General features: G+C 42.5%; 2 protein-coding genes across 3 annotated transcripts; one reads left to right on the top strand and one right to left on the bottom strand.

Moving 5' to 3' along the window:
* Window positions 1-20,971: 20,971 nt before the first annotated feature.
* LOC147892334 (actin-depolymerizing factor-like) lies at window positions 20,972-25,966 on the bottom strand. 2 transcript variants are annotated; one of them, XM_087388044.1, is made up of 3 exons: window positions 25,943-25,966; window positions 21,230-21,486; window positions 20,972-21,142 (listed from the first exon to the last, which is right to left on the bottom strand). In XM_087388044.1, exons 1-3 carry the CDS (start codon window positions 25,964-25,966, stop codon window positions 20,992-20,994), a joined length of 432 nt encoding a protein of 143 aa, XP_087244170.1. In that variant the 3' UTR covers window positions 20,972-20,991. The 2 variants fall into 2 exon arrangements, with proteins under 2 accessions (XP_087244170.1, XP_087244171.1); XM_087388045.1 differs by lacking the exon at window positions 25,943-25,966 and having other exon boundaries at window positions 21,230-21,501.
* A 1,758-nt stretch (window positions 25,967-27,724) lies between these two features.
* On the top strand, window positions 27,725-57,768 carry LOC147892335 (stress-response A/B barrel domain-containing protein DABB1-like). Its single transcript, XM_087388818.1, has 2 exons — window positions 27,725-28,368; window positions 57,549-57,768. Exon 1 carries the CDS (start codon window positions 27,737-27,739, stop codon window positions 28,364-28,366), a length of 630 nt encoding a protein of 209 aa, XP_087244944.1. The 5' UTR covers window positions 27,725-27,736; the 3' UTR covers window positions 28,367-28,368; window positions 57,549-57,768.
* Window positions 57,769-72,089: the final 14,321 nt, after the last annotated feature.

The following is a 72,089-nucleotide window of genomic DNA, read 5'->3' on the forward strand; positions in this document are numbered from 1 at the left end:
AGGAATATTTCTTGTAAAGTTGGGGAATCCATTCCTCATGATCATCCTTGATACTCTTCAATACAAAAAACTTTAAACTACCTCAATATATGTTACTCTCCATCTTTTTAGTCCCTATCCTAGTACCATATGATTAATTATAGCTCTCTTCATCTGTCTTTTCATGCATAGACAAACATAGTAGTCACCTGAAATATCCCTTAAGACTCTCATCAAGCCTCAATATCTAGAGGACAAACGGGTTACCCATGTTCTAAGGATTGCCATAGGACAGATACAGGTCTCATCTCACTAGTTGACAATTGAGGCAGGGAGGTATACCTAGAGAGCAGTAGACTTGCAAACTATGTACATTGGCAGTAGTGGTGGAGCCAAAGAAGCACTTCCTATGTATTTTCCCTACTTACTATGAAATTTGAGGGCACTATCACTACTTCTTTCATAAGGGGCATGGATTTAGCCCACTCTCTTGTTTGATCCACTTCTATGACCAGGTATGTGTTGGCCTCTTTTTGATGGAGATGCGGCGACACAGGGAGACTATTACATCATATCAGGATAGCATGAGGAGATAGCACCACATGGCATTGATCAATGCAAAGAGGCACATCTCACTGATTTTTATGCCTTTGAGTCATCCCGGGGGCACATTGGAGTAGAGGATGAGGAGATAGTCGACATGAGGGCAACATGGATCAATGGACAAAGATGATGTAGAGCACGTACCATAAAGGGTGGTCAGAGCACACACAATAGAGGTCTAGCCCATCAATGCTCTACTCAGAGGAGGTTGACCTCTGACCTGAGGTGTCACCCTTGATGTCTCCCACTACATGTATAGATCTTGGAGACCGCCACACCCCCCACCATAGCTAGAGACAGTGCAATAGCTACTACAGATACTCGATATCTTTGCATCCTATCAAAGAGACACCATGACTATTGAATATGTCATTAGAGCTTTTGCACTACCTATTGGGACCTCTTGAGAGCCTCAGGGAGTGTGTTTCTCTTTTTCAAGATTTGAGTTTTTGAGATCATTAGCTTAGCATGGCACTCAGCTAGGGCCTTAGTGAGCCCTTTGCTTTAGCCCATGTTGGCTTGTTTGAGTTGTTCTAATGTTTGTACTTTGTCTCATAGACCCGTGAAGCCTCTTGAAGAAGTTAATACAACCCTCTCTCTCTCTCTCTCTCTCTCTCTCTCTCTCACACACACACACACACACACACATGCATGCACACACACACACATAATAATTTTGATTAGTAAATGTATCTCACACACACAAATGCTTATTTCTTTTCTCTCTCTCTCTCTCTCTCTCTCTCTCTCTCTCTCTCTCTCTCTCTCTCTCACACACACACACACACACACATGTATACTTCCCCAACTATGAATTATTTTTTTATGTACCCCCCACAAAATCTCCCCTTTACACTCTCTTTTTAACCACCCCACACACTAATCATATGAATCCTCCCATACCTCCACTAATCCCTTCTTAACCCATGCACTCATTCACTCCTTACTCCACTTGTGACTTAAACTTTTTTTAAACTATCTTAGAATCCAAATGGTTGTCTATATTCCTAGGTAAAGCAATAACAAGCCGGGGAAAATAGGCATTACCTATTACCCAAACATAACTATGATGTTCTAACACCTAGTTTGTTTGGGCAGTGGGAGGTAAGTGGACCCTAACCTTGGAACTTTGACTACCTGAGAATTCAACATCTTTTTTCAATATTGTGTTTGTCAAACTCAATATTATTAAAAATTCTTAATTTTGGTGTAATTTTGTGCAAACTCTAGTTGCATTTTTCAACTTAGATGTCCCAAAGATTTTTTCCTTATATGTTCCCCTGTTTTAACTTTTTATCCAATTGATGGAATTAATTGTATGGCTCAATTATTGAATGGACTTTTTAATCTAAACACACACTTTGATTTTCCAACTAGCCTTTGGTTCGGCTAGTGCCATACAGTTTATTCACATCCATGGGATAATTCTTTAGCATGGATAATCCTTAGTCATTTTCAGATCCACCTTATTTTTTACTAACTTTTGTATCTATTTTGCAAAAGTGGTTTACGCATTTACTATTAGCATCATTTTTCCATTTTGACACTTATCATATAGATACACTTTTATTCACTTATTATCAGTAGGTGGGGAGTAAGTTCCACATGGTGGGCTTACTCCCCACCATGTGGTCTTACCCTTTGGGTTGGGGGTGGGACACACACACACAATAATTTTTATTATTAGTAAATGTATCTCACACACACAATACTTATTTCTTTACATGTATACTTCCCCAACTATGAATTATTATTTCATATACCCCCGTGAAATCTCCCGTTTACACTCTTTTCGACCACCCCACACACTGGGCACACTAATCCTCCCATACCTCCACTAATTCCTTCTCAACCCATGCACTCATTCACTACTTACTCCACTTGTGATGTAAACTTCAATTGCGACTTAAACTTTTTTAAAATTATCTAAGAATCTAGATGGTTGTCTATAGTCCTAGGTAAAGTAATAACAAGCCGAAGAAAATAGGCATTACCTATCTACCCAAACATAACTAGGATGTTCTAACATCTAGTTTGTTTGGATAGTGGCACGTCAGTGGACCCTAACCTCGAAACTTGGACTGCCTGAGGATTCGACATATTTTTTCAATATTGTGTTTGTTAAACTCAATACTATTAAAATTCTTAAGTTTGGTGGAAATTTTTGCAAACTTTAGTTTCGGGGGGGTCACTCATCATATGTAACCCTATCACATGAGCTCAACATGACATTTTTAAAAACTAAATTTTATAAAAGTTAATTTACATAAGGGAGTATTTAAAACAATTTTGGAAAAAACTTACGGATTTATATAGGAAAAGGGTATTTTATTAATGAAAAATTTATAGATAAGGGATTTTAAAAATAGGCCTTGAACACACGCAATATAGAGGGTTTATACATAGTGACCCCCCAAAACTTTAGTTGCATTTTTCAACTTACATGTCTCAAACATTTTTTTCTTATATATTCCCTTTTTTAAACTTTTTATCCAATTGATGGAATTAATTGTATGGCTCAATTATTGATGGGACTTTTTAATCTAAAAACACACACACACACACACACACACATGCACTCACTCACACTCACACACCTCATCCCATAAAAACAAACAGAAAAGAGGGCACTTCAAAATATTCTCTATGTGTGTGTGTGTGCGCGCGCGCGCGTGATACCAAGGGTGTGACCTAACTCTGCACTTAGGAGTAAGAAAAATAAGCATGTTATCATTTTTGCACCTTTCTTTTCCTTTTTAAAATATAGAGAATCAACTTCACATGAAGGAACATGTCTCTTCAAGATAATGAAGTAATTTTTCTTTTAATGTTGTCTTTTTGTTCAGTACATAAGTTTTTATCTTACAATCTATTTATATGATGTTTATATGTTTATTACAAAAGGTAGAGAGGGAGGGGAGATACAGATAGATGGAACCATAACATGATTTTTGACATTCTTTTTTAATCAAAGAGATAGACAGACAAAGAGAAATTGTATTTCAAATTGATGTGTTCTCAAATTTTTGGGGGGATAACAGGGGGATAAGACTAGGGTGAGAGTGAGAGAGGGTGAGAATGAGAGAGAGACACACAAAGAGAGAGAGAGAGAGAGAGAGAGAGAGAGAGAGACTTTATTAAAGTCTTTGAAATATGTATGGGTCTATGAGACTATAAGAAATCATATACAAACAAGGTGAGAGGATGGAGATACTAAACAAGCTTCAACACCCATGCTAGAAGCTAAAGTCTTTGGAAGACCGATGTGTCTATGAGACTATAAGAAACTAGATACAAACAAGCTGAGAGGGTGGAGCTACTAAACGACCTTCAACACCCATACTACAAGCTACAAGCTACTAAACAACCTTCAACACCCATACTACAAGCTACAAGCTATAAAGTCATAAGAACCTCAATTAAAAAAACCAAAACATATTGTCCATATCCGTATGATCCCCCTCATCACCCCACGATCATCATATGTCATCAGAGTACAAGAAGGACCTAGCACCTAATGGGATAGAAATAGCATAAATTTAGAGAGTGTTGTTAACTATTCGTGGGCATTGCCTTATATGGTCCCCTGGTGGAAGCTACGTATTGGACAGGGCTACAATGACCCAAGTCAATTGTACCCCTACCTGAACATGGAGGGGATGTCACCAAGTGTAATCTACATGTCCATCCATTGTCGAGTATGACACATCACTAGATTTGGGTCTCGCTAGCGGTAACCTATGCGGTGTGGTTGGAAGCCTCTCTGTGATCATAGTCTTCCAGTGCACCTCATCCCTATCTCTATGATCTGAGTAAGTGCTCTCGATGTCTAATTGCATCGTGGATGAAGGAAGCCAAACATGTCTAGTCTAGAAAGGCAAGGAAGTAGGACAGTAGCCTGAAGCTCTCTGAAGAGGCAATGAGAGAGACCATGGATCTCGTAGTATACTAGACATCCAAAGATGAAGTGCTCCTCTGACTCAAGCTCTTGTAGCTCACACAAGGTGTATATGCACTACTCCCTAGGTACTCCCACCAAGTCATTTGCTCTCAATGTGAATTTGATGTGAGGAGACCGGGGACTACCCAATAGACATCATCAATGCATATAGGGGAGGTGAATCTGAGTATATCTAGGAGGATTAATAAAATCCTCATCGAAAATATGTAGGCAATGATCTCTGTAGAAGCTAAGATTCATCAGGAGTTCTTGCGGTTCTAACTAGGTTCAAAATGTTTGGAGCTACAGAAGGTCCTCATGTATGACCTCATTAACCTCATGAAACCCAAGTGAGAGAAATGGTGCATCAATGTTGTACTAGAAGGGGGGAGTCTATTCATATGGAGACCCAATCTCTTGAAGCACTTGCATGTGTGTGCATACCAACATATTTGGTCACCGTCTCCTACTAAGGCCATAGAGGAGGATAGTTCCAGCCATGGCAATCTACGTTGTCTTGAGGTACAGGTGCCTGACATGATATAAATACATGATGACTTGGAACACTACATCAAGTTGTAGTGAGGGTGATCTAACTCATCAGCTTGAATAATCTAATGGAAACTAAAGGCTTACTGTGGATCATATGTGACAACATGAGGACCTAGAGATGCTCCACCAGAGCTCACTCTACATCTACAAGATCTGGCCCCCAACTAGGACTGCCAAACACACCAATTGGTCAAAACAAGGTGTCTAAAAGGAAGGTCTTGAGAGTGTAAAAAGGGAATATTGTTTCCTTGCAATGAGACAACATTTTCTTAGTACTATCTCAGTCGTCCTCATCCACCTCTCCAAGACACCCCAAGATGTGCTAATGTGTGTCTAAATCCAATTTGAAGACACCCTTGCCCTTCTTTCATTGTGGCATAGGTTGCATCTGGGACTTAAAAGCTCTTACTAGATGAGAGTACACAAATGTTTGTGGACTCTTATGTAGTAGTTTGTAATTATAGCCTCTCTTGGATGTTTTTTTGTACCAAAAGGCTCCAACTACTACATCCCACTTCTCATAGGTTGTTCCCCAATTATCCTTAAATGCTTCCTCAACCTTGTGCTTAGGTTTTGTGCACTACAACCATAGTTGCATGATGTTCCAACCACTGGGCTGGTTTAGTAAAATAACAATATATTGCTATTCTATTGCGAAACATATTGCTGTTAATTTCTGCTCAATCATGCCATCGAGCTAGACAACAACTAATATATGTTCAACCATGCTGGGTTCAGGACAACAATCACATAACTAGTGTGATTGAGTCGAACTAGCCTACAGCTGCATGATGTTCCAACCATTGGGTTGGTTTAGGACAATCACATCTGAGGACTAGGTTGCATGATGTTCCAACCACCGGGTTGGTTAATCACATTTAGTCCAAGCCTGGTTTAAGAAATAAAACAAGTAAACTATCCCAAATCTCAATCACAAACAACCACCAGGCTACAATGATGTATTTCTTTTGTGTAAACCTAGAGTGTTTAAAAGAGCGAAAAAAATCCAAACCCTATCTCTGAAGGGCTTCCTACAGACCAGTAGGTTGTAATGCATAGACTGATTGGCTAATCATTGTCAGATGCATTGACAAATGTCACAGTGCATACACTTAGTTTGAACATCTTTGAACAAGGTTTTCCACCATAAGCCGGCTTGCAAGACTTTTGAACATCTTTGAACAAGGTTTCCCACCATAAGCATGCCTGCAAGACTTTTTGGGTAGTTAAATCTCCTTGGAGATTACCTCTTGATGGACCCAAGTGAGCTTCCTACAAAACAATTGCTTTCTCATGTGGCATAACCCATCTGCAAAGAATTGCATATGCACACTGATTGATGATAGAGGTGTCCACTAATCAAAGTGTGTTTCCAAGCCTTTAATGCCAATTGTCTGCACTTATCCGGAGGCATTGTGTCAAGAAATGTACCCTTAGACAAATAATCCATCAACTTGGAAGATTAATGCTCACAATAGTCAACTGCAAAGAGTTCAGCATTTGGAAGTTCAATAGTGACTCCTTGAGTATTCTCAGGTGCATAAACAGTCAGCTCCTACATGGGTTGCACAAGGCATCCTTGAATAACATTCTTATTAATCAAATAAAGCAATGCCACATAGAACACAAAAGGATTTCCGAGTAAATAATGCCTTAGATTCCGCGCACTGAATATCATTCCCAAAGCTTCCCACTTGGTGGTACTATAGTTGGATTCGATAGGTGTCAACAATAGACTGGCATAATATACTGGATAATCTAGCCAACCATTTAGTTGATCTAAAATAATGCATAAGGCATACCTAGAAGCATCTACATGCACATGGAAAATAACATCCCACCTTGGTTGCCTTAGAATAGGAGTCACCATTGCTCAGTTCTTCAGTTCATGGAAAACCAAAGTCATCCAATCAAACTTGGCATCTTTCTTTTTCAACTCACACAATGGAGCTCCAATCTTGGAAAAATCTTTGATGAAGTGTCTATAGAAGCTAGTATCCCCCTAAAGAACATAATTGAGTTAGATTTTGAGGCTCAAACATTTAATGTATGGCTTGGATCTTACTTGGCTCGGTTCATATACCATTTTGAGAAATGACATGACCAAGGAGTATCCCCACTTGGACACAAAATACACTTTTAGCTAGGTTCGATGAAATACCCACTTGTATGCATCTCAAGAAGACCTTTTCTATGGAACCAAAACCGAAATGATCCTTGTCTAAAGATTAAAAACAAAAATCATCTAAGTAGATGGCAATGAACTCAGTGAGATAGTCTCATAAAGTTTCTACCATAAAATTTGAAAATTTGATGGGGCATTTCTCAATCCAAAGGGCATTACTTGGGTTGCATAAGCACCCCATTCTGTTATAAAGGTAGTCTCAGACTAATCTTCTAGAGCCAGAATGATTATTATAACCACTATACCCATCCATAAATGAGTACATCTCATGTCTTGCAACTTGGTCCAAGATTCCATCAGTGTGATTGGCATTGGAAATGGATTAGAAATTATCTCGGCATTCAACTTCTAATAGTCCACACAGACTCAAAGTTTATCATTTTTCTTAGGCACAACCACAATAGGAAATATCCATTCATCACTACAATCAATGGCATAGATAAAACCAGCATGCAAGAGATGATCTAACTCAGCTTCTACCTGTTTGGCATAGTTAAGATTCATTCTATTCCTCTGTTGTCGAATTGGTTTTGCATTTGGCACCAAAGGTATCACATGTTGACACAACTGAGCAACTCCTCATAGGTCAGTGTAACTCCAAGCAAAAACATCCTTATACCTGATAAATAAATCTCTTATAACCCTTAGTTGCTCGAAAGAAATACTGGCACTTACCCCTACCATTGTAGGGTTATCTTCTATTCTGAGATTCAATTCTCATGTTGGCTCTAGTACTAATAGTTCAGTACCGAGTCATGTAATATAGTCACTGGCATTTCAGCTAACTCTCATTCCCCTTCAATATCTTCAGTGAATTTACTCATAAAGATATCTTTTTACTTAGCAATCCACTCAAATTTCAACTTCTATTTGATATCTACATCCACTTGAAAAATATCAATCTCACCTACAGGTAGGATTTGTAACTCCCATAAATCATGGTTCAACATCTTGAGGAAATAGATTTGTGACCTCCAAATTCTTTGGTTGACAACTACTCAGAACATTCTGAGGATTTGTAGGATCCTATACATGCATCTCGAATATATGTTCTAATGATCATCACTTCTAAACCCCAATCATGGAGTACTTTTGCACTTTTAAGCCAAGGTCGGCCCAATAGTATTGGATAGGCATGCTGCTCCATGGAAATCACAAAAAAACTAACTGTATAATAGATTCTACCTATAGAGATGTAGCATACCTTTTGGGTCAATTGGTCATTGACTTGCCACACGTACTCGGAAATATGATGGCTTGTAGGACTTAAACTTTAGTCTCTGAGCATTTCTTTAGAAATCATGCTCACTCCAGAACCCACTCCAGTTTCTTGTAAATCATGGGTATATGGCTAAGGAGTCTACCTCTTTTGGTTGCTTGGATGATTCTTTGATCTGCTGAGCTAAGAAATCCTAACAGTAAGGAGCTATTTGCATTAACTCGATGAATGTCAAGATGACTTGCATGTTTTTTATTAATTTCCATGGTTGGGCTAGCTCTGTGCTTGGTTCTAATGAAGCACTTGTTTCAGATGCATTTGCCTTAAATTTTGAGGACTCCCCTTGCTTGGTAATGGATTGTTGAATCTGCTTAGGCATTTCCACTATTGAAGCTTTCCCTTTTAACTCCCTTGCAATTTTAGTAGCTGTCTTTTTTAGCCTTCCAATTGATGTATTTTCTTAAAGAATTCGTGTCCTTAGTGGTTGTAACTGATTCTTTTGACCGAGTAACATCTCCAGTTGCATCTAGTAGCTCGACTAAGCTGCCTTGCATTCTGGATCCACTTCTTTTCTTTCCATGTTATTTTTGAGAAACTTCAAATGTTTAGCCCATATTGGAAAGTCGGAACATAGATGATTTTCCCCACAGCAACAAAAACACTTGATCTTAGATGTGTATATTTTCTCCTTGACATTCTTACCTTTATCCTACTGCTTAGAATGTGGTGGCTTACCATTTGATGGCCTCCTAGCATTAATTGTCATGACCCTTGGTAGTTTTTACCATTGAACCAATAGTATGATTCATTATGCCCAAACTAGGTACAAGTATTGCAACACTTAGCCTTGCATTCTTGTTCCAAGTGTCATCCCCTAGAACACTTGTTGCACCATTTCTAATTGTTGCCTAGTTTCCCTTGAATGCCCAATTCTTTTAAGGCCTTATTTAGCTCGGATTTGCGCTTATATTTCTTTGTTGGCATCTCCTCGGTGTCACTATTAGCATCTTTATTCTTTGCCTTGTTCTTCAAACCTTCACTCTTCTCCAAGGCTATCACTCGGTCTAGCAATTCTTCATAAGTCCTACTCGGATTGACTATTTTTAGCTTGCGCAAGTCTACCTAAGTACAACATGTAATGAACCAAGCTTGCATTTAGCTTTGTTCAAACATCTTCTTCATTGATTTCTTGCCTAAACCTTTGTAGGAATGCTTTAGACATTGCAAACTAATTTGAGGAAATATTCAATTGCAAATTGATTGGACCACCTTCAGGCATTTTTTATTAAGGTACACAAAAATAGTCCATGTACTCCTCGTTTGTTGTGGCACCATTAATGTGATAGACTCACAAATACTCTACAAGTGACTATATGGATCTTCATCATCAGTGCTTTTGAAAATTTTGAATTCTACCTTGATGTTGGTGATGGTGGACTTAGATTTTCCCACTCCATATCTTGAGTAGACAAGTCTTTCACTTGGCAAGACCAAGTCACTAGTCTTCCACCTATCATACCTGCCTTAATGCACATGATGTCGCTATTGACTATCCCAAAGCCGGTTGGCACTATCTTCAGGCCTTAGAGGTATAGTTCAATGTACATCTGTAAGCTAGCAACTTGTACTAATCTATTTACAAACAAGTCACCTTGGCTTGCAATGAACATTCAGTAGCTTCCTATTCTAGCAAACTCAAGCGAGAGGAAAAGAACTTGGTACATTGCTCCTCTCTGCTCCCTATTACAACCATGTCATACCTAACTACACAAAACCACCTTCTAAGTGTAGTAGCATGTGGTGTGTCACACAAAACCACCTTGCCTACAAAGATTTGAGCTTAGAATTGATCATAAGCCAAGATTGATTGTTTACCATCTAGCGACATTGGCACTGAAGATATTAAACACATTAGGTACATAACTTTGCATAAGACAACCAAAATCATGTAGGAAAGTTGAGGGGTGCTTTTAGGAAAGCTAGGAGGTGCAATGGTCATAGTATATGTAACAAACAAAAAAGGATTTATAAAATTTAGGCCTTGCAAGGGGATTTGATCCTATAAATATATGCCCATATACAAGTGCATATGTATCATTGCACATGTGTTGTAGATTTTTAGATAGATTCACAAACATTAACATGTATGCATATGTAATGTAATAAATCATGCATTCACATAAATGCTTATGCTTTTGCATTTGAATACATTCATTTATATAGACATCACTTCTTGAGATGGTCAACCTTGTGTTTTTAGCTAGATCATCTTTCACATTTGGATGCCATTTGTGTTTCAATTGATGGTCATATTTTATGACATAGATTTTTGACTTACCACTTGGGGCAACAAGAGAAAGTGAACAAAATGGAAAATGTATTTGAGACTATGATTCTTTTAGTAAACTCCAAACTAACCACCACACTAGTAAATCATAAACAACCACCGTGCTGGTTTCATTAAATTGTTTTTATAAATCCCAAACGATAAATCCCATGCTTGTTTTTAGTATATCCCAAACAACCACCACGCTGATTTTATTAACTAGTATAACCCAAACAACCACCGCACTAGTTTTATTAAATTATTTTTGTAAATTCCATGCTTGTTTTTGGTATATCCTAAACAACCACCGCGCTGGATTTATTAAATCCTATAACGAATCCACACATCCATAAATCCATTCATCTTGTAATAATAGCAAGAAACCACCACGCTGGTGGCTGTTAATATCCTAGTGCATCCAACCATCGTGCTGGTGACCACTTATCCTACACTACTGCCATGCTATCCTAAAATTTGTTGCACATTGCTATACTAAAACACTCCCCTAGTTATCTTTAACTATTAGATTTCAACCAGGGGCTACTTAAAACATTTAAGTACTAACATGGAATCAGGTCCACACAAAATCAAGTATTATGAGCACCATAGATCATGGTTGATGGCAGTCCGAGAAAGTCCACAAGTCCAAGAAATGCCTACAAGATTTTTACTTTTTGAAAAAAACAACATTTTGCGGCTTAAGGAAATTCCAAACTCCCAACTATCTTATCAAACTCTCTATAGCAAGCATCTCCCAGCTCTTTAGGCTAGTATGATGAACTACCACAGACCTCATTACACACTCGGACCACCGACTGCTTGCTTGCCTCTATCGACTTGTACACCCATAGTAACTCTCCTTTTGCTTGGGGTCCTCTTCATCCTGGTATTTGCACTCCCTACATCATGAGCTTGACAAGTACCTTAAAGGAGTAGGGGAAAAAATAGATAGGGAAATTAATATTCACTGTCTTTGTCGACTCCCAAGTCATACACCTACCACCGAAGCATGTCCTCATTGTAGCTATTTTCCTCCCTCTTCTGTGGGTTTGTTTCCGCGAGGTCATCCAACATCGTTCTCAGATAGAACAAAAGAATTCCAAAGTCTTTTGGGTATGCCATAGATTCGTAGTAGGTGGATCGTTGTACAGAGTTTTGGGGCTAGATTTCACAATGGACTCTTAGTTATGTCTGTGCTACACATAAATAGGGAGAGAGTTCATTGACCCTGATCTTCTCATTCTTCTTTCATACAACCAACTAATCAAAATCTTTTAGTCTCACATTAGTTATCTAATCAAAATCTTTAGTCTCACATTAGTTGTCTAATCGAAATCTTTAAGTCTCACATTAGTTGTCTAATCAAAATCTTTTGTCTCACATTAGTTGTGTAATCGAAATATTTCATCTCACATTATGGTCTTGTTGGCATATCAAAGGACACTATCCAGTCACATAGCTGAGAAAACATTGTCCAAGTAAACTCTAGAGAAGATTAATAATTCAATAGATTACACACATATTACATAGATTACATCTCAAAGACTCCTTTCCTTCATATTACATCTCAAGGAATCCTTTCCTTCAGGGGGCTAGTTCCACATTGCTTTGAGTAGGTCACCTTTTTTAGCTTCCTGATCGACCCTCCTTGCTCCTTTCCCAAAGGGGGTTGGTTCCTTCCTTCTGGGGCCCGACCCCTCCCTTTATGTTGATTCATCTTTCCTTTTGAGCTTCCTGGTTGCAGGCTTGGACCTTCTTGCTCCTTTCTTAAAGGGGGCTGGTTCCTCCCTTCAGGATCATTTTCCTCACAGTCTTGGCCTTCTTCAATTTGAGCTCCTTGTTTTTTACACTTTTTGCCCAAATGGTAAATTGAGCTACAACATCTACTTTCTTGTCATAGATAGATGTAGCAGTCAGGCACATTTGATTTGTCCATGACCTGGGAAATGGAAAATGGCATTCTCTACATAGAGATCTTGCATGCATAAACACCCGAAAGCAAAAACCGAGTGCAGTAAATTACTAGTCACTGGGCTTGCATGCTCAGTAGAGTACTACAGTGCATGGTAGTGAGTGATTAGAGGTGATTAAGTTTCATGATTTACTTTTGTGGTAAGTACTGCTTGGTAGTGGTGGCTCTCATCAGCCATACCACGTATGTCATGGCTAAGATTCCACTGGGCTGGCAGTTAATTACCAGCCACCGCAATGGCCTACTCACCCACCACCGTGCATCTGCTTCATGATTACCAGCTTATCTTGGGTGACACCTAAGATTCTACCATGGTGGGCTACAATTAATATGTATGGAATCTCGAGCTCCAGCCACCACAGTGGCTCAAACTTTATAATATATAAGATCGTGGCATTTGGCATTTTACTACGTTGCTCTCATCTGCCCCTACCCCGCTGCTTTGCTCCACACACCCTCCTCTAGCTCTTTTCCTCCCCTGCTCTACTTTGCTCCATGCTCCCTCCTCTAACTCTCGTCACTCATCTGCTGCTCACCCACTCATCTTCACCATGCCTACTACCACCACCCCTCGATGCACTATGATCCCAATGTTATTTGCCTTCTCATATAAGGTGATTGTGTTGCACTCACCTAGAGTAAAAATGTTGGCACTAGTGGACACCCTTCGTTTCCACGGTCGATTCCCCCCATATCTGCATGCCACCACCTTAGAAGACATGCTCACCTCTGGCCTCTTTATGGCTATGCTGTATGGGTTCCTTCTAGACGTCGACGAAGGCCTTAAGATTTTCACTGCAGAGTACTCTTGACTTGTTGGGGGGACCGTAATCTAAGTCTTGGCAATGTGCATGGTCTTTGGCCTCTCCATCGTCTCCTCCATTGGCTCCCTAAAAAAATTTAATGCAACAAGCTGGGTTAGCGGCAATACTGAGTTGTACAAATTTTCTCTTGCTCAAACGAGACTCATAACCACTTAGTAATGGTTGGATGTAATCTTTTGGCCTTTAAGGCTCTCAGCAATCTTTTCGCTCGCTTGATGTAATGTTTTGGTCTCTAAGGCTCTCGGCAATTTGCTGAGTTTTGTTCAATTTGAGGCTCTCAGTATGCACTGTTGTTAACTTTTATATTTGAATGGTTATGGCCACTAGATGTAATCTTTTTGCCTTTAAGGCTCTTAACCATTGCTGAGTTTTTATGAATGTAAGATCCTCTGTCCAATTTTTTCTCAGTATAAGTTGTTAATATTTATACAACCTGTTATTGGATGTAGATGTACATTGTAATCTCTTTTGCTCAATTTCACTTAATGAATTGTAGTTGATTATCTGGATGCCACCACCGGGCCTCCAGACACTATGGTGGCTTGAAATACTTTTCCCCTCATTAATATTTACTACAACAAGGACTAAAATACCAATAAAGTAGGACTACATTGTCCTTGGTTTAGGAGCAAAATAGCACTAAAATAGCTCCAATGACCCACCGTTCTGGTTGCATGGAGATACATCTATAAAAATATAATTAAACTTTCAAAAAATGCAATTGAGGATATGGCCCTTGAGGGGTCCCCTTTAGGGGCAAGGGCCATATCAACATGCATTATACAATATCCAGGATGCCACTCGATAGATAAGGTACGTCAATATGGCCCTTGCCCCTAAAGGGGACCCCTCAAGGGCCATATCGTCAATTCCATTTTGCTTGGTTGCACAAGGAAGTACATTTTTCTTGGTACACAAATATATAATTCTAAGAACCAATGCTGTGGTTGTCATAGATATCCTTTTATTGGCCAGCATGATGGTCATCATAAACCTCCTCCTATAATATGTAAAAATAGGTAACGGAGCTATAACTCCAAGAACCAGTGCTGTGGTCACTCCAAGACAAGTTACCTTAAATTATGGGCGATGACAAATCATCATGCCAGAGACTGCACTGAGGCGATGTTCAGAATGATAAATTATGTCTCATTATTACATAGTGTTGAGATATCAAGCTCTATCCCCGACATATCTCCTGGATGACTATCATTTATGTCACCGCCTATGTTAGTTGTACTCGTGGTGTAGTTAGACTACCACGTATGTTTTTGGTTTGGGTTCACATATGAACCACGTATTCTAGGTTTTGACATATAGGGTATTTCCCTCTTCTATTGTATGGTTGTTGTGTGCAAAAGTGAAGAAAGGCTTCACCCTCCAACCTTGTGTCCTCTCTCTTTTGTGTGTTGTGAAGAAAGCTGAACTTGAGTCTCCTACCTCTCTCCCTTATTCTTTACATGGTATCAGAGCCTTGTTCGTGGTAAGGAGCTCAAGAAAGCTAGCCAAGTTTGTGGTGTCCTGGTAAGAGGTCCAGTGTAGCTTTCCTATTTCGAGGTTGGGAGCAAATCTCTGCAGGTAGCACAGCCAGAAGTGCAGGAGTGCACTGCTTCAGATTGAGAGGCCCTTCGCGGTGCGGCGAGAGCGCGGTGACTTTATTTTTCTGATTTGAGGCCGTTTCGGGGCCCGTTTTGAAGGCGGAAGTTCTTCACAGGCACTCGAAAAAAGGCCCTGTTTTTGCTGTGCAACCACCGCGTGGCTAGTCGGTGGAAAGGTGCCACAGAAATTGCATCGTATGCCTATGTGCAGAGATATTGGGAGTTGCAGATTCATGCCTGTTGCCTGTTGATGCAAAATCGTCACGAGGAAGTGACTGTGTGGTGAAATACCACTTTCGTCAGTGTTGCAGATCTGCCCCTGTGAGGCTTTTCGCAGAAGTTTTGCTATTTGCCCTTGTGAGGCATTTGCTGTGTTTACAGGTTGCTGTTGCAATTCGTGATTTGTAAAATGTCTGAGAATCTGTCTACCATTGTCAGTGAGAAGCTTGACAAGAATAACTTCCAAGCATGGAAGTTCAGGATGACAAACTTCTTTATGGGAAAGGGAGTTTGGGATTACATCAGTGGTGAAACTGCAGAACCAGTTTTGGGTGCTGCTCCCACTCCGGCTGAATTGAAGGCCTTTAAAGAATGGCATGAAAAAGCCAGAAAATGCCTGTATTGGCTGTCCGTTAGCATTTCAGATTCTATGATTGTGCATATACAGGATCTAGAGACGCCTAAGGAGGCATGGGATACATTGGTGAAGCTGTATAGCACAAATACCAAAGCACAAAAGATGCAGCTAAAGCAGGAGTTGCACAATGTGCAAAGGAAAAATATGAATATAAATGAGTATTCCTTGAAGGTGAAAGGCCTTGCAGATTCTCTTGCCTCCATTGGAGCACCTGTTGATGATGAGGACTTAGTGTCCGTGACCTTGAACGGTCTTGGGAAAGATTATGCACAATTTCGGACATCCATTGGAGTCCGTGAAACATTTCCTGATTTTCAGGAACTTATTGCTCTCTTGCTGAGTGAAGAGCAAAGGAATGGTGGTTCAGCCACCTCAACTTCTCAAGAGACTACTTTCTACTCGAATACAGGTAGAGGCAGGGGTAGAGGAAGAGGCCGTTCTGGTGGCCGTGCAGGAAATCAGAACCAACAGCAACAACAGGAAAACCAGTCCTATGGAGGAGGACGTGGTAGTTCTAGAGGCAGGGGGAGCCAAAGAGGCCGTGGTTCATGGCAAAGGAACCAGCAAGTAAATAGCAGCACAGAATGCTATTATTGTGGAAAGCCTGGACACAAGGAGAATACATGCTATAAAAAGCAGAATGACATCAAAAGTGGGAAGTTGCAGCAAAGCAACTATGCAAACGAAAAACATTGTTGCAGGTTTGCCTAAATTCAGAGTTGAGGGAATACAAAAGGTATGTGAAGCATGCCAAATGGGTAAGCAGGCCAGACATGCATTTCCCAAAAATGCTAAGGTGAGCAGAAGACCTTTGGAAGTGATCCATTCAGATGTTTGGACAACCAAAGAGAAACTTCTACAATCGAACATAGGATTTTGGGACTTCACCCATTTGAGAACTTCCATTGACTACAAGTACCATCTCAAGAAAAATATATTTGCAATGTTGCGGCAACATGTTTCTTCATTACACTGTCAGCAGCCGAAAAACATTGGCAGCCATCGCTGCTCGGATGTCTCAAAAAGCTAAACCCATCAAAAGGGTCTAGCAATTTGAACCCAAATATAGAAACATGTAATTTGATTCGAACCGATCATGTAACAGCAGCACAGTATTACGTGCATGAATTCCAAGCATTCAAAACTTTGCTAAGGAAGGAGCACACCATACTAGGAAAAGTGTAAGACTTCTTCTTTGTAACAGAATTCCAAAATCAGGGGAGTCAACACGATCATGGCCTCCTGTGTGTTGAAAACACACCTTTGTTTGGAATTTCTCCCAACCATGACATAGAAGTCATTGTGGATACATACATCTCTACAGACATCAACAAAGTTCCCCTCAAAAGACATGTTTCAAGAATAAGAAGAAGTGTAGATTTGGATTCCCATGCCTACCTATGCAAATGATAAGAATCTTGCTACCACTGCAAGAAGATTTCGATGGCAAAGTCCTTTAAAAAAAATGAAACAAATCACGTCATTCTTGTTGGAGGAGAAGACAATGCCACTAGACTACATGCATTGAAAATATCTAAAGAAGAATACATCCTCGCTATATGATCAACTATTTAACCTACATCCCAAAAGATATTTACACAAACAATTTTAATCAACTATGTCCAAGTTATGGGAAGCAAATACAGATGTGGAATTCATCTTGAATCCACATGGAGCTACTGCATACTGTACTTTGTACATAACTAAAATAGACAAGGAGATAACAGAAGCAGGTAGAACTTAGAACCGCTCTGACGCAAAGCATTTGTAACAACGCTCCTGCAAACAAATGCATTTGAAGAGTCGGTAATGCAATCTTGAATACCCAACATATTAGCTCTCAACAAGTTGTGTACTTGGCCCTGTCATTGTTGCTAACCTCTTCGTCTATACAATTTCAATACATCTACATGAACCCTCCCAAAAAATGGACGTACTTGTTGCTAAAATGTCGAGAGCAACTGTAACAACTATATTTAGAAAGTACTAACATCTTCTTCAATGACGTTATGGTAGAGTACTTAAAGCGCACAAACAGCCTCCATAGCATTTGCTTGGCAACATTTGTAAGTGAATACACAATTTCACCACCAAAAACACAAAAAAGGAAGAAGAAAAAGATCATCCGCTATAATAACTATAGTGAGATGAATGACCTTGAGAATTACAATCAAGAGATATGTATTCTGTTCCTACCATATATGATATCACAATGTTGAGCTACAACTTGACCAAAATAGTTGTACATGGCATGACATTTACAATGACAACAAACACATTGTAGAACCCAATAGAATCAAATATAACAAACTCATTCCAAGGTTCCCCATAGGATCAAATAATAGCTCCAAAACATCGTCCTCATCTAGTGGATCCGTATTCAAGAACAACGACACATACGACATTGGACTTTATATGCAGACTCAACCAAAGTCAACAGTAAATTAACAAAACTCATTGCTAGCATACAAGATGATACTCGACAATGAGTACTACTTCACATTGAGGAAGCTAAATGATGAGCAACGTTTGATTCTCAAAGACATCATACTAAAAAAAAGATGCCATCCCACAAAGCCACAGGAAATGCAGGAACAGGGAAAACATTTGTTTTGCTACTCATAGTCCAAGCACTTCTGAGGCACTATTCACACAATCAACGTACAAACTTAGAACTCCCAAAAATACTTCTACTCACATACACTGGTGGTAAAGCTGCATTCAACATTGGAGGAACAACTATACATTCATCCCTTCATTTGCCTCTCATGGCATCCCATTACACTAGCCTTTCGTCTGAGAAATTTCAAGAGTTATCATAGTTATACAAAGACCTTGAGGTCGTTGTTTTTTGAGGTTTTGCTCATTGGCCATAGCACGCTAGTTACAGCAGACATGCGCCTGCGCGAAATCAAACACAATCACTTGGACCCGTTGGTGGGCTTGATGTACTATGTGGGGATTTGTGCCAAGCCAGTCCTACCAAAGATTCTTGGATATTCATAGAGAAACCATCAAACTCTACAACAATGTCATCCTTTTGCAAGAGAACGTTCTTCTATATGAACTAACCACACCAATGCTCAACAAGACAGTGCATTCATAGACGTACTCAATCGAATAAGAACTGAGGAGCACATTCTTCAAGACATCTCCTACCTTAATAAGCAATACCATTGTCAACCAAAAGAAAAACAAAATGTCCCTCACTTATTCTACACAAATGCAACAAAAGATTCTCATAATGAAGAGGTTTTCACATTGCTTCAATAGGATCCACACATCTTAAAAGAAATTGATAAAAGACACAAGACATGTAGCAAAACAATAACAATTCCAACAAGTCCAGAGACCAAAACCTACATCTGAAGCTAGGAATGATAGTCGAAATATTTTCTAGAAACTTGGACATTCCAGATGGGTTGGTCACCAAAACCTACATCTGAAGCCACGAATGATAGACGAAATATTTTCTGGAAACTTGGACATTCCAGATGGGTTGGTCAATGGTGCAGACGGCATATTCTAGCATTCATGCACAACCATCGAACAACGTGTAGTTTGGATAGTGTCTAACAATGAAGCCACAAGAAGAACACGTTACAACAACAACTCAAACCTCTACCAAAACAATATTCCACCATTTTGGACTCCAATACACCCAATCACAAGAGAATTCCAAATTGACAAAAATTACTTGAACACAGTCTCTAGACATCAATTCCCCATACAACGAGTTGCTGCTAGAACAATCCATCATTCCCAAGGCCTATCTATGGATTGTTTCGCGTTTGACCCATCCTTTATTAAGTCACATGGCCTTACATACACAGCTCTTTCAAGCATACATAATCCTGAAAATATTTTCCTTGTCAACCCAACCCAACTAAAGCATATCAAAGTCGATGTCAACGATTGAGAAGTCAATGAAAATGGAATTCACAACAAATAAATCTCACTATGAAGACATACTCCATGACAAAAGCCTCCTAAATGCTACAGTAATATGCCTCCAAGAGTTGCATTGCAAAAAAAAGATTATCTCTCATTGCTTGGATTTACATGCTTGTAAAACTACATCGAGGTTGGAATAGCGACATGTTACAAAAACAATTTAATCTTACATTTACAAGAATACATCATCGGTAAAAAATGCGAATATTCAGAACCACACAACTTATCCTACATCGCAATCATTAACGTGTACAAAGGGCCTTCATCACCACATTCAATACTTGTGTGCCTCTTGGAAAGACTACTCCACAAGATACAACATCAAATTCTGACAACAATCATAGGCGACTTCAACATTCATTATGATCATTCAAGCACTACTACAACACAATTTTCCACATTCATGACACAAAAAAATTTCCAACAATTGATTCATCAATGTATTGGGGCTACACTATTGACCACATATGGACAAACACAAGAAATGAAAAATCAATGTTTGGAACAAGCTTCATTTATTGGGGGCTACACTAGTGACCACATATGGACAAACACAAGAAATGAAACAAGTTGAACCACGTTCAAGTGGCTTGCCGTGAAAAGGACAAGAAATAGAAATTACGTGGCCAAGAAAAAGGAGGACCGCAATAGAAACAACAGAGAAAGGGGGAAGACAAAGGAGCCTCAACAAATCACAAAAAAGATAGAAATATTCTAAAAATAGTGAATTTCGCTTCTACAAAAAGTCGCTGCCTCAACGTAGGTAGGCCTGCCTACATGTGGCAGGCCAAAAACAAAGTTTGGAACAAACTTCATTTATCGGTCTGACCACTTGCTTATTTCAAGTTGTTTGAACGTTTTTTCTTGAAATTTTAAAGCTAAAATCTAAGTAAATTCTCTAAAAGTTTACAAAATCAGATTTTTACTTGGCCAGCACTAGGACGTTTTTTCAAATTCTGAAATCCTGTGCTTCCACATGGCACAATATACACCCTTAGATTTTTTAAATTCTGAAAGCCCAAAAGCTTTGAAAGCTTTCGCAGCCACGTGCACAATATACACCCTTAGATTTTTTTAAATTCTGAAAGCCCAAAAGCTTTGAAAGCTTTCGCAGCCACGTGTTGCTAGTAGATCGTTAGATCGTTAGATCACCCCATTATTAGTTAGGACAAAAGGCATACGTTTCAGCTCTTCCAAGCATTCTAGTTCGCGCGATCCTTTATGACTTCGATATCAATTTCAGTGGGATCGGTGGCCTGCACCTCATAGTGAATTCCGTCAAGTTCTCTACGGAATTTTTCCTTTGAGGTCGCATATAGAAACTTTGTGCGGATTCCAGACGTATCAGGAGACCTAACACATGCAGACAACATATTTAGATCGGGCGAAGACGATCACAAGCTGCTACCTTATTCGGAGGAGAGGAAGGTTCGGGCATACCAAGCAATGAAAAAGATTTTGCTCTTCTGGTAGTTATCCTCTGTGACGAAGTCGAAGTCATACACGGCATATCTACACTCTTTTTCGGGAAGCGAGGCAGTGAAATCGTCGTAGCTTTCGGATGTCTCCCCAATCTTGTCCACTATAATCTGTTTTTTCTTTTCGTCAATCTTGAAAACTATATAACGATGGCTCTTCTTCCTTTGGAGCTCCATGAAGGTCACCCTGTCCATGCCCATCCCCGTCCTTGCGTTCGCCTAAGCAGAAACACGCAAAGCACAGCTCAATGGCAAGGCAATGAAACTCCGGAGACTCTATCGCCCGCCCACAAAACAAGAGAACAGCTGACCCAACAGGGGATGAAGGATCAAAACCAAGCTACGAAATCGAGAAACAGCTCCAAATCGATATTCACGAGCGCCCATGATCGTAAAACATCATAAAAAACCAGCGTTCGTCATCGAGAAAACCAGCGTAACAAAGCTGGCTGGTGTCGTGGAAACGATCATGATCTTGATGGGAAAAACAGTGTAACAAAGCTGGCATGATGCATGGAACCGATGGATGGATGAAGTGAAAGCAACGAGGGGAAGATGGAGGAGGAAGCTTACCATGAGGAAATGGAGAGGAAGGAGGGAGTGCAAGGGAGGCGAGAATGCGAGGGAAGTAGAGGTCACGAGTGGTGATACTACTTTTCCCGATGCCCACAACAACAAGCTGTCTATTCCGACCGCCCAGGTACGTTTTCCTGGTACCCCACATTTCCCCTTTACCTTTTCTGTTTTACTTGGCCAGCACTAGGATGTTTTTTCAAATTTTGAAATCCTGTGCTTCCACATGGCACAATATACACCCTTAGATTTTTCAAATTCTGAAAGCCCAAAAGCTTTGAAAGCTTTCGCAGCCACGTGTTGCTAGTAGATCGTTAGATCGTTAGATCACCCCATTATTAGCTGAGCTTGCTTTTCCAAACTTGACGCATTATTAGAGCTTTTCTAAACGCCCAGAAGCACTATAGCGGTCCTACAGCTTTGAAGGTCCCCGGCTCCAGTCTCGAAGATAAGCTTTCAAGCATTCGCTGCTCCTTTGATATGATCAACGCGATGCATAGATAGCTGTATATGATCGGAATCGGAATAGTTGTTCAATTATCTAAAGTTTTTGCTCCTTGTCGTAATTCGTTGGCTAGTATCGTACCAGCTGATCAGAAACAGAGAAAGAATCACCTCTCATCACATCTCGAATGGATTTCCCAGTGTTCTTCTAAAAAGTTAATCTAAAATCAGCCATAGAAAGTCGATGCGCTTTCTAAAGGTACAACTAAAATTGACAATTTCAACCCGTTTTGAAAGTTAACGTAATCATCGATGGGAGTGGAAACACTCGATTGGAAGAGAGAACAAATCAACAACAGCTTCAGGATTGGCAATTTCAATCTTGTTTGTCTCAAAAGCAGCTGCAGCAATATGGTGTGCAGAGGCCTGGCATGAAATTGATGTGCGGCTTTGGCGATATAATTGTGTCCAATCTGTAGTCGGTTCTCTCAGATTGTATTTCGGAATCAAATCCTTGTCCTCTCTAACCTCCACCACCTCTATTGATTACGTTTTGCGCTCACCTTTGGTGCTTCCCATCTCCACAGTAACCGTGCTGGTATCGAATACCATAGAGAATCCGTATTTTTTTGGGAAGACTGTATGTGCTGTGGACGTCTTAGTGTCTACTACAAGTACTCGCGAGCACTGACGAGTTGATTTGGGAAGAGAGTGAGAGAGAGAGAGAGAGAGAGAGGGGGGGGGTTGGGAAGGGGGAGGAGAGAGAGAGAGAGAGAGAGTCACGAGAATAAAAAGTAGCCAACGTGGCCTAAAGCAAGTAAAGGGACACTTTTTAAAACAAGGTGGAGGATCCACCCAGACCCTGCTTTGAGAAGGGTGGAGGTGGGATACGGTCCATGGAAGGTGTATGGATTAAGTTGGAGTAGGTAGTGATTTTTTTTTTTTGGGGGTATTCGGGCTTAATTTGCTAAGTGTTCTGCTCGTTGTCAACCAGCTGTATTCAGTTCATCGTATCAATTGATCGCTATTGAAAAGCCCGTCTCGGTTTGTATACCTTCGATACATACTCGACTATTCATTGCTCTCTTTCTTAGAATATATTAGCCTCGCGAAGGTGAAAGCATTGTAATAGTGTACAACAGCTCGAAGCAATGATCACGGACGTTTACCTTCGAAGACGGGCTTAATTTGCTAGGTGTTCTGCTCGTTGACTGCCGGTTCTGATGGGAACGAGATTGCCAAGAATAACATTTTCTTTTAATCCCTTTAACCAGTCGATTCGACCTCTAAGAGCAGCTTTAGACGGTACTCAAGTAGCCTCCTAAAAACTCACCTCCGATATAAAACTAATAGTATTGAGAGATGCTTTCGTCATTCCCACCACGATGGGTTCATAAAACATCGACTTCTTTAATACACGATTCATTCGCTACGCTTGTGATGATTCAATAAGCTCTCCAAGTGGAAAAACATTAGTTATTCCGTCTTCCGAAGTTACTACTCTCGATGTCAGTTGTCGAATGATAATTTCTATATGTTTATCAGATATTTATACTCCTTGAGATCCATAAATCTTTCAGATTTAGTCAATCAGAACCAATTGACGCTGTTCCACACTTATTCTAGCACTCAGAAAATGACTCTGAAGATTCCCAATTAGTCGTATAACACCCCTATTCCATTTTCTAGAAATATCTTCGATTCCCGCTGAAACAGAAGCGATCGAATGAGATTCCAACAACTGCTCAACTTTCGGAAGACCTTGAATGATATCCCTAGATCTCAATCTGTCATATAGTAATGTTATTAAAGTATCTCCTTCTCTGATTATATCCCTGTAATCTTTATGAATAGTTGCAAACATCAATACTTGTTGTGATCTGATCAAAGTTTGCAAAAGTGTCAATGATAACTATTGCCAACTCATAAGATCATGGACATAGTGAATCATTTTAGATATAATAAGATGTTATTTATACGCACTTTTATATTTCCATAGTCGTAATTTTTTGGAATCTTGCAAAGGCAAAAAATGTAACTACAACTGCTCGAAGATGTGTGAAGATGATTACCTTGATGGTTTGAACATCTTTGATCGTTGGATTGTGTATAGCTTTTGTGCTTGAATTTATCATCTTTGGGAAATTGCACATATGCTAACCAACATATCCAAACATGCAGAACATGAGGAATGCATATTGATTAATCATGATTGTTTTTCAGATTCCAACATTCCAGCAAAGAAATAGGCGACTTCTCGTCGAGCTGTGGACGTCACACAGGATACTCCACGTAAGTAGAATGTATGGTCATTTCAATTCTGAAATGTTTCTGCACCGTCTGTTGCTCTGGTCCGCATTAATGTGCTACACCTCCAACACTGGAGGTGACTATTCGAAACGGGGGATGGCACGTTCCCCTATGATATATAATTTTTGGAGAGACATGTGCCGGCTCTCCACCATACATTACGTATGGTTTTTTTTTTTAAACACCTCATCTTGAGCATGCACACTTCTTCGCACATTTTGTTTCCGCAAGGAAACATTACATTTGCTTGGTTCGACCAACATACTAATCATGTCTGCAACACTTCTGTTTTCGAGATGTTTGCAGCCTCCATACGAGTGTCTTCTCCTAAAGGTACGCACAACAAAATGTATTTGCTTTATTCAAGTTATTTTATCAATTCTTTCACCTTCTAAAGATAGAGATTCAGTCCATTTTATTTTTGCTGTTACGTTTAGACAAAACCACGTGAGTGAAATTGTAGCAAAGTTTCGGATGGTTTTTATTATTAATCCCTGTAGGTGTTTAAACCCGAACATAAGACATCGATTCATGTCACGATGTAGAAATGACCACCAGAAACTCCTTTGAACATGACCATTCGTCAACGCTCAGAGCAGCCAGAGGTCGAGCTATTCAACTTGATATAACATCAAGAAAGATGTCCTCGAGGCCAGCTACGTCATCGTGGTTGACCATCGCAGATAGATACAAGCAATGGGTTAGTAATTGCGCAGCTATTTTCTCTAGCCTTCAAATCTACGGTGTTTGTGGCATAACCACGCTACTGTCTGCAAACCAAAGGATCGTTTCTTTACAAGGCATAGGCATCTCGAGCCACAGCGCCGCACTCGGAAACATGATAGTTTTGGATGCCTGCGAGAATATGGGCATGCAAGTGACTTATTGGAAATGCCAAAGCTGCACACGAGATGACCAGCGGAGCAGATACATTGTGCGGTTGATGCCACAGTACTCTCGGCAGTTGCTTAAAACAAACCACCTCCACACGCAACTGCTAAGCATCATAGATATATCCATTTCAGTTACCACGACTGCAAATGCGATTGCTCGTGGCACACTCGATCGAAGAGGAGTGTTTGCCCCTGGCCTAGCATACGTGATGTTGTCCAGAGTGACTGAGAGAACGAGGCTGCGCATACTACATTGCCCACATCCAGACATATTCAGACCAATTCCACGAGAGTTCTCACAGCCGACAACACAACCACACGCATAAAGGTATTCACTACCAGAGATTGAAAAAGGTAGAGACAAGTCATGAATATGTTACGTCAAACATGCATGCAAGGAAAATGGTTTTAATATATTGTCTGTTGTCGAGAACAGGTGCAGAGAATCAGAAAGCTCGGGACATTGCAGCATAAGACATGGACGCAGACAAGGTAAATTCCACCAGCATAAAAGAATCTTTTTTTCTTGAAGATTTAAAAAGACGGCTCATTTGAAAAGACGGTGTAATAAGTCGTGCCTGCAAGCAGCTATTTGAGCTATACAAAAGCAACGCAAACGCAACAAAACCTCCACCAGCAAAGAGGAGGTTCTTCCTAACCACAAAGCAATTCCGGCTAGCAAACAATGCAGGAGAACGTCCGGGAGCTTACATCAACGGCTTCAACATGTATGCGGAACTACGCGACTTCATTGACAACTGCAATAGGCGTTTGCCAGCTAAAAGAGAGCCGGGAGGCTTGAGATTCGCAAATGGTATGTAATGCTTCCGAAAATTAAAAAAAAACCGCAACAATTGAGAAAAAGAATTAACGAGTTGCAAGAACAACAAACTCATCATGGATTGCACTTCTCCTGCAGGACTCCTCAAAGAGATCCTTGTCGAGCTTGACATTGAGTTCGATGAGACCGATAAGATGATGGAAAGTTTGGAGAGGCAGAAGCTACTAGACACGAAGACGAAAGGGATCACAGCGTATGCGTGCGAGCTACTGCATTACGGGTACAACGTATCCTTGGAGTTGCTGAGGGACACGATGCGCGATCAAGGAACGGCTATACTCGAACAATTCATGGAACAATTTGGAGGGACGCATGACGCGACGCACCCGGTGACGACAATGGAGAAGCTTACGTATATTTTCGACAGGGACTTATACGAGGAGCGCTTCGGTATTGGAAATGATCCTTTCACGCCAACAGAGAAAAACCAGGGCAAGTAAATAAATGCATTCTATTATGGACCTCAAATGAAAAAAAAAAGACCGAAAACCTTGATGACTAACGTAATTGTCAATGTTTACGCAGGTACGACATTGAAAGACGCGAGCCTCGAGATGAAGGAGGAGCCTCCACTGAAGCGCCCGCGCAAGGGAATCGTGCGAGCCTCGTCGTCTATTGCATCACGTGCAAGCCCAACAACAGAAAATACATAGGGAGCACGACGGACCTGCCGCGCAGGATCAAACAGCACAATAAAAAACTACCGGCGAAAATGAAAGAGGACTTGCAGCGTTACAAGCCCTTCAAAGAAAATTTCGAAATCAAAGTTTTGGAAACAACAGACACTGTAGACAAAGCACGAACTTTAGAGCAGTACTACATAAGGAGCCACAACACAGTAGGTCCATTAGGTTACAACACGCTCGAGGGCCATCCGGCTAGAGCGCGGAAGTACTATTTTCTAAAGCGTAGGAACATAATTTGACCCAAAAAATAAACATTTGTGCCTTCGAAAAAAGGGATCCAATGAAGTTGCAAATGGTGCTAGAACTTTTGTCGTACATGCAATGCAGCTTTGGGTTTGGATTATTCCTGTCACAGTTGCATGCTTTTGTCTCAATTGGGTTTTGATTTATTATTTATACATTTCTGAAATACATCTCCCCGTCGTTCGCTCGAAGTGGAATGACAATAGATTTGCTTACAGTGCAAAGAATAGGAATTTGTCTTCCTCTGAAAAAAAGAAAAACTACGTTTTACTGTCGACATGAACAACATCAAGTGCAAGCAGGATTGGATGATAACGAAATCTCTAGAAAAGGTTGCATGCAATTGAACATCAATCTTGTGCATCATAACGTGACTCATGTGAACCTCAACAAGATAGCAAAAGAGAGAAGTATTCATCAAGAGCCCAGCTGGCCAAGCAATCTAGTTAAACAAGAGGTGCCATTGTATTGTGCGAAGAATGGCTCTCAACGTAGTGGAGCATGTAGTGCTATTCAAGCTTAGAGACGATGGCTGCCCTGCACCCGCCCTCGACGCCTGGCTCACCGACGTTCGAGCCCTTCATCAACTCCAAGGTGTCCTCTACCTTCACGTCGCTGCTGTTCTCGGCAACCCCCTTTCCGGAGGCTGGACGCACGTCCTCTATGGCCGTTATCGGGACAAGGATGCCCTGGATGCTTACTCAGTTCATCCCTCGCATCTCAAGATTGTAGCTGATGGTAGCGCCATCTTCGCGGACAAATTGGCAGTGGACTGGGAAGCTGGCGTTTATGCCGCGGCACCAGGGACTGAGATTGAGGCAGCGCGCATTGTGTTGCTGGAATGGAAGCAGGGGGTTGAGGACGATCAGATCGCTGCGCTGACGCGTGAGTTGGGCGACTCACCAGGCGTTACCCAGTATACGGCAGGTCCGAATTTTTCGCCCGGACGCGCGAAGGGCTTTCAATGGGGTTTTGCAGCCCAATTTTCGAGTGCGAAGGATCTGCGAGAGGAAAGTCTGCTGGACCTTCTGTCTCAATCCGGGTCGATCGTAGAAAGGGCTTTGCTTATCGAGTTTAGAACAAATGATGGGCCAACTGCAAGAATATGAAGGTGTGCAGACTGCGAGTTTAGTGATATATATATAGCCCACTTGTTATCGCACAGTTTCTTTGATCTCTCAAACAGGCAATATGACATCGGTCCTTTTACATGTACAATAGATGGTTATTCAATGTTGCTGTGCAATTCCAGATGTGAAGTGTTTCTTGATTCATTGACTGCGCATTTGTGAGTTTGATAGATCAGAAGAGTAGTGAGATGCTTTATCCATCAGTTTCCTCTAAGAGAGTTAGCATAGGCTTGCTGCCCTATTCTCTTTACATCTGGTGATGGCAGAGGAATTCAATCCTGCATATCATGCGATCCTTCCTAATTGGCTGGTGGTTCTTTGAAACCCACTAGCCAGGTCTACCGGATTTCGCTGTTGTTAAGGCTCCATGCAATATAGTTATCTTTAATAAGTTTATTACGAGGTAGGCATGGTATTAGCTTATGTAAAAGTCAAATTTCAATCTTAGGTTTCAAGATAATGAAATTAAAAAATACGTCAGATGATGGTGTCACAAATGCTATTGGTGGAGATACGTGAGAGGTTGAAGCATCTGTGACAAGGCCATGCGTAAGCTCTATCTTTGATCAAGAATGTTATCAAACAATCTCAGAAAGTTGTCCGCTGAATGGCATCTTTAAGTCGATACACGTTACAGACATACACGATACACATAGGCTTAACACAAGGTCTCCATGGTAACTTCGTGAGGTTGCATATGAATCATGTAGATGTTAGGGATGACTCTAAGCTGATGTAAGATAATGGGTGTGTATCTTGAGCTCTGGTGCCATTTTTAGGAGCTAGTGTATGAAAGGGAAAAGGACTGGTCACAGATTTAGTGAAAGGGAAGAAGGTAGTAAAACACGGGAGATGAAGGGGAGAGGAAGTTGAGAGGGAAAATTTGGGAAAGAGAGAGATCTATATGGTAACATATGCAAAAGACCAAAAAGGCGTATAAAATCAAAGCTTAAATACATCCCATGCTCATACATCCCATGTAGGGGAAGTAGAGGTATCTAGCATACCTCTAGCTTATCTAGAGTAAAGAAAAAAACCTCTACCCCTATATCTTGGGGATGGAGCATGGCGAGTCATGTACTCATCTAAGCATGTAGAGATATTAGGTGGAGGGACATTGTCTAGGTTGGGACTCTACGTGAAGTGAGAGAGAGAGAGAGAGAGAGAGAGAGAGAGAGAGAGAGAGATGATATCATATCATATGATTGTATTAAAGTCCGCGTGAGACCCTTCAGGGTCTATGGGACTAGGGATCACTATTAACAAATAGTGGTTCTTACATCTTGTGAAGGAAAATAGTACAAAATTGCTATGTAGTGAGTACTTGTTGGGGCTATGTGCTAGGCTTGTGGCATATTTGGGTGACAAGGAATGCTTTCATACTTGATGGCAAAATTGGTAAAGCTCACATAGGTCAAATCAAAGGGCTATGATTGTTGCAAACTTCATCCTTAAGTTCAGTCCATTTAGTGGAGAATTACATGGGTATATCTTGGATGAGGGTACTCAGAGTTACCGTAGTGGCTCGGAGCACCTAGGGGAGGGGGCTAGCTTGGATAGCACATGGCGGTCATGTGGCCGTCTGTAAAATAATCTTTTGGAAATATATCTCTGTTAAGGGGGGGGGGGGGAGAGAGAGAGAGAGAGAGAGATTCTCTTCCTTAAGGTCAGCCCATTTGGTGGAGAATTATATGGCCATATATTGCATGAGGGTACTCCGAGCTACCGCAGTGGTTTAGGGAAAGCTTGGACATCACATGGCGGCCATGTATGTGGCCATCTATAAAATATTTTTTTGGAAATATATCTCTATTACGAAAACAAAGGGGAGAGAGAGAGAGAGAGAGAGAGAGAGAGAGAGAGATTTTTTGCGCAAAAAGTAGTGCTAGTTATATTACTTGAAAGCGAGAGTACAAGAAGGCCTGCGGGCTGTAATCACAAAACGGATTCAGCCCGAGAAGTCAAAATGCTAAATACAAGCCTCCTAGGGCATAATCATCGGAGAGTGGACAAACAGCCACGGTGGAGGGGCGTAATGCCACTGAAGACTCTGAGTGGAGTGCTGGAAGAATAACTCCCGGTGGTCCCAGTCGCGAAGGAAACGTCGTCTCTTTTCCTTCCCTGCCCGGGACTCTCCCTGAATCTGATCCCACTAACCCTTGAGCGTATGAATGATCGTGCTCCAGATATCTGCGAGGGTCTGGGTAGTAGAAGAAGTCTGAGCTCCTACAGTCTACACGCATCTGGAAGTCCAGATATGCCAGCCTGTGATGCTCCCTATGATCTCCCAAACTGGGTGTCGAGGCATCGCTCCTGCATCTGTCTCTGTCAAATGCCATGGGAAGCTGTCCATGTATGCCCAAGTGGCCTGCGTGATGAAAAAGACGGGATCCTGTCTAGAGAACTCATAGGCCAAGTGATGTCCCGGCTCAGTGCTGCACCAACAAACGGCTCCCCAAGTGATCAGTCCTAGCTCGGGTGTAGCCCTAGCTAAGATTCCCATGATTCCCTTCCAAACCGTCTGCGCGTGCGAGCAGCTCCAAAGGCAATGCTTCAGGGACTCCTCCTGCTGAAGGCACATCTGGCAATGCCCCTCCTGCCCCATCTGTCTCAGCTAGCTACCAACTGGAAGCCCCTTGTGTGCCACCATCCAAAGGAAGTAGGAGATCTTCCTCGGACGCCAACTAGCCCAAAGAGTCTTCCAGAAAGTGCGAAGAAAGACCAAGGATATCCCCTGGGCATACCACCAATGTGCCTGTGTGGGTAGCCCACGTTGGAGAGCCCCAAGAGTACGTTGACCCGTGCGTGCACTGTAAGAAAAGAAGGGGGTAGGGTTCTCTGAGGTCTCCGACGGTGGCCAAAGCCACTCCCCTGGGTCCCACTCCACCTCAGACAAGGAACGGCCCTCCCATATCCAGAGTCTCCAATCCTGGTCCTGCATAATCAGGGGGTCTATATGCCAAGTCTTCCCTTGCAGCCCTACAATGCGAAGGCGCTGCCAGGGAAGCTGGGGGTCGATCACGGCCTCTCTGCTCTGTAGGCGATTGTCATCAGTGATGGAGAAGAAATGTACCGAAGAATCCGAGAAGAGGCCTGCCACCACCAAAGGAATGCCTCGTGGAGTGAATTGTCCTAGCCACCTCTCATCTCCCGGGAAGAGCTGTCCGGTGCCTACGGGAATCCTCCAACCTGCAGGGATGGCAGCATCAATCTCCGCTCGCCGAGCCTGGATCCCACGTGCCGTACCTACTGCTGCTGCCAGCTCGCCTGGACTCATCCGACTGTAGACGTCCCTCCAAACTCAGAACGAGCGCGTGGGCCCATGCGCCCAGAGCGCCCAAGGGATATGGGATCTCTCTCCAAGCTGACGACCTGTATCATCTGTCACCTGGCTGCTCCAGATCAAGGGCTGTCTGTCTGTCTCCTCTCGACAGCTAGGGGGAACCTGGGAAAGGCTGTGTCGCAACTTCCTCCATACCGAAATGAGGCTACGGAGGAAGGGGGAACGGGGCTGAGTCAAAGGAGCTGAAGTGAAGATCCATCGAATAGAAGGCTGCCAAACACCCCCTCTCTGGGGAGTACACCCACTGAGACCATGCTGTAGCAAGAGCTTCCACGTCTGTCCTCCTGGGGTCAGACCGTGGATGACTAGCTTGCCAAGAAGTGCCTGACTCTGCAGCTCTGGATCTATGATGCCAAGGCCGCCCTCTGCCTGGGGGAGAATGACCGTCTGCTAGGCGACCCTAGCTCTGGTGGTGCCGGAACCGTCTGAACCAAACCATAGGAAGTTCCGCACCAGTCTCCTCAGCTGGGCTACACAAGACCTCGAAAAACACCAACAAGAGGCCACATACCAAGCAGTGGCAAGAAGGGCCTGGTTGACCACAAGGGCCCTGCCTACCAAGGAAAGCCGAGCCGTGCTCCAAAAAGCAAGCTTCCGTCGTATGGAGGCTAGGACCGGCAAGAATTGCTGAGCCGGTGTGATGTCCAGGCCTACCTGGAATCCCAGGTAACGTGTCGTCTGTCCTCTAAGGATCCAGCGAAACCCCAGGAAAATACCCCACTGTGAGCAGGCTCCCGGATCTGTAAGAAAACCAACTGACTTATGCCAGTTGATTTTTGCCCCAGCCGCAAGGCAAAAAATCTCTAGGGATAGTCTCACTCGCTCCAGTGACTCGACATCATCCTGCACATATAGGGCTGTGTCGTCTGCATACTCGGAGTCCAGCAGCTCGGCATCCTCTCGAATAGGGAGATGCATCCCGCGAAGACCAGTGGTATGAGCTCGAAGGAAGTGTGTCATGGCCTCCACAAAAAATAGGAAGAGGTAAGGCGCTAATGGACAGCCCTGACGCACCGAGCACTCGAGTGTGAATCTCTCCCCCATCCTGCCGCTAATGATAACCCGACTGGAGGCCGATCTGTAAAGGCTAGCAATACCTCTGATCCACTCGTCCGGGAAACCGAACCAAGCGAGTGTACCTTCCAAGAAGGACCAGTCTACCCTGTCGTATGCCTTCTCAAAGTCGAGAAGGAGTATGGCAAGGTGCTGGCCACTGTGCTGGGCCCATTCCGTCGCCTCTGAGAAAGTGAAGATGTTGTCTAAGATGCTGCGATCTTGGACAAAACCAGTCTAGGTGTCATGAATCAAGTCGTGTAGTAGGGGGCGGATGCGACTGCTGATCATCTTGGCGAGGATTTTGTAGGCGGTCGGGAGGAGGGTGATTGGGCGCCACTGTCTGATCTCCTGGCGGTCCCCCCCTTTGGGGATGAGGCAAATTAGGCTTGTCGCAAGGCTCTCTGGCATCTGCCCACTGGAGAAGATGTGCTGGAAGGCTGCGAGCAAGGGTCGGTGGATCTGCTCCCAAAAGGTGGTGAAGAAAGCTCTAGAGAGGCCATCCTCACCTGGGCATTTCTGCCCATCAATAGCACTCACCGCATCCTGCATCTCTGCAACAGTGAAAGGTGCGAGAAGGGTGTCGCTCATGCTGCGCTGCACGAGTCTCGATGTAGATCTCCACACCTCCTCCTTGCAAATGCGGCCACGAGGGTCTGGGGGCTCCTGTTGGAATAATGATCTGTAGAAGTCTGTCGCCAAGTCCCGGACCTCATCTGGATCTGTCCTGACACTACCATCCTGCGTCCTAAGAGAACGGAACTGCTCCCCTGCTGACCTCTGTCCATGAGTCCTGAAGAACTCTCTGCACATCCTGTCGCCTTTCCTAGCCCAGAAGGACTTGGAAGCATGAAATGAAAACTCTGAGCGACGCTGGGTAATCTCCTCTAGCATGGCTCGGGCCTGAACCTCCTGCTGTCTGAGCTCCTCAGAGCCTGGAGAAGACTGCTGCATCCTCTGAATCGAGGCGAGAACGTCTGAGACCCCTCTCCCGTGCCCAACACCGCTGTTTGACTTGAATCGCCTCCTGCTGGCAAATGCGGCTAGACTCAGCAAGCGCCTGAGCTACCTGTGCTGCCATATCCCTGGTGGGGTCCCACTCCTGCTCCCAAAGGTCCACTATCCTGCTGTGAACCGCTGCTCTGGTGTAGATGGAATCTGGGATCCGGCATGAACGTGGAGGTGAGGACTGAGAGGCCGAGTCCAGGACTAGGATGACTGGGGCATGGTCCGAAAGTGTCGTCCTTGGAACCACTTCTGACTCTCCTCCTCTGCCAAGCGCCCAATCACTAACATAGAAACGGTCCAGCCGCTCCAGGAGTCTGCCTCCCTCCCTCCTGTAGCCCCAAGAGAAGTCCAGACTCCCAGGCCATCTGCGAAAGGACGGCTCCCTCCAGCTGTCCCGACCTCCCACTGCAAAGAGGAAGGAGTCCCAATCTGCCTGCTCTGCCTGAGCTATACCGAGGAACTTTTGGCCCCTTCCTGCTGATCCTCTAAGGTCTCAAGGTTGTTGAAGTCCCCTCCTACAATCCAAGAGTCCATCTCTGGCAACAGGTCTGTCAGGGATCTCCAAAAAACGGATCTACGTCTGAGATAAGTCGGTGCATAGATATTGAGGATACCGATGCGGGATCCCTCAATATGCAGGCCCACCCAAAGCGCACGTCTTGGGATCAAAGTGCCAAAACCAAACACATGCTGAACTAGAGAAGCGTCGATGGAGGTGCAGACACCCCCGCTTCTCCCCTGCTCGCCAATCGAAGGTTCCCAGTAGGTGTGGGAGCGTCTTGTGAGGACCTACTGAAGCTGAGTATTGAAGATACATCTCATATTGATAGACGCCAGCAAGTATCGATGGTTAATAGGCAGTTTGCTTTGTTTGACTAACTTTCAACCAGACATTTCTTTTACCGTTGGGATACTTTGCCAATTTTCTTCAAAACCAAGGGACAGTCACTGGAAGGCACGAATTCGGGTACTGCGGTACGTGAGGAGCACATATGGGATCACTTACAGCGTAGGTGTGGAGTTGGGAGGATTCAGTGACTCAGATTGGGCAAGTGAGTGGAACACCAGATGTTCAACGTGAAGCTATTGTTTCATGCTTGCACCAAGTGCCATTTCATGGCTTAGCAACGGAGGCGGAGTACAAGGCTGCTTGTATTGCAGCTTGCGAGATGTTGTGGCTCAATATAGACGTTCTTCAGAGGGTGCAAAACCAAAAGCCACTCCCACCCTTACTTCATCACGCATCGGGTCCGCTCCCATCTTCACCCGTCAATCGTTTGTCCTTGAAAGGCGCTAGAGATTCTTCTCCTGAGCGAGGAGTTCGGCTCTAACTTCAAATGTTAGAAATGGGGGTGAGTCTACAAAGGAAGCTAGCCCTAATAGTAACCCTGGGGGGGAAAACCTCCTACTCGGAAGGAAACGTGTCCCAAGGGTGTGTTTAGACCACCCTACTCATAATTTAACACCTTGATATACAATATGTCTAGTCTGACAATGTGTGTCCTACACTTGCCACTATGTTCTTGGCTTCGCATCGTAGCAAGAATCTTCCCCCCTCTTAAATTCCTCATCCTTTCCTAGTGCACATGCTGGCTGGAAACTGAGGTTCACATGCATTCTTCTAAAGTTTAAAAATCGTTTGCTTTCACCAATTGAAGCCTTCATGTATTGCACTCTTCTTAAATCGTCTCCTCTAGATGCTTCTCTTGATGATATAGCCCTAAATCACCATTGCCTGGGAGACGATGGCCAACATCATAGGTAAGAATATATGGACAGCATGCTGTAGTTTGGTGATGATGTGGGCCACTTGGAAGTAAGGCATGGAGGGATCTAGGTCAACTACTGAAAGATGTAGGCAAGTTTTACACTGTCACGGATCAAGGAATCTGCTGGCTGTATAGCGCCCACCTTGGTTGCTGACACCAATTTCTGAGACACCCTACGCAGTGAGCTGGGGTCCTAAGAAGCGGGTTGCATAGCAGCCAGCTGCCCATGGGATTGGCCAAGTGTCCCATGGATTGCTGATCCGTTTTGTCTTCACAAGTTTTCTACTAGAAGGTTCTTTTCTTTGGGGGTTGGGAACGGACTTCAATGGTGGGATCTGAACTTCTAAACCTCGACAACTAAAGCTATTCAAAGACTGAGTCCCACCAATGGATTCTGCAAAGAAGCCGATACTGACGAGGTAATGTCACTTTCTTTGGGCTGCTTTAGCTCAATCCATGCTTTGCTATGAAAATTGCTACTTTTGTATTCTATACAACTTTGGCAAATACATTGGTGGTTCTCATACACCAATTTCTGAGACACCCTACGCAGTGAGCTGGGGTCCTAAGAAGCGGGTTGCATAGCAGCCAGCTGCCCATGGGATTGGCCAAGTGTCCCATGGATTGCTGATCCGTTTTGTCTTCACAAGTTTTCTACTAGAAGGTTCTTTTCTTTGGGGGTTGGGAACGGACTTCAATGGTGGGATCTAAACTTCTAAACCTCGACAACTAAAGCTATTCAAAGACTGAGTCCCACCAATGGATTCTGCAAAGAAGCCGATACTGACGAGGTAATGTCACTTTCTTTGGGCTGCTTTAGCTCAATCCATGCTTTGCTATGAAAATTGCTACTTTTGTATTCTATACAACTTTGGCAAATACATTGGTGGTTCTCATACATAACACCCGCTTCCACATGGATATTGTATTCTACATACATTCATCATGTGCAATGTACATCTTGAGACTAGTTTGGGAATTTTCGCTTGTTTCTTATTTTCTTCTCGAATAACATAGTAATATACCATGCAACTAATCCCATTCAAACTCAATCTAGGATAATGTATTCATTCTTCTCGATCCTACTCTTCATAGATGACATTAAACTATCGAAATGGCTAAAATGCAAACTGAAAATCATTTGTTATAATAGAAGATCTTATACCTTATGCACTCCACTGCTAGCTGTAATAAAGGCCAAATTTCAGCCAAGTTAGTGAGATTAGGTTTAACTTGGCTAGAGGTTGTTCAGGCCTAGAGAGGGCTAAAAGGGATATGTGGAATGGACTATATAAGTCCACCTCTTACTCATTGCATCTCATGTTTGAAGCAACACTCCGACTCTTAATCTACTCTAGCTCTCCTATGTCCTATTCAACTATCGTGCTCTCTCTCTCTCTCTCTCTCTCTCTCTCTCTCTCTCTCTCTCCTATGTCCTTTTCAACTATTCAACTATGGTACAAAGAGGAGGACACATATAGTGAAATATTGACAAAGATCAAATCAAGCTTGCCCAACATTGAATGGGTGAATGATGATGAGCAAGATGATGACGACTCTAGGCCAGCTTCTATTTTGCACTATAGAGGTCATGCAATCCTTACGCTGAAGTCAAAAGATATGCGGATCAAGCTTCTTCGACAATCTTACAAGCTGAAGGGCACCAAAGTATGGATAGCAGAGGAGCTTACACAAACTCAACTCAAGATTAAGGCAACTGAATTAGCTAAAGTCAGGGCTGCCAGAAAGGATGGAAAATGGGCAGTTTACCGTGAAGGGGTAGCACTAATCAGAGAGTTTAAATCAGAACCAAAAGACTTTCAGTCTTAAACTGATTTATGGCTGTTTACTCTTCTAGAATATCATGTAGGTACTCTAAATAATTGGGGTTGCTTTTTGCACTCCTTGGGAGCTGCCATGTGCTCTCCCTAAAGTAGAGGTATTAGAGGGTTTCTTGCTGTCCCATAGACCTTTTGGTCTCCAGTGGACGTTAATAGACTTTCGTTCTTTCAGAATATCATGTAGGTACTCTAAATAATTGGGGTTGCTTTTTGCACTCCTTAGAGTACCTACACGTTTACTCTTACAAAATATCATGTAGGTACTCTAAATAATTGGGGTTGCTTTTTGTACTCCTTGGGAGCTGCCATGTGCCCTCCCTAAAGCAGATGTATTAGAGGGTTTCTTGCTGTCCCATAGACCTTTTCATCTCCAGTGGACGTTAATAGACTCTCTCTCTCTCTCTCTCTCTCTCTTATCTACTACTTTCTGCCATCTTCTTCCCTTCACCCGTCTTTTTTCCTTTAACATTGCTATCAAAGCACTTTCCTAGGCATTGTTGAGCTTGATTGTCAATTTCCTTAAATTACTCAAAAAAGTAAAGAGGTGACATTACTAACATGCAAAGGGCCTCTCATCGCCTAGGTTGCCTAAGATCGGTCTTTCAACTATGGCAGCTTTGGATCACCCTCCACTTGATCACAAATCACTTAGCACATCCACGGAGTTTACTACTCTCTAGGCTTAGTCAATTACCTAACAGCTTCAGTTGGCCTTCAGGGTGAGACTTGCGTGTTGGGCTACAAGTTACAATGCTTAGCCTAATGGAAACAGATTGAGATCGCTTAGTGTTTTCACTATGGGTGAATGTGATCCACAAAATCAAATTTCCTTTGAGCATACCCTAATTATCTTAGTGCCTTGATTACATTATAGAGCACGTTGAAAATCCCTCCGATTGGTTCGCATAAACTTCTTGCTCCAGATGACCGTTTAGGAACGGAGACTTGATGTTCATCCGAAAAACATACCATCCAAAATGGGCAGCCAAGGCTATGACTTTGTATGGTCGCCATCCATGCTGTTAGGGCAAAGGTCTGATTGAAGTCGAGACCCTCTGCCTAAGCATAACCTTTAATCACTGGCTTGGCTTTATACTTGTCCAAACTGCTATTGGTTTGAACTTTGCGTTATACACCCACTTGGTGCCGATCACCTTTCTTTTGAGAGGTCTATCCACCAAGTCTTAAAAGACAATGGCTCCACAGTCTGAGCCACGAATGCAGAGCTCGTTGAGATCTTCTCATCTTCCTCGACGTTCGTTGAGATCTTCTCATTTTCAAACTTGACTCTGGAATGTTTGTCTGTAAGCATCCTCTCCTTTGCTGTGGTTTTGGTGCTTTTGGCTTAGACTTTGACTTCTCTCACTAATTCCTTCTCCCTCTACTTGATAGCCAATTTGGGTGTCGATGGGGGTACCACTGTAGCTTCATCTGCTGTCATCTTTGGCTGGGCCTTTGTCTCCTCAAAGACAACATCGCGGCTTATGAGGATCTCCTTCGTGTTTGGGTCAAAGCTTTGATAGCCTTTTAACTCCTCTCTATATCCAACGAATACACTTCCGGCTTCTGGAATCTATCTTTTTTCTTTCATCTTTATGCACATGAACAAATGCATTAGAACCAAAAACCTTAAAATTTGAAATGATAGGCTTCTTACATAGTAGGCTTCATGAAGGGTCATATCTACAACTGCCTTAATCTTTGTCATATTTAGAATGTGTATGGCTACATGAACCCCCTCACCCTAGTAGGCATTGGGAAGATTTTCCCCCCTCATCATGTTAACCCCATTTCCATGATCACACATTTCTTGCTCTCCGCAAGCCCGTTTTCTTGGGATGTGCGGGCTGTAGTGAGCTTCTTGATCCCATTCTTCTTACAGCAAGCGTCTCCCTCCTGTCATTGCGGTATGTCTTTACATCTTTCCCAGACGACTCCATTTTGGATCTCACTTGTCAAAAGCTTGTGACTTCTTAGCCAAGTAGAAAACCCAAATTGTGTGGTTAAATCATCAAAGAAGGTAAAATAATAATGTGATCCTACGAATAACTGAGTTGACAATGGTTCACATATGTTGGAGTGAACCATTTCTAGTGGATTTTTGGCCCTAGAGGTGACCTCCTTCTCGATGTTGCTTGCCCTCCAAGCAAGCTTTGCAGACTCCTTCTGCACGTGCTATTGGTGGAAGGCCATCCACCATCCTCCCCTTGTGCATCTCTGACAATGTACCATAGTTGACATGACCAAACCTCTCATGCCACAGTATGGAGCTATCTTTGTTACCATGGACTACCAATGCATTGATCTAGTACAAACCATCGTAATTGAAGTCCTCAAGCCATGATCTCCGTAGTCTCCTTTGATGTGACCAAGACATAGTGATTGTTGAACTCCTGATTCATCATATTCCTAGTGATTTCACTCATAGAAAGTAAGGTTTTGCAAAGACAAGGAATGTAAAGTACATCGGAGATTACCTTCTTGTTTCCCGAGTCTGTGATGAATGGATACTCCCCCTATACCCTTCACAAGACACGTTTGGTTGTCTCCCACCATCACCTTTGAATCTGGATGTCCTAGTTCCATGGCTTTGAACCAACTTTTCTTGTTTGGCATGTGTCGTGATGCTCCACGTTAACATATCGGCCTTGTTTTTTTTTAGTCATGGCATGTGCAGAACAATGTTTAATGACTAAGAACAACTCTTCTATTGCCACATTTGCTGATTCGGGCTTGGCCGCTTCCTTGGGCTTGGCCTCCCTCTTCTTCTGATTTGCTTTCTTTCTCCTGCAGTCTTTCACAAAGTGACTGAGTTTTTTCACAGTAGAAACAGTAGAAACACTTCTCGTAATTCTTCTTCTTCTTGTCTACATCATACTTGGATTCTTCTTTGGACTTACCCTTGCTGGTATTGCCCTTGTCTTTTACTTTTTCCAAAAATGCCTTGTCGTTGTTGTTCTCGTACAATCTCTCCCGGGCTTCTTCTTGCAAGGGGCCAAGTTCTTCAAATGTAATGAAGCCTTTGAAACTTCTTGGAAGCATCCCAAGGACTAGCAGTGCTAGCTGGCTCGAGTTGATTTGTTACTGATTGCCGCCAACTAATCCTTCACCAATGTTCACCTTCGTGAGATGGTCGTGTACTTGATCCCCTTCCTCCATCTTCCTTGTGAACAATTGATTTTGGAGGGATATGATCCTAGATGTATTGTAAAGATCTGTCCATGCCTGGATAACATTTTCCTTCTGAGCATGCCACTGAGGACTCACAGGAGGGATATGATCCTAGATGTATTGTAAAGATCTGTTCACGCCTGGATAACATTTTCCTTCTGAGCATGCCACTGAGGACTCGCAGGACGATCCCAATGCCATTTTTCAGTTGCGAATGCAAAGTGCAGTGGGAGCCCTGTCACAGTTGCAACAGACTTTCATGGAGATTATGCAAGCTTCTCCTAGTAGTAAAGCTCCCCTTGGAAGCAAAAAGATGTATTGTAAAGATCTGTCCACGCCTGGATAACATTTTCCTTCTGAGCATGCCACTGAGGACTTGCAGGCCCAATGCCATTTTTCAGTTGCGAATGCAAAGTGCAGTGGGAGCCCTGTCACAGTTGCAACAGACTTTCATGGAGATTATGCAAGCTTCTCCTAGTAGTAAAGCTCCCCTTGGAAGCAAAAAGACAGCTCAGAAGAAGCAGAAGAAGACTCACAGGCATGTATCTTTCAGTGGTGAACAGCCACCAGAGATGCCCACAGTCAGCCTTGTAGCGGGTAATGCCAATAAATTTCATTCAGTCAATCAAGGACAGCAAGTCCTCCCTCAGCCCATGATGCATCCAAGATACTTTGGAGGGGGATCAGTTTTCCAAGCAATGCTTGCACAACCCACATAATGGACTGGAATGCCAAGCGGTTATGTGGGCAGCATGCAGGCCAGAATGCAGGATTTCCAGCAGCACATGGTGGGAGGAATGCCCCCCGCAAATGCCAATATGATGTATGCAAACATAGGGATGCAGCCCGGTATGCAGGCAGGGATGCCTGGAATGATGGGCAGCACTTGGAATATGCCACAGATGCAGGGAATGGGACCTAGAATGGTCAATCCCACCATGGGCACAGGTAGTATGGCTCAGAATATGGGATCCACGATCCCTCCACCATATTTACAGCCCCCTGTTTATGATAATCTTACCCCACAAGGCAAGCTGAAAGATTATAAGGAGGGAGGGGCAGCAGTGAAGTTTGAAACCTTCAATGGGATGCAGAACAGATTGAAGGCTTTGACATTTGTGCAACAGTTTGATGCTGCCTATTCCGTTGGACATTTCACGGAGTCTTCCAAAGTTCGAAAGGCAGCCACCTTCTTGAAGGGTAATGCACTCCAATGGTGGACCAACTTGCTTTTGCAGGGTAAAGCCCCTAACACTTGGGTTGAGTTCAAGCAAGTTTTCTCATCTACTTGGCTTACCACCACTTTTGAAGTGGATATAATGACACCATGGCATAAGCTAGATGCCGTGAAATGTAAGAACCTCGAAGAGTATAATAAAAAGTTCTGGGAGGCCTTAAGTCAGTTCGTATAGGACTGTATCACTGTCTGAGCAGGTGGAAAAGTTTTGTTGTGGGATGCCAAAGGAACTTCGTGACTATTGCACCAAGACAAGGATCTCCAACATGTCTCAGCTGATTGAGAATTCTACTACAGCCTATGCTCTCATGCAAGGGATGACTCTGGGGTTCAAAGGTAAGTAGCAAGATGACTCTTTCACGAAAAGGAAATTTGCCAAGACGACCAAAGTCAAGTTTGATGTGGACCCGAGGCTTGATAGTAAGCCCAGTACCAGAGAGAGATTGTCTCTTGAGGAATAGCAAGCCCTATTTGAATCTGGAAAGTGTTTCCTTTGCAAAGAGGAGAGCCATCAGGCCATAGATTGTCCTGATCGTAAACGGAAACAACCTATGGGAGCGCAAGCATGGTTGTAAGGCACATTAAGACACGACACATCAGACACGCTTCAGACACGAGTGTCTAAAGTGTCTTAAAGATAAGACACGTAAGACACGTCATTGTGGTTATAATAATAAATATTTAACTAATATATGTATACAAGTGTGTACAACTTGCTAGCATTAGCTAGTTGCTAGATTCTAGAAGTACAATAAGCTACACTTAAACAAGGTAAGAAGTAACAATGCACTCATACAATGTAGTTAAGAGTCAAGACTTGTCACTCTAGACTTAAAAGTTAAAGTTAAGACTCACGACTCAAGAGCTTGAAAAGCTTGCAAGTCACGACTCACAATTTTAAAGGTTTAAACTGACAATTGAATCTTGATATTGAAAAATCCAGATAAACAACTTAACAAGAACCTAGAAGGCTACATAGATTATATACAAATCATCATATATCAATAAACATAAATATCATGGCAACAGTCTATCAGTCACATGTGACATGAATGAAATCTGCATCTCAATACGTTTAATTGAAAAGAAACTTTCAACTCTCAAGAGTCAAAGCTCTTAAGATTCATCCTAATGAGGTCACTCCCACTACTGGATGCAAAGTCACCATCAATGATAGCATGGTTAAGTCAAAATCAATGTTTGTTGTGACACCCTACCCACCACACACACACACAATAAAAACAAGAGTGTTTAAAGGTGTCTTAAGTGTCTTATCATAAGACACGAGTATCTTAACAACCATGAGCGCAAGAAGCGAAAAAGGACAGCCACACGTGCTAGGAGATTTGTTTTTCTTTGGTAAGAAGTAGTAATTTTGGTATGGATAATTCTAACATCTAGAAACTGGAGAGTCTCCTCTTTATAGGCTGCATTGTTATTTGCAGGATGGTTATTCCCTACTAGTTTTGCATTGTAGTTTGTAGGATGGTTTTCCTTGCTAGTTTTGTTGCTTTTTGTACAAGATGGAGAGTCTCCTCTTTCCAGGCTGTATGATAAATTGCAGGTTGAGTATTCCTTGCCAGTGTTGGATTGCTCGTGTTGTGTGGCATGGCTAGAGCAGAAATCCATGTATCACATGCCTATTTTGGATGCTCTTGTTGCCCAGCATGGCTCGAGCAGTAAATCCATTTAGTACATGCTAGTTTGTGTTTGATTTGAACCATGAGGCAAGGATCCAAGTGTAGCATAGATTGGATGAACCGATTCAGCTTGCGGTGATGCAAATCTGAAAGGATATCGAGTACCGGGATCTATGTTCCTAGGATCCAATATTCCCATGTGTGTGTGGTTCAAGTTTTTGGAGAAGAGTGAACTAGCATATTTCACTCAAAGTGGTGTAGGCCACTCAGTTGTGCTTGGTGACACTGTATGTCTCACTCGAGGTACTGCTTGTTGCAGACAGTACATCTGAAACCGGCCTCTAATCACTCAGAGGGCAGTGGAACTAAACCTTTAATCACTTCAGCACTTATTTACAGCTCACAAAGCATATATCACAACCATTAACCATTGCATGATCACCATTTGGCATTTACCCATTTGTTCACAAACAAAACCACTGAAAAAGGGATGGAGGCTAGAATGCCTCTGCTCAACAAACATAGACAAGTGCACCCGATTGGCCCCAAACACCGTGGCGCCCCTTTCGGTATTTCTTTATATTTCACAATGAAATGATTACAAGTTGCATCTGGGAGACCTTCCCTGCAACTCTGAGCAAGTAGCCCTAATTCAGTAAGCCCTCGCAAGGCTTTCAAGCATAGAACACCATCACATAAGTGCACTTAACCCATAGACTCAACCCAAAGGCATTCTCTTTTCCGAGTGCAATTCCATTGGTTGTCCAGATGCAATCACACTGCACCCCAGCTGCACTCTCTTTGAGTGGTTTTCAGATGGCATTCACAAAGCTTTTCAAAGCTCCAAAATAAAATCAACAAAGTACCCAACCAAAGAATGACTCATGTAGCACTGCTTGGGCACCTGTGAGCCAAGAAAGAGGCGGCACACGAGGCCAACCAATAGCTTATGGCATAAAGAAATTGCAGCAGCAAAATCACAACTTACCAAGCCCTGAAAACTGGAACCAAGTCCTCAATCGCCAAGAGGACATAGTAGCCAATGCCCAATTGCATCCTCAGCCAAAGAGGAGTGCAAAGGCATGAAGAAAGAGCATTTACAAGAGCCGACTAGCAAGAATTCCACTGAAAAATGCGAAAAGAAGCACTTCTGTCGCGAAGAAATGGGAGTTCTTGGGCTCAAAAGAAGCGTGCTTCAGAGAGGAATGCATTGAGAAGGTTTTGGAGAAGTTTCATCGCCGGAAAGTCCTCCAAAACTGAGAAAAACCAGTCAACCAGCGCGTGGGACCACTCGAAATTCAACAGAAAGCTGTAGCTTTGCAAGAGGAGAGGCCCAGGAGGCGGTAGAAGCAAAAAGGTCCAAAAAAAGCCACTTTTGCAAATTTGACCAGCAAAAGAAGTGCTCAGCTCTGCCTGTTCTACCAAACGCACGGAGGGAAAAGCATATCACTATGAAGGGGAGGCAGAGGGGAAGCCATCGGGCCAAACGGCAGCGAGGAATCCAAACGGGTGAGGAGTTATGAAGAAAAACGGAATTCAGCTGAAGGAGGCTGAAAAACCAGTCTAAAATCTCAACAAAGGGAGAAGATGAGAGAGAAAATCACACATGTGAAGTTTAGAAGGCCCAAGAAGGTCCAGGAATGGCAAAGGAGCATGTAGAAGGCACTAGAGCCACCTGGAACTCTAGGGGGGCCCATTAAAAATGCCACATCATCATTTTCCAACAACCACTCTTTTAATTCCTTGAAAGGCCTTTGGGCCTAGGGATTAATTACGCTTATGTGCTAGGCACCATGCTGCGTTTAATTACACATTATTAAGCCCATGCTTGGACTTTTAAAACCAAAGTTGTCACGGTCTTGTAGTATATTAAAGTAATTAGAATCTCACGCCCCCGTGACATACCCCTCTCTTGAAACAACAAACCACCGTTTGCTGCCCCAAAACACAGGAGCGAGCATGAAATATAGCATAAAAGAGTATACAAGAAAGCCGCAGCTATAGTATACAGAGACTGTGAAAATATGGCTAGGAGAGGCATGCATCCATCCATATACACTGCTCAAAATCTAGCACCTCCACTCCCTCAGTACAGACGGGCTCACCGTGATTTCATGAGGTCGCTTGATGACACTATATATTTCATCCGAGATACTGAGCTGTCAATATTTCTACTGTGAGACTTCATGATATTGATGCATCTTGACTATTGATCGCCGAGGATCACATATCCCCCTCTCGAGCACCAGGTAATGCTCCAGACGCTCGCTCTGCTGAACTACCTGTAGGAGCCCGGACCGCAATCGGCTCTAATTGGAAAGCATCAAGGTAAAGCTGCAATATCCCAGGTGAATTTGCCAGTTCACCTTCCTCCATCCATTTCGCATCAAGTGATGGGTAATTTTGAAAATTTACCGAGTAGCGACGTATAACTTTACCCTTGAGCTTTCTATCTCTATGTGCTAGAATCTGCTCTGGGACCAGAAGTTCATCCTGTTCTTCCACTTCAGGCTGCACCTCATCAGGTTAATCCTCGGGAATATCTCCATGATATTGCTTTAATAAGCTCACATGAAAGGCATTATGTATCTTCCAATGCGGAGGCAACTTCAGCTTGTAAGCTATCTCGTTTATCTTTTCAGAAACCTGGAAAGGACCATAGTAACGCATGTTCAGCTTTGTGTATAACCTTTCCTTGCCTTACTTATTTTTCAGCCTTGCCTTCTGAAAACGCTGCAAAACCCAATCACCTTCTGTGAATACCAATTCCCTGCGGTGCTTATCTGCTGCTCTTTTCTGCTTGTCCTGACTTCTTTGCAAGGCATATTTGATCTTCTTGTAAGCCTCTTCTAGGCTTTCCACAAAACGATCAGCTTTGAAGATTTTCTCTTTTGTATGCAAAATGGGAGGTATCTTCTTGGCACCTTCCACTATTTCAAAAGGTGCTTTACCTGTGGATGTGTGTACCGTATTATTGTAAGCATATTCCAGCAAAAGCAAATAATGCTCCCATTTGCTTTTGTGGTCTGAGACATAGCATTTAAACATATCCAAGATGGTAGAGCTTTCTTGCTCCGATTGTCCATTAGACTGAGGGTGAAAAGATGACGAAAAATTCAGCGTAGTGCCCATATTTTCAAACAGCCCTCTCCAAAAGAGGCTGGTCATCCTTGGATCTCTATCACTGATTATGGACTCAGGCATCCCATGATACTTGAAGACATGTTGTAGAAACAATTCGGCCATTTGATCTGCTGTAATTTTCTTTCTTATTGGCACAAAGTGGGCTTGTTTGCTAAACTTGCAAATTATTGTCCACAATCCATCATGTCCAGTAGGAGTACGTGGAAGATCAAACACAAAATCCATAGCTATGCAGATATGGTCTATCCGGAATTGGCAAAGGGTGTAACAACCCAGGTGCCTTCTGCCTGTCAAACTTTACTTTCTAACAAACCATGCATGTTCTCACATATTCTTCCACATCTTTCCTCAAAGATGGCCAATAAAAGTATTGCTCCACTGTTGTAATTGTTGCTGTAATTCCCCTATGTCTTGCATATGGAGGAGCATGACTTTCCATTATAACTTTTTGTCGCATCTGATCAATGACACAGAGTCGTCCATGCATCAAAACGAAACCCTCTTTCAACATATGGTGATCATGCCTTTGACTATCAGAAAGCTGATCATAAATAGTTGAAAAATCAGCATCATTAACATATTGATCTTTCATCACATCTAACACATTGTTGTAAGCAATGCTCACTGCTGAAACACTAGGTTTCTTGGAGAGTGCTTCAGGCTATGGTTTCCTGGAAAGTGCATCAGCCACGACATTTTTGTTACCCGGCACATGTACAATTTGAAAATGAAACATTGAGAGGAAGTTAGTCCATCTCATGTGCTTTTCAGATAATTTTCTCTGCGTGAGAAAATATCTAAGTGACTGATGATCTGTCTGCACATAAAAATCAGCTCCAAGAAGGTAATGTTTCCATGTGGTCAAAGCATGTATCACTGCTAACATTTCCTTCTCGTATGTCTGCAAGTACAATTCAGCATCTTTGAGAACTCTACTCTCATATGCAACCACTCTGCCATCCTGCATCAAAGTGCCTCCTATGCTGTTCCCACATGCATCACAAGTTACAGCAAAGGGTTTTGCAAGATCTGGCAAGATAATAACGGGTTCAGAACACAACTTTTGCTTCAGCTCTTCAAAAGCTGCATTTTCCTTTGGTCCCCACCGAAACGGTACAGCTTTCTTTTGTAAAGCATGCAAGGGAGAAGCAATTTCTGCAAAGTACTTTATAAACCTCCGATAGTATGAACACAACCCAAGAAAGCTTCTGACTTTATGCAGATTTTTCAAAATTGGCCAACTCCTTATGGCCTCAACTTTTGCAGGATCCATCTTGACTCCATCCTTTGACACTATATGACCGAGAAAATGAATCTCATGCATAAAGAACTCACTTTTCTTGGTGTTTATTAATAGCTTGTGTCTTTTCAACTCTTGAAACACAATAGTGAGGTGTTTCTTGTGCTCCTGCTCATTTTTAGAGAACACAATGATGTCATCGAAGAAAGTATCCACAAACTTTCCGTGTGCTCTAAAAATTCTGTCCATCATTCTATTGAAAGTGGCAGGTGCATTAGTCAAATCAAAAGGCATCACAAGGAACTCATATAAGCCAAATGAAGTGCGGAAGGCAGTCTTGTAGACATCTTCAGGCCGTATCCTTATCTGATGGTATCCACTTTTAAGGTCAATACGACTGAACATTGAGGAACCTTCCAACCGATCCAATATATCATCAATGCGTGGAATTGGAAAACGGTGACTTTATTCAAAGCCCTATAATCAATACACATTCTCCAACTGCCATCCTTCTTTTGCACAAGCAACACAGGGGAACAGTAAGGAGAATTACTTGGCTGTATTAATTCCTTTTCCAAGAGTTCCTTCACTTGTGACATTATATCTTCCTGTTGTGCCTTACTGACATGATAGGGAGGTATATTAGGCGGTGAGCTTCTTGGAATTATATCAATTTGATGATCCTCGGGCCTCTAGGGAGGTAATTCTTGAGGAAGTGCATTTGAGAAACAATCCTGAAAATATGAAATAAAAGCAGCCCTTTCTCTATCTAAAGCAGAAAGAGTAGAGCCTTCCTGAACTGGTTGGCTGTCCTCTTTGACAAAAATCAAGTACGCTAAAATATGAGGCTTTATTACATTGGAAATACAAGAAGCTGAAACTACAGGGATGGACTCCCCATTCAACTTTACATCAAGTACATGATTTTTGCCTCTATGAGTTAAAGAAATCTTCTTGTTTCTCATCTGCACATCAGCCCCCACCCTGTACATCCAAGGCATCCCAAGCAAAGCATCACACTCTGGCAAAGGCATAATGTAGAAGTCCTCTGCATCCTGATATCCCTGGATATGCATCCTCAACTTGCCAATGATAGGAGTGACAGGTGTGTTGAGTTTAGGGTTGGCCATATCACACATGCCGGATGGCCCCATTTCCTCAGGCTTGATGCCAAGCCTTCCTGCCATATCAGGAGTTATGAAATTCGCCTTTGCCCCAGAATCAAAGAAAAACAAACAATTCTGATTTCTGATTTTTCCCCATGCTCTGCACATCTCAGTCTTTTTCGTTTCTTCTTCATCATGTGCATGTGGCAAACTCCCAATCACATTTGGAAGAAGTCGTGCGGAAGGTTTAGGCCTTTTGCCCTCCCGATCAGCCTGTTTATCACCATTCTTATCATCATCTGACATGTCTCTTTTTTTGAATGGGCAATCATAAGAGCGGTGTCCCTCTCCTTTGCATATAAAACATTTGTTTTGCTCCATGAGTGACTTTTTCTCTTCATCAGATAACTTGGTACGGGGCTGTTTATTAGGCTGTCCACGCCTTTGACCAGCTTTGAATTGGGCTTTTCCCCCCTTTTGAAACGGTCATTTGCCATAATTTTTATTTTCAGATTTGATGTCCTTATCCTGGTGTTTGACAGCCCGTTTGTTGTCTTCTTTCTTGCTGTCCATAAAGCCCAAATTCTTCTTCTGCATCCATGCATATGCTGCCTTTGCATTCTCAATTAATTGAGTCATAGAACCCACCTTGGTTTTGATGCAATAATCACGTAGCTCACTAGGCAATCCACAACAGTACCTCTCTATTTGCTCTTTCAAAGAAACATGCTTGTAAGAGCTCAATGGCAACAAAACATCCCAAAACCTCTGGGTGTAATCATCAAGATTCTTGCTAAGTTTGTATGACAAGTCATGCCAGTGTGAAAGTACTTCAACTTCAAAAGTAAGCCAAGTAGAAGAGAACACTTGCTTAAATTTCAGCCAAGTAGCAGGTGCATCTCCATGAAGCATAAGGTTGGTGTACCACTTAAGTGCATTGCCTTTAAAAAATGTGGCGACCTTCCTCAGCTTGGATGCTTCTGTAAACAAACCCCCAAGAAATGCAGCATCAAACTGTTGAAGGAATGTGAGGGCTTTGTACCTGTCTTGTACTCCATTATATGTATCAAACTTGACATGAGAACCACCATCCTTAAATTCTTTATATACATTTGATATTGGCTGTCCGAAAGATGGCTGTATATTTGCAGCATTCCCTTCACTAGGGAGAGCCATGCTTGGCTGAACATTAGGCATGGGAGCATATGCTGTGGCTTGCATGCTTGGCTGCATTCCCACATTGTCATACATGGCTTGCTTTCTATGCCCAATTGGCGGTGGAATCAACATAGCATCAAAGATAGAATCTGTACCAAAATATTCAGGTTGCTGCCTCAAATATGGCTGAGGTGGTTGAGCCACATTTATGGACTGCACATTATTATTTTGAGGAGTAGAAGTACCCAAACCAAAGCCTTGTGCTGGCTGCTCATACTGTTGCACTGGCTGTACTTTTTGTACCTCTTTCTCAAGTGCTCTTTTGGGTGATCCCTCTCTCTTGGAAGTCACTTTCTGAGTCATTTTTGATGGCTGTCCCTCATGGGAAACTGATGCATGAGTGTGCGGTCTGCCATGAGAAGCTGATGCATGTGTGTACTCACTCTTTCCGTGCTTGTGCTTTGTTGATTTCTTCTTCTTCTTGGCATTTGTTTGCACAATCTGAACCAAATTTTTAGCCAGTTGAGTCAAAGCAGTCACTGCACTTGCAAGCTGTGCATTCAACATAGTAGCATCATCTGACTCACTGCTAGAACTAGTATCACCGTTGAGCTCAGTTATAGCTTCATGTGTGGCCTGCTCATAAGGCATTTGTTGTGCTCCCTGCAGCTGTACACTAGCTTGATCATTAAGGCTTTCCTGCCTTCTCCTTTGAGGAGTTGTGGACCTCTCTTGCTCATGGGTACTCACCATGTTTATGGTTGTAATATTCAGCTGTCAAAAAGTGCAGCAAAGATATCCTTCCACCAAACTACCGAGGCCCACCTCTTGAGAAAGAGTGTGTGGTATCCCGGAAATGGAACCAATGAAACCGGCCTCTAATCACTCATAGGGCAGTGGAACTAAACCTTTACTCACTTCAGCACTTATTTACAGCTCACAAAGCATATATCACAACCATTAACCATTGCATGATCACCATTTGGCATTTACCCATTTGTTCACAAACAAAACCATTGAAAAAGGGATGGAGGCTAGAATGCCTCTGCTCAACAAACATAGACAAGTGCACCCGATTGGCCCCAAACACCGTGGCGTCCCTTTCGGTATTTCTTTATATTTCACAGTGAAATGATTACAAGTTGCATCTGGGAGACCTTCCCTGCAACTCTGAGCATGCAGCCCCAATTCACTAAGTCTTCGCAAGGCTTTCAAGCATAGAACACTATCACATAAGTGCACTTAACCCATAGACTCAACCCAAAGGCATTCTCTTTTCTGAGTGCAATTCCATTGGTTGTCCAGATGCAATCACACTGCACCCCAGCTGCACTCTCTTTGTGTGGTTTCCAGATGGCATTCACAAAGCTTTTCAAAGCTCCAAAATAAAATCAACAAAGTACCCAACCAAAGAATGACTCATGTAGCACTGCCTGGGCACCTGTGAGCCAAGAAAGAGGTGGCACACGAGGCCAACCAATAGCTTATGGCAAAAAGAAATTGCAGCAGCAAAATCACAACTTACCAAGCTCTGAAAACTCGAACCAAGTCCTCAATCGCCAAGAGGACATAGTAGCCAATGCCCAATTGCATTCTCAGCCAAAGAGGAGTGCAAAGGCATGAAGAAAGAGCATTTACAAGAGCCGACCAGCAAGAATTCCACTGAAAAATGCGAAAAGAAGCACTTCTGTCGTGAAGAAATGGGAGTTCTTGGCCTCAAAAGAAGCGTGCTTCAGAGAGGAATGCATTGAGAAGGTTTTGGAGAAGTTTCATCGCCGGAAAGTCCTCCAAAATTGAGAAAAACCTGTCAACCAGTGCGTGGGACCACTTGAAATTCAATAGAAGGCTGTAGCTTTGCAAGAGGAGAGGCCTAGGAGGCGGTAGAAGCAAAAAAGTCTAGAAAAAGCCACTTTTGCAAATTTGACCAGCAAAAGAAGTGCTCAGCTCTGCCCGTTCTACCAAACGCACGGAGGGAAAAGCATATCACTACGAAGGGGAGGCAGAGGGGAAGCCATCGGGCCAAACGGAAGTCGAGGAATCCAAACGGGTGAGGAGTTATGAAGAAAAACGGAATTCAGCTGAAGGAGGCTGAAAAACCAGTCCAAAATATCAACAAAGGGAGAAGATGAGAGAGAAAATCACACATGTGAAGTTTAGAAGGCCCAAGAAGGTCCAGGAATGGCAAAGGAGCATGTAGAAGGCACTAGAGCCACCTGGAACTCTAGGGGGGCCACTGAAGGTACATGGCCCTCTAGGGGGGCCCATTAAAAATGCCACATCATCATTTTCCAACAACCACTCTTTTAATTCCTTAGAAGGCCTTTGGGCCTAGGGATTAATTACGCTTATGTGCTAGGCACCATGCCGCGTTTAATTACACATTATTAAGCCCATGCTTGGACTTTTAAAACCAAAGTTGTCACGGTCTTGTAGTACATTAAAGTACTTAGAATTTCACGCCCCCGTGACAACATCTACTATGGGACTTCTATGATGAGTGTACTTGTCACCCCACACGGATGATGCATTGATATATGGATGGACTCGCGGGCTCTCGTAGACCATATCATCATTGCTGGTCGTTTATGTTTATAGCAGGTTGGGTTTGATTTGAACCATGAGGCAAGGATCGAATCGAAGTGTAGCATAGATTGGATGAACCAATTCAGCTTGCGGTGATGCAAGTCTGAAAGGATATCGAGTACCGGGATCTATGTTCCTAGGATCCAATATTCCCATGTGTGTGTGGTTCAAGTTATTGGAGAAGAGTGAACTAGCAGATTTCACTCAGAGTGGTGTAGGCCACTCAGTTGTGCTTGGTGACACTGTATGTCTCACTCGAGGTACTGCTTGTTGCTGACAATACATCTACTATGGGACTTCTATGATGAGTGTACTAGTCACCCCACACGGATGATGCATTGATATATGGATGGACTCGCGCGCTCTCCTAGACCATATCATCATTGCTGGTCGTTTATGTTTATAACAGAAAACTGAATAGTTTGTTGTTTTAAGAGTAGGGTATGTCATGGGGACATGAATTTATAAACTATGACTAACTTTGGCTTAGGGGACTAGCCCAGGGGAAGCGGCAATTCCTAGAAGTCCCTAGGAATGGGTTCAATCCCTAGGTGCACACACTAGGCCTAAAGTGCGAGGGGCAAGGCAAGGTTTAGAGGGGTCATAAAGTTGGGCCCAAGGAAACCCAATGTTGTCATTGGTTTTAGGGGTTAGACTTTAATGTGGAGCAAACCAATGTTCCATTGGTTTGGACGGGTTAGACAAGTGGCAATTCCCCATACAAGCCTACCCTTCCTTTACCCTTCTCCCAAGCATAAACGTACGGAATTGACATATTGATGGTTGGCTCTCATGTTCACGCATCCCGAAAAACGATTTACTTTCAAATTTTTTCTCTAAGGTTTTTCTTCCAAAGCTTCCGTACGGCTGTACGGAAGCATTTATTGCTGTGGTACGGACTGTTGCATGGGATCCAAGGCGGACTGTACGGAATCCTCTTTGCTGCATTTATTGCTGTGGTACGGACTGCTGCATGGGATCCAAGGCACACTGTACGGAATCCTCTTTGCTGCTGTACGGATTAATTTCCTGCTGATACGGGTGATTTTGGTGGCTGTATGGCTGTTTCCTTCTGCTGGCATCTCGAGATACCTTCAACGTTGTTGGATGCCCCCTTTTTCCTATCGTACAGCCTACTCAGCTCCTCTCTCCTGCCCGTGATCATCTTGGTCTCTTTCTCTCTCTGATTCCAGCCCATTCTCTCTCTTCCTTCCCCTCTCCAAGCTGCGAATTCCTCCTATTGCCTCTTGCTTGCTGGATCTGCTGCCCCTGGAGGTGTTCTGGACTGGATTGGAGCTACTTGGAGCTGATTTGGAACTATCTGGAGCTAGATTGAAGACATTTGAAGCTGGTTTGAGTTCTCTTGTCACTGTCCCTTTCATTTTGATTGCATTTGGTCATTTTGGAAGCTTGTTGTTGCTCCATTTGTTGCTTGAAGCCCCCTCTTGGCCATTCAGGCAGTGAATAGGCACCCAGTCATTGAGGGTGTAACCAGATTGGAGTCAAAGGGGCAGTGTGTGGATTTGCTTCTTGTATTGAGGTCACTTGTTCAGTTTGAGATCTGTGTTGATGCTTGGTCACCCTGAGAGGCTGGTCAGTGGGTTGTGGCCCGTGGGATTGCCGGACCTGTTGAGCAAGTTGGATGCTTGGACACCTTTATAGTTGGTCATGGACAATGGTGAATGCCTTCGCCTTGCCTTGGCACTTGGGCACTAGTGTGTGTACTAGGATGGAATGTAGGTTGTAGCCAAAGTTTGGCTTGGACAATGGAATTCCTTGTGGGACAGAGCACAAATGGTGAGCCCTTGTTGTATGTACAAATTTCATTCCTAAAGAAATGAATAAATACCGGAAGGGGCGCCAAGTGTTTGGGGCCAGTGTGGTGTCTTGTACTCGGTTTCATTGAGCAGGGGCACACTAGCCTCCATCCAGTTATTTCTCAAATTGTTTCTAAGTGGTATTGTTTAAAGTTAAGTGGCTGGAAATGATGCAATGTGGCTGTGAATAATGAATATGCAATGATAGTTATGGTTTAATGCCCTGTAGGAAACTGAAGGCCGGTTTCAGATGGCTCTAATACTATGTTAGAAATAGGGCCTAATTGCTTGAACCTCTTATGCAGCAGATGAATCTAGGAAACTCTTTCCTAACACTTTAGATGTCCGTGACCTAGAGGGCCTGCGTGTCAGCAGAGCGAGCACCGCATACAAAGGGTCCCACACCTTTGGCCCAGAGCCATGCAATACCTCCTCAACACCACTGCCAACTAGTACTGTATCTACTGTACCATGTAGACTGTACTGCCAAGTGGCAGTGGCCTATAAATACGAGGAGGTTCTTCAACAGCCAATATATCCAAGGATCATCAATTTACAGCAATGTATGTGGGACTAATGTCCTCATTTACACATGGAAGGCAGCGCTTATATGAGGCATTTAGCCTCCAATGGTCATTATTTCAATTAGTCGATTACATGCCATGAGGCTTGGGGGCCAATGTGCCAACAGTAGATGCACTTACCCAGAAGGGAGAGAAAGAACTTGGGCTTTAATAAACGTGGGAAACACTGCTCACAAGAGAGCTGTACACTTCCAGCAAAGGTGCTGGGTGAAAACGCAATCAGAAAAGATTGTACGGCTGAGATCTCACAGAAGACAAAGCTCTACATACTCCTCAGTCCAGGCTGCCTGCTGATAAAACTTCAGTGTTTTTTGATGGAGTGTGCCAAGACTCTGCCTTTACACAGGGGAGGAGAAGGGGCTAGAGCCCTTGACAATGGCAGACCCAGTCTGTAAATAACCCGACTGGGTGTTTGCAGACACAGACTCAGGTCTGCCAACCCACCTGCAGACCTGCTGCTGGTGGACTTTACCTACTGCCAAGCCTGTAAATAGGCCCTGGCAGTGTAGTCTACTTGCTGTCCTGCAGCCCTGCTGCCACACAGACATGCTGCCAAACAGTCGCAGCCCTGCTGCTCCAAACCCTGATGCAGAAACTGCTTCAGACAGGGTTGCACCAAGGCGCTCCAGGTAACCCTTCCTACAGTTGTCTACTTCACAGGTGGGTCAGTGACATTTCACAAAGTCTCCATGTGAAGATATAAATTCATGTGCAAAATGGTGTGGATGCCTAGTTGTCATCGACATGCACGCAAGGGGGGGGAGGGGGTGGCATGGGGGGGTGGGGCGTACGCGACATGCACACAAAAGGGGGGGGGGGTGTGTCAAAGGGAGGGAGGGGGGGCATGGGGGTACGCGACATGCGCGCAAAAGGGGGGGTGCACGACATGCGAGCAAGGTGGGGGGTTTGGGGAAAGGGGGGGGGGGGGGGGTACGCGACATGCTCGCAAGGGGGGGGGGCTGGCATGGGGAGGTGGGGCATACGCGACATGCGTGCAAAAGGGGGGGGGGGGGGGGAGGGCATGGGGTACGCGACATGCGTGCAAAAGGGGGGGTGTGCGACATACGCGCAAGGTGGGGGGTTTGGGGAAGGGGGGGTACACGACATGCGCGTAGGGGGGGTACACGACATGCGTGCAGGGGGGGTGGGGGGGGACAGGGGGGGTACACGACATGCGCGCAAGGGGGGGAGACATGGGGGGTACGCGACACGCCCGCAAAGGTGGGGTATGAGACCCGCAAAGGTGGGGTACGAGACATGCACGCAAGGGGAGGGGAGTGTTGGGGTACGCGACATGCACGCAAGGGGGGTGGTGGACATGGGGGTGTACACGACATGGGGGACATGGTGGGGGGGGTACGCGACATGCATGCAATTGGGGGGTGTTTTGGGGAGGGTATGCGACATGCGCACAAGGGGGGGGTGTTTGGGGGGGTATGCGACATGCACGCAATGAGAAAGCGCCTATCAAGGTTAGTGAAATGTAAATAAAGGAGAAAACAAACAAAAATGAAGGAACCCTGATCAGCACACATATTACTGATTAGGTAATCAGGGTGCAATGACTATTAACTTAGTTTTGTGGATATTGCTAGCTGACAGGAGAGAGAAAACACACTGAAGGCAGGAGTGGACCTATATCTAAGCAATGTAATGGTTGTACCATGTAAGGGTAATGCCTCCATGATTGTTTGATGTGCGTGAAAGCCAATGGTTGCCTAGATAGTTGGTGGCCTTGCAATAGTTCCTGTGGGAAACCACAGGAGTCTTAACTATTGCTGCTCTCATTACAAGTCCCTAGGACTTGGACATGAGGGTAGAGCTTGCAAATGAATAAAGGTGATAAGTGCTTAAAATAGTAGACAATTGCTGTCAGGCAGACAAAGACTGATGTTGGCGCGTGGTGCCAGAGGCAGCCAGACTTGAGGGGCACCCTCTGCACTACTTTCCCAACCTTCAAAATCATTGGGTAGGTTGCCATACTTTTTGCATAATCCAATGAACATATATTCTACTGCAATCTTTGCTATAAAGTTTGCGCTTGAGATTACGTCCTTTGTGTTTGCAATCTAAGTATACAGTTTTTTGGCCATAGCATACCAACCTTTCCTGTTCTAGAGAGAAGTGGCTTATATTGAAAAGAAGAACATGATCTGGGGGAAAAAAAAAAGACGACATTGAATGGCCTTGTGACTTATTCTTTTTCTGCTTATTATGATTTCTGGTGCTAGTGCTTTCATGAAACACAACAGGGTGATAGCAGAAAGATCGTCCAAGGTCTTCAAGCTTTTAGCAACTCTTTTCTTTCTCAATGCTACAGAATCTTAAAGCTGTTCAAGATTTTGTGGCTTTCTTATACAGGAAAACGATCTTTTTTGGTAGAAAAATGATTTTGGGTGCACTTGCCATTTTAAATGACCGCAACTTCAAATGAACTGTACTATTGACCACTTGGATCTCATGGCAGGGCATTATATGGATGGCTCAATCAAACTCTTTTATTGATAAAATGAGGTACTTGATAAAGATATTGATCAGGATTGCTGCTATCACAATATAAGTATTTCTCTGTATCATACAATCAGTACCAAGGATCAGCTAATTTTCTTCTTTATGTCATAGATTACAATGTTATGTGATTTTGACCTTAGTAATGTTGGGAATTTTAAAAAAAATCTTCTTGGGATGACCTTGTGTTGCTGCCTTGTCTTCAACCTATGGTGCCCATACTGATTTTCATATCTCTCTCTCTCTCTCTCTAAACTCCCCCCCCCCCTTCCAAAAAGGGAACCCCCCACCACCACTAGAACCACTTTCTTGGGTGGCCCCATGTGTAGGCACATGCACACTCCCACGCAAATGCACATACACCAGACATCCTTTTTATGCCCCGCTTGTTATCGATCCCATTTAGCTTTATTTATTTTTATCTAGGGCTGAGGGGCTTGCTCCATATCTATTCCCAATCCTTGTTTTGTGCAACTTCAAGCCAAAAGAGGAGGGACGAAAGCTCTACAAGTGATTGATTGGGCTGTCTTTAGGCATTGCCCACTTCAATTGATCAGTTGATCTTGTTTCAATTTCTTAATGTGTTAGGCATCTGCATATAGACGTTTGCAAGAAGGAATGCCAATTTTGTCTTAATAACATAAACATGCATGCTTGGTCACATGTGGTTGCATACCTACACATGCACTTGTTCAGGGTACAAGCTCAACATCATTGTATATGTGTATGTGAAATGATGCACTAAGACATGAATTGGAAGTCTCAGTTGTGCCTATCTACCCCTCTAACCCCACCCTCTCTCATGTTTATGGTGTGTGAGTGGGTTATAGCTCCATATTATTTACTATGGTATCAAACTTGTTGGTTATCCAAGTTGTTGAGTGCTGGAGAAAGAGAAAAAGGTCCATTGTCTATGAGTTGACCCGCAATACTAAAAAATCCAAAACTGGTTAGACCACCGCATTTTCAACTTGTCTGGCATTCGTCCCATGTGACTATTGAAAATCAAGACGAGTCACCCCTTGAAGAATTTTTTTTTTGAGGCCAATTCCACCCTCTCGCTTCATGCGTGCTTGAAATATATTGTCAGATAATAGCTCTCCATGCGGTCTTCCTCCAATTGTTCCAACACATCCAAGTAGAATTCCATGGATTCTTGTGGAAGTAGTCGGTCCTCCACCGCAATGCGAAAACTAGGCACAACGTATTCTAGTGGAGTGATTGCCTCCATTTCGAATGCGAGTTTGAATGGTGTCAGGCTAGTGGCTATCTTGAAGGAAGTGCGGTATGCCCACAATGCGGATAGCAATTTCTCATCCCAATCGGTCCCATGATTGTTGGTCAACAAGGTTGTGATCCGCTTGAACTGCTTATTGGATGACTTGGCTTGTCCGTTGGCTTGCAGGTAGTATAAGAAGGATTTCTTGTGAATCATCGTATAAAATGAGGTCATCTCCTTGATCACCTTGGCCACAAAGTGTTTGCCGTGATCACTCACCAGCTCAATGGGATAGCCAAACTGATAGAAAATACCTTTGCACTGGCACTTGACTAATGATCTTGTTGTGTTATCCCACAAAGCTCATGCTTTGACCATTTCGTGCAATAATCTATTATGGCCAACGCGTAATAGTTTTTGGTCTTTATAGTTGTGGGCTTGAATGGACCCATAAGATCCAATCCTTATTTTTGGAATGGTCTAAGAGATAGCATCGGTATCCAATCTCGATCAGATGGTTGACCGAGTGGTTGACGTAGGTTGCACCATAGTGCGAATCGTCGGGAATCCTTTTACAATGTGGGCTAACAAAGTCTAGCCTCTAGCACTTTCTTGGCAGTGGTTGCTCTCGCAAAGTGGCCACATGTCACTCCGCAATGTGCCTCCATGAGCATTGCTTCTTGTTTATGTGACAACACACATTTGAGCAATGCCTTTGTCAAATGTCGGTGGTAGAGTTGACCAACCACCACTTTGAATTCTCGGCTCTGCAAAGCCAATTGTTTGCATTGATCTCGGGTCAGGTCCTTTGGCATTGTTCTTGAAGTCATAAAGAAGAGCATCACTTTTCGTGGCAGTTGCCATGAAGACCCCACTGAGTTGCAGGCTTGCTATAATTCAAATAAGATAGATAGTTCGCAACCACATGCGCAATCCTAGCCTAATAGCGAGTTATGAAAAACGATGGGTCATGAGTTGTCATTTATAACATGCTATTATGATTTTTCACTAGTCTTAATTTTACAATCTGTTGGAGATATTAATGAGAACTATTTTTATAACTTTTATAAAATAAGCATAGTTTCAAACGCATTTTGAAAAATGTATGTATTGCTAATTGAAAGATAAAAAAGTTTCTACTTTTCACGTTAAGTGACAAATTGAAAAAGACAAGATTAATGATACGATCTCATATTCTTTGAAACTACTAATAATTCATGAATGTCTAAGCGAAGTATAATACATTATTTACTTAGAATTACAAAAATGTACTTTTTTAATGAAAACTTCATCCCAATCATTCAAGTTCATTCCAATTATTGAATTTGAGAATATATTTGGTATTAAGATAAGTAGGCATATGTCGTCCATAGTCAAAGAAGAGACATGTTAAAAGAAAATATTTCGATAGATGTAGAAAGAAAATCAAATATCTGAGTGGTCAAATTTTAGACGATTGTGAGTAGTACAATTTAATGGTTACTTTATTTTGATCTAAAGATGAATTATGAAGATGAAAATAGTTGTGCTTTTTATAAATGATGTAAATCTAGATTTTGGAATCCACTTTGTTGATAAAGTTGAATTGATAGAAATTTCCATAAAAGAAACAAACTTTTCATTGAAAAAAGGAAAATTTTGAACACGAATGAAAGTAAATTTCATTCCATTAGAAGTCGAAAAATTTCGTCATGTAAAGCTTTCGTGGACAGAACGTTTTTTTTTTCGACAGAATTTTAACATGATAGTTTTTTGCTTGATATTTTTTTTTATTCATGAATCGAAATTCTTATTTTTTTGTATGAAAATTTTATTCTATTGACAAAACTTTTCCTTTTTTAGACAAAAATGTTACTATGTTCATGCTTGTCAACATAGTGGATTCCAACATCCAAAATTTCATCAATTTTTCAAAAAGACAACATACTCATGCTTCCAAATCTAGCCTCTTTAAATAAAAAACTATATTTTTGCAAAGGCTAGAGCTCTCAATCGAACCAATAGACTGAAATAGAGTAGAGACATGCTTGCTTTGAATAAACCTCTTCTATGGTCGTGGACTCCATATATACCTACCCATCTTAATGTCAAAATATATTAAAATTCAACTATTTGATCAACTGTGTATTAAAAAGAAAAGTAGTTTTATTAAACAATGTACTAAAAAGTGTTTCATCAAATTGTATTAGATCTTAAAGTAATATCATTTTACCAACTATCAATTTGTGGATAGCATGCAATGTACAACAAGTATTCTAGAAATGTATATCGGTACACAACTTACCCATCAAGGCAATGTTGTTACTGATGTGGAAGTCAATTCATAAAAAAATCTTTCAACCAATGGACTTAAGGGAACATATCATCTAGAGGTGCTTAAACAATGCTACAAAAGAAAAATAAAATGGAATTCATCGATGTGTAGACATGCTTGATTTGTAGAATGTAGAAATCCTTGTATATAAGTTTTGAGTTAAAAATATATGGGTACTTGCACGGAAACAATTGGTATTTTAAAGCAAAAGCTGCTCTCTCAGTTGAATGACGTAGTTTTTTCTCCTTTGTAATTTGTTGTTAAAGAAAACACTTTTTTCAATTGATAATACTAACATTTTTGGGTTTGGGAATAAAATGCAAGTAATATTTTATGCATTCTTTTTTCATAAAAGTACTAGTTTTTTAAAATGTTTGACATGAACTGTATATTTTGTCCCTATAATTTTGAAAAAATATAGATTTTTTGGGCTTTTTTTCAAAATCGGATTTGACTTGTCATTTGCATGATTTTGTTGTCGTTTTAATGACTCGATGTTGCTTGTGTACTACTTCAAAGTTGAATTCTTGAAGAAGTAGCATCTAGCGCGTAAGTCAACCTATGAGATTCTGCTGCTTGACTAGATTGAGATTCTGCTGCTTGACCAGATTAAGATTCCAAGAGTCCAAGGGTGGTAAGTAATTCAATAGTCCAAGGGTGACAACTTGAGAGCCCTTGGTAGTCCAACAATCCAAGAGTAACATGTGGCAACATGTCCTCAGCTCTCTTCCAAGCTAGCGCATGGTAAAAATCCTTCTGTGGTTTTTTGTCTTTGGTACATGGGTAATAGGTAAAATAGATGGCATACTTTAGTTATCTCTCACTATTCAAAGCCTTGAACTTATACATAGACTACCACCTATACATCCCATCATCCTCAATTTCCATAGTTGGTGTAGAATTTGCACTTCTATGGGGAAGGGTCTAAGTAGAAAAATTCGAATTCGTAATTCAAAAAATTCAAAAAATTCGTACGAATAATTTGTTTGGGGAAAAAAAATTAGCAAAAATTCGATGCCACGTCACGTTTTTTTCATAATTTGCCACATCATCCATCAATATTCGTACGAATAAAAAAGTATTCGTATGAATAAAGCTAATACTACGAATAATTTCTCCTATATAGGCCAACAGTTGTTTGTACTTTGCTCATCTCGCGCTTGGTTCTCTGGTTGAGCAATAGAGATCAAAGAAAACAAGGAAGGCCTTTTAGATTGCTTAAGCAATCTCTAAGGTCTAAAATAAGATGGAATTTTTGTTTTCGTATGTGTGAGTTCTTAGGAGCTTTTCTTAAAGCTCTTAAGATCTCTTGTGCTAATTGTTTTTGTGGTTTTGTTTGTTAGAGTTCATAGGATCTCTTTTGTGATATTCTTTTGTGCTTTTGTTTATTAGAGTTCTTAGGATCTCTTTTTTGAGTTCTTAAGATCTCTTGTGTAAATTATTTTTATGTTTTTGTTAGAGTTCTTAGGATCTCTTGTGTAAATTGTTTTTGTGCTTTTGTTTGTTAGAGTCCTTAGGATCTCTTGTTTTTTATTTCTTAAGATCTCTTATGTAAATTGCTTTTGTGTTTTTGTTTGTTAAATTTCTTAGAATCTCGTGTAAATTATTTTTGTGTTTTTATTTGTCAGAGTTCTTAGGATCTCTTGTTTGAGATCTTCATCTCTTGTGTAAATTGTAAATTGTGTATTTATTTATATTAGTTTAAGTTATTTATGTGAAATGTGATTGTTTGTGTTCTTTCTTTTGTTAAAAAATATATAAGCAAATTGTTTGGGTTGTAATTGTAATTCTCTTATGTGAATTAATACTAGTTTATTTCTTATGTGAAAAAAGTTTACGTGAATGTATTTTGTGAAATAAAATTATTTCTTATGTGAGTAAATTAAAATATATTCTTATGTAAATAATTTTTTAATGAATAAATTCTATGAAATAAAATTATAAACCATTAATGTTGATAACTTGGTAGTGCATCATTTGTATAAGTCTATTGTAAATGCCTTAGTAAACATATTATTAAATAAATACCATAGTAATTATAATATAAAATATATTAATATAAATTCAAATATTTTATTAAAGTAAAATAACTTCATTGAATAGATAATAAAAAGTTACACTTTATTTTTTTGTAGCTCCTTAATCCGAGTTATAGGTCACATGTTATGTTTATGGAGATCCCGATGGCCATAACTTGAGATCCGTAGCTCAGATTGAGAAGCTCTAAAAAGGAAAAGTGTATGATTTTTTATTATCTATTCAATGGCCAAATATATGATCCAAAAAAATTTACCTAATGTATTCGTACGAATAAGTTATTCATACGAATAAATTAGGAAAAATCGTTGGATTTGTTTTAAATCGGGAAAATCACGATTTTTCACGTTTTTTCGAATTGGGAAAAAAATTCAAGCAAATTAATGCAACTTAGGGAAGGGTTTGAAAATTTCGACGTATAAACCATAAAATGTACCAGACTATCCCATCCATTTAGATCCCTTAGGTGAAGGTCTTAGCTGGATGGTCATTGGATTTCTAAGAGGGATTATTTCTAGCCTTATGCAAGTACAAGCGGAGCTTTACTGCCGCTACTCTACACACATTCTGTTCTACCTAAGTCCATGTTGGCACAAAGACAACACCGAATCCCCCGCTGAGATTCAATCACTCCCTTTAACTCTCCATGCCACAACATGGCTACATGGCTAGACGCTGTCGCGACAATGATGGGGATATCGGCCTCGATGCAGAGGCTAACAAATTCTTTAATCGAAGAAATAATAACACTCAAGGCAGGAACCCCTTGGGAATACTGGAACTTCCCAAATATAATGGTAGGGGAGATCCAGCCCGATTCCTCAAGGATTTTGATGCCGTATGCCGAGCAGTTGGAGATCAATCCCATGAAACCAAAGTGGATTGGTTTCTCATGGCCTTAACTGATGAAGCATTCGAATGGTACCTAGACCTTCTAGTGGAAGAGTGCGCACATGGGACCTACTTCAAAAAGAATTTAAAAGGCACTTTCAAACAGAAAGGGTACAAGGTGATCTCGCTCCCCAACTAAGCAAGATCGAACAAGGCCGTCAAGCAGATGTGCGCACGTACCTGGGTAAGATGAAAAGATTAATCGCCGAATGTGACCACATCCCGATGCAAAGTACCTCACGGCCTGGTTCATTGTAGGACTAAGAAAGAAAATCCGAAAGGATATGAAAAAGATTAGCAGCTATGAAACGTTCAGTGCTGCTCATGCGAGCGGCAACCATTGACATCGAGGATGGCATGACTGACTCTGACACTAACAGTGACGATGATGGTAGATCTAGTGCACGAGATAAGTGCTCGAAAAAGGGCAAATCCAAGTCCACTACTAAAACATCAAATGAAGATCGCCTAGAGGCCATGACCATGAAGCTGAAAGAAGACATGATGTAGGCCATGGAACAAAAACTTCACTTGTCTCAACCGCCAACTCAGACATATCCACGGCGAGAAAATGTCTGGTGTCCACACTACATGGCCAATCATACAGCAAATGAGTGCTCGGTCCTAAGAGCGAGGATCACTACACAAGCAAATCCACCGCCAAGGTTGTGGTGCCATATCTGCGTCGGCAGCGGCCATGATGAAAACAATTGCATCTTCAACATGCGCAACAACCTGCCTCAACCTCAACAATGCCAAGCGGCACCCATGCCAGTCTACAGGCAATCGGCACTTGCACAAGTGCCCCCAGCTCTGAGGCTAAATCATGTTCCCGTTCGGACACAAGTCCCACAACTACTCAGGAATCCAAATCCGCAACCATATCCAAGAGTACTAAATCTAGCTCCTCCGGTAGTTCCAATACATCAATTACAAGCCAAGGAAGTAGACTCGTCATTTGAGTATGAAACAGAGTATCCAGTGTACTATGTAGAAGGTGCAGAGAGTCTAATACCAGTTTATGCAAATCAAGTACGTCCCAACCCATATCGAGCACCAATCAAGTGCTACGGTTGTGGAGAAAATCACCGGATCACAGAGCCCTCATCGTGGTAGCCTTGCTACTTTCCAACCACTCTACACAGATTGTGGCGTAGGACATGCCTGTATGGATTGTCCCATGAAAAATAAAGTCCCACAACAAACAGAGGTTAAGCCTGACATCCCAATCGGCATCATTGGGGTGGACCATCAAAGTTTGGGTCCGGCAAGTGTAATATCACAACCTGTTAATGTAATTACACGCCAACAAAAAGAGGCCACCAAGGACCCTAACATTCCAATCCAACCAAAGTGACTTCTTAAAAAGAAAGCACAAGTGCCTCCATCTCCGCCAAGCAATGAGCAGCCGAGCTCATCCACATCAACTCCCGAGCCTCAAATAAAAGAAGCTCCATACCCAAATGCAGAGGTGGAGAAGGCTCGTTTTCACGCACTTCAACAATGGGTACAAAAGGAACAAGCTCAATTTGAGGTTGCGAAACAAGCTCAAGACCCAATCCATGACTTGGCCCCATAGAGTATTGATACTGTACTCGAGCCTCTGTTCCAACAACAGACTCCACAACATAATGTACTGCCACGTCAACTTGAAGGAGCCGTACTCTCTAGCATCCTGAGTTGCCCTGTGTCAATCCCCATAGGAATCCTCCTATGAAATTGTCCCAATCTTTGGGAGAGTTTCAATGGATGGATTCAACTCACTCCTCCTCCACCTATGAATGACATCGAAGATATCCCTGTGTGGATGGGTGAGAGAGATGACATATGCAACATTATCGTGCCTTTGATCCACAAGGCATATAATGAAGTGCAAGCCAAAGTGGATGGTGGAGCAGGTGTAAATGTCCTATCAAAGGAGCTCTATGATGAATGAGGTCTCCCACCAAAGCAAAAGGCTAATTTCAATATACGCCTTGCGGATGAACCCTTGGAATGCTGAAATTGAAGATCAAATCTTTGATAATGACTTAGCCATTCTGCATGCCCTAATGGCAGTTGAGCTCCCAAAAGTTGAACCTCCAAAGTTGAATAACAGCAGAAGATCCCGCAAGAAAGCTGGAGGAAATTGTAGAAAAGCCAAGGCCAAACACTTCAATGAATTCGAACGAGTCCAAACAAGGATCGTCGAATTGTACCTTGCAAAGCCAGCTCCCTCAAAATTAGAACCACTGCCTCTTGAATGGTCCCTTGAGAGACTCGAAGGAGTATGCGCAGCAAATGAACCCTTACTTGGAAACACCTTACTAGTGGAAAAGCTACCCCACAGTTCCCAACGTAAGAAGTTTCGGAAATATAAGCCACATGTGCGGATGAAGTTTGATCAAGAGACTTCAGAAAAAGAAAGCAAAAAAGAGCCTAACAAATTGGTAAATGAAACTATGCCACCCAGTACACATGGCACATGTTAGGCTAGTTCAACACCATTAGAGGACGATCTTCAAGAAGTGCTAGAATACTTCAAGAATTACAAAAGTGGCAGTACGCCAATAGCAATGCCAAGACCAATAAGGGAATCTGAAGTTCAAGAAACCGATAGCATTGGAGAAACTCCAATCTATGAGGGACCGGCAAAAACATGCACAATTAACCTCGCCCTTGAAGGGGAGGAAGAAAAACTGGTTTTCATTGGGAAATAGCTTTAACAGAAACATGAAACCAAACTCAAAGCACTCCTAATGGAATACCGTGACTGCCTAGCATGGTCATACAAAGAGATGAAAGGAATTTCACCAGAAGTGGCAGTACACATGATATCGGGTTCATCTACGAGATAGAGCACACTGATTGGGTTTCACCCATCGTCATTGTGCCTAAACGCAACAAGAAGCTCAGAATATGCGTAAACTTAAAGAATGTGAATGCCGCCACAATTAGGGATCACTATCCCCTACCCTTAAGAGAAATAGTGTTAGAAAAGGTGGCAAGCTCTGAAATATATAGCTTCTTGGATGGCTTCAGTGGCTATAACCAAGTGCAAATTGCTCCTAAAGACCAATCAAAAACATCATTTGCTACAGAATGGGATATTTTTGCATATAGATTCATGCCATTTAGCCTTTGTAATGCCCCGGCCACATTCCAACAAGTCATGTTCACAGCTTTCAAGTCATTTTTGAATAAGTTTTTACAGGTGTTCTTGGATGATTTGTGCATCCATTTAAATAAAAAAGACCACTTCAAATGTCTTGAAGCAGTACTAATCAAATGTAGGGAGTATGGCATCTCCAAAATGCCAGTTCATAGTCACCCATGGAGTTGTTTTGGGACACATCGTCTCTCAACATGGGATTGCAACTGACATGGACAAAATCAAAATCATCATGGAATTGCCTCCTCCTATAAATTCCAAAGGTGTACAGGTCTTTATGGGACATGCCAGCTATTTAAGATTTATATTGTGGTATGCCATGATAGCTAGGCCATTTTACAAATTATTAGTGGAATTCTTATGGACCGAAGAGTGCGACCAAGCCTTTCAGCTTTTAAAGTGGCACCTATGTTGAGAGTTGTGGTGCCATGAGTACATGTAGAGTAAAGGTATGACTAAAGGGCAAGCTGCCACATGGCATGGAGGAGATATCCCACATGTGAGCAAGCATATGGATGTAAGTACCCTCACCTATAAAAGGGAGGTTCATTTGAAGTAATATCAATCAAGCACTTTGCACTATCTCAAGATTCTCTTTATGAGTCCAAGCTAATCTATCTTGGAACCTAATTGACTTGAGTTATAGATCATGATCACTCTTAGGATTCATCCACCTTAGATTAGTGTTGTCATTAGAGTAGATTAGGGTCCATAGGAGAGCTCGGTCCATGCGCTTTAACATGGTATCAGAGCTTAGGTCCTAGCTCTCCTAGATTAGATGTAGATTTCTTGATTGAGATTTTCTCGAGTGTTCTTGTGAGAGTTCACTTCTGTAGAGAATTTCCGTTCATTGTAAAAGATTTCCATCCATTTTCGTTCGTTGAGAGAGAATTCTAGCATTGAGAGTGAAAGAGTTTATTCTTTCATTGAGAGAGGATAGGTATGTGTGAGAGAGAAGAACTGCTCTACTCCTATTGTTGAAGAAAGCCTCAAGCACGAACTACATCAAAGGCTAGCTCTCATCAGCGTGACTCTATCTCAAAAGCCCCTACAGCTTTGACAAAATGAAAGCAAGCTACAAGGCAACACATAACTCTCCAGCCAGCTGCTCCAACTCCAACAGCCTCTATCTATGGCCGAGAGCTAGGCTCAAACGTCCACCGCCAAGCCTCAGCAAGATCCAGCCTTTCGACTCTCTTGCTATATCGACCAACCTGATGCCTCACAGCTACAACAACAGTTGCTGCCTTTGCAAAATCAAGCTCTCGTGAATTATTTTGGCCTCACCCATGCAGATCTCCAACCACCGAGCCACCTATTTGCACCATACACTGCGTTCAAGCACAACCCATGAGCGCCTCCTATAAACTGCATCTCCATAGCCAGCACGCTTCTCTAAGGCCACTGCTCAGCCCATGCTTCATATCCAACAATGAATATAAGTGCTGCAACACCAAGCTCCAATGCAGTGCTACAACACAGAGCTTGCACAAACAGCCCATTGACAAAGCCAAGCATATGCACATGATGCAACACCAGTGGCTTTACATCACAGACCTCTATGACTGCTCCACCTACAACGACCTGCAAGGCCTTCATCGCCCACAGTGCCAAAGCAGCTCCGCTTCTCTGCTAGCCCGCAGCTCCAAAGGGCATCATGACCAATGGCAGCTCTTGCAACAATCATGATGTCTTGTCTGCTCAAATGGTAGCTACAGGCAATCACACGGCAGGGAAAGGGGAAGAGAGCATCATCGAGACGTGCAGAAGCGAGAGGCGGGGGATGCAGCAATAGTAGACCGAATGAGCCCATGCTCAATGATCTCCTCCAAGCTTCATCGTCGCCCATCACCTCATAATCCTGTTTTTGCTAAGGTTCTCCTTAAGACACGTGGCAGCATGTCAAATACATGTGGTAGGATAAGATTAAACCTTGGTTAAGTTTATCTGACCCAGGGGTGTGTAAGGATAAGGACATGTGGCTAATAATATCTTTAACTATGGTTAATTTCAACCTTTGTTAAGTTTAGAGTTAGGTTCAGTTTAGTTGGACCATGGTTAAGTTTAGCTAACCTTGAGTTCAAAGAGTTTGGTTAGGTTACACAGGGTTTGGTTCAATTACAGGTTGGTTGAGTTTCAATTTAGTCAAAGTTGTGCCACATAGGCATGCACAATTAGCAGTGCCACCTAAGCACATAGCCCTTGCCAAGCATAGCCTATATGCAGCATGTGAACAGCCATGCCACATCATCAAAGGCCTCTTCTTCACAGAACCTTTGACAAGCTGTAACTTCCAATCTAGGAAGAATTTGCACATGCTCAAAAAATGAAAAGTGATCGTCTTTTTGAGCTCTACGTGCCTGTCAAGTCAAAATCATTGTTAGCAATTAGACACTACCATTGAAGAAAAACGTAGCTCATGGTAATACCTTTGCAACAAATGGAAAAGCAATGCATGAAGAATGCCAAAAGGCATGCCAAAAGCTCAAGTGCATGAGATGACCATAGCCCAAAACATGGCATCCACACATAAAGCATCAAGGTACAAAAAAAGCATATAGTTAGTCCCTACCTAGCTACTAGGTCATGTGCACTCACAGCTTTCGCTTAGACACATAGATGATTGCATGAATAATTGTACCACACACTTTCATACACACACTTTCACTCCACACTCTCAAAGCAAATATAAAAATAAGATCTCCCACAAACACACAGAAAGGTCATACCTGCATGCCAACCAATCTAATGATCAATGGTATACCACATGCACATGGATGCAGGTTTAGAAGATGCCACCACTAAAGAGGATGCGTAGAAAGAGCCCACTGCCTCAACCACGAGACCCCCTCCAGAGTTTGCAACCATTTACATCCTCTCAACCATGACAACCACATGCATTTGTGGTCCAAAGCGATAGCTCCGAAGAGGATTCAATGCATGACCAAGAAGAACAAATGCCGGCCCAGTCACCATCGGCCTACACAGCCATTGACGGGGCCCAGCCATTGGAACTTCTTTGGCCACCCACATCGACTTATGCTCTTTCCTAGGAAGCAACATGTTACTTAGAGCAAAGGGGTCTAGGCAGTTTGCATGCGAGCCTAAAATCCTTGGAGGACAGTTCTACAATGACCACATACATCAGGGACTTTCTCCATTCTTACCACTCCAGCAATGCAAAGGTTGGCAAGTACGGTACAATCACTGTACATTAGAGCCCACTAAACATTATCCTTGACAGTACAGTCATTCAAAGGGCTTTCTCACTACCAACACATGGTGCTAAATACCCTATACGGCTTGTCGATGCAAAGTTTCTCGAAGTACAGTCTCTCCTCACCAAGGGCACACTGTTCGATAGGGACGGCATATTGCTTCGCACAATCCTTAACCATCACCTCAAGGAAGCAGCACAATTTCTATCCACAATCTTGGGGGTTAAGTGCGGCAAGAATCGATCCCTTCCAGTCTGCGCATTTGTTTTGCTGAGTAGGAAGCTAAAACAAGTCTGGGTCCAACACTTAGTCATCTTCTTTACAAAGAAACTAGATGGTTCATTAGGCCAAAAATGTAAAATTCCACACTTATTGGCTATAATCATAAAAAAAGAACTACAAGAAAGAGAAATGACTCTACCCCAGTCACACCAAAACCAATTGAGGAGTTGGACATACCCTTCTCACTAGTATGGGAGCCATCACCAACTTCTCCTACTATCATATTGATAAGTGCAGATGCCTTAGAAGAAATACCTATTTTGGAGGTCGGGATTGAGGAATTGCCCCACGAGATGCTACAGCTCGGTGCACAATTGCAATCAATATATCTCTAACAATAGCAGCAACCAGAGCCCGAGGCAAGATTATCACCAGAACCTGAGGAAGGATCGGCACCAGAGCCTGAGGCTACATCATCACTAGAACCGCCCATCGACACCATGTCAATCAATGAGCCACAAGGGGAGCTAGTGCCATATCAACAGTATGACTATTGTACACAAGGGACACACAAGGGACTGAAATACCATTGGAACAACCTCCCCCACATACTACAGAATCATCGGGATGGCTACATGGGCACCACTTGTATTAGTAGTATTGCGAGACCTCATCACCGTCTATCATTCTCCAACATCAAGCTAGCCAAATGATCCAAATGTCAAAACTATTCACTAGTTTGGCCAAGGAAGAATATGCAAGAGAATTGGATAGACAGACAGCAATAAAAATCGAAGACCAATTAATTCCAGGCAATCGCCATAGAGGTCAAGGCACTTCGGGTGCAGATAGATGAGAAGGAGGTAGAAGAAGTGCGCATGAACCAAGCTCTCCAAGCTCAAGAGAAGGTGGTGAGGGATGTGACCTCCAACCTCCACCAAAGTCAAACACAGCTGACAACAGCAGTATAAGCAACGGAAATCCTATAGACCTACTATAACTCCTTGACATCCACAGATGCTCAACAGATGGAGGTAGTGGCACAAGCTTGACTCACTCTAATTCACAAAAAAGAAGAGCTCCAGGATTGCAAAGACAAGCTTGAGGACATGAAACAATCTTTGGCAGTACGTGCCTTCAGCATTGACAAGCTTACAAGGGAATGCAGAATCTTAAAGGACCAACTTGCTACCACTCAAGAGGCCAGCACTTCACAAGCACAAGTCTTGGACCAATGGTCCAATACCACTGAAGACATTCCTCAACAGGCAAAGGTCACCTTGCAAATGAGAAAGCTAAGGAGGCATATACAACCATCTACCAGCAAAATGAATGAGATGCACTCCCAAAAGATAATCATCTCCACGCTTGAACTCCAATTGCTAATGCACAACAATGAGGCATTGGAAGACAATACCAATGAAGACCCACTACAATGCACAACGGTG

Source organism: Dipteris shenzhenensis, chromosome 17 (genome assembly GCF_047967505.1).
Source record: "Dipteris shenzhenensis isolate YYH24624 ecotype China chromosome 17, Dip_SZ_1.0, whole genome shotgun sequence".
Classification (NCBI taxonomy): Eukaryota; Viridiplantae; Streptophyta; class Polypodiopsida; order Gleicheniales; family Dipteridaceae; genus Dipteris; species Dipteris shenzhenensis.

Excerpts from the sequence above, each read along its gene's own strand:
- LOC147892335 (XM_087388818.1), top strand. The coding sequence starts at position 27,737 with ATGGCTCTCAACGTAGTGGAGCATGTAGTGCTATTCAAGCTTAGAGAC.
- LOC147892334 (XM_087388044.1), bottom strand. The coding sequence starts at position 25,966 with ATGTCTTATGCTGCAATGTCCCGA. Across the intron at positions 21,487-25,942 it reads CTTATGCTGCAATGTCCCGA|GCGAACGCAAGGACGGGGAT; the intron begins GCTTTCTGATTC and ends GTTTCTGCTTAG. Across the intron at positions 21,143-21,229 it reads AAAATCTTTTTCATTGCTTG|GTCTCCTGATACGTCTGGAA; the intron begins GTATGCCCGAAC and ends TGCATGTGTTAG.